Source organism: Oncorhynchus masou, chromosome 4 (assembly GCF_036934945.1).
Source record: "Oncorhynchus masou masou isolate Uvic2021 chromosome 4, UVic_Omas_1.1, whole genome shotgun sequence".
Lineage (NCBI taxonomy): Eukaryota > Metazoa > Chordata > Actinopteri > Salmoniformes > Salmonidae > Oncorhynchus > Oncorhynchus masou.
Genome location: NC_088215.1, coordinates 1,698,091 through 1,770,179, shown reverse-complemented (window position 1 = coordinate 1,770,179; position 72,089 = coordinate 1,698,091). Strand labels below are relative to the sequence as shown.

Below are 72,089 nucleotides of genomic sequence, written 5' to 3'. Positions count from 1 at the left end.
TCCCACCTCCCACACATGCAGTGACCTCACCTAGCATAACTAGTGACTCCAGAGATGCAACCTCTCTTATCGTCACTCAATGCCTAGGTTTACCTTCACTCCCCGCACCCTGTCATACCCTGTCTGTACATTATGCCTTGAATCTATCCTACCTTGCCCAGAAATCTGCTCCTTTTATTCTCGGTTCCCAACGCTCTAGACGACCAGTTCTGATAGCCTTTAGCCGTACCCTCATCCTACTCTGTTCCTCGGGTGATGCAGGGCCTGGGTTAACCACTACGTGTCCCCAGGCATTCTCATTTGTTGACTTCTGTAATCGAAAAAGCCTTGGTTTCATGCATGTTAACATCAGAAGCCTCCTCCCTAAGTTTGTTTTACTCACTGCTATAGCACACTCCGCCAACCTTAATGTCATTGCTGTGTCTGAATCCTGGATTAGGAAGGCAATCAAAAATTCTGAAATTTTCATCCTCAACCACAACATTTTCAGTTAAAATAGAACTGTCAAAAAGAGAGGAGTTGCAATCTACTGCAGAGATGGCCTGCAAAGTTCTGTCATACTTTCCAGGTCCATGCCCAAACAGTTTGAGCTTCTAATTTAAAAAAATGAGTGTCTCCAGAAATAAGTCTCTCACTGTTGCCGCCTGTTATAGACCCCCCTCAGCTCCCAGCTGTGCCCTGGACACCATATGTGAATGAATTGCCCCCTATCTATCTTCAGAGTTCGTTCTATTAGGTGACCTAACCTGGGATATGCTTAACACCCCGACAACCCTACAATCCAAGCTAGCCTGTTATGGCTAGCTCTATCAATTTTTTTACGGAGCATTCGACGTGATTACCCCCCGTAAACAATCGTTTATCTAGTCATGGTTGGTTTCAGTGCATTCCTCTGGATGTTTGCAACACAGCCAAACGTCATTGGTTTTTTTGCGGGGAGTATTGACCGAAGTAAGCTGACTTGAAGACAACGAACAATGACTACCTTACGCACCAATAATTTTAACGAAGCTTCATTGATTGACTGTATTTCTGCCCAATGGCCACTGATCTTCTTGAAATCTAGCTGGGTAGATAGCCAATGAGCTGAGGTAAACACCAGTATGTAATGGTTTGGGTTTGGACCACAATTCCTTGTTTGTAATCGCACACGCAGGGAACTCCATTCTTGCCTTGGGCAGCTGTATTTCGGAAAATTGTAGTTTCAATGATTTCATTGAAGATATCATGGCGAATAAATCAGGTAAAGCGAAGTCAAAGTCTAAAGTGAAAGTGAAAAAGTGAAAGTGAGAGATTTTTTGTTTGAGGAATCTTTGAGTGTTATGATTCAAACGAACTGAGGAGCTGTTTCTGCAAGGACAGGACGTACTTCTGGACGGGTAAGTGCTAATGCCGTTTTATGAAATATAAAAATATATATATTATTATTTATTTTTTGCAATGAAATGTGTGGTTTGTGTGTGTGTGTTGGTTTCTTTGTGTGTGTATGTATGAATGTATGCATATATACAATGGCCAGAGTTGAATGGAACAGCACTTCACCTTAGTGACTGTTCCCTCTGCTCTATACAATACATATCTGTTTATTTTATGTGATGATAAAAGGCTCATACAATACATTTTTTTGTATGTTTTCTTTCACAGTGATAGAGACTCCGACTGGGAGCCGCCGGTGCCAAGCTGCCCGCTCTACCTGCCCCCAGTGGTGTTCATGTGCCACAGTTCATTACTGCAGGCATGACTGTGCCTCAGGGCCAAAAGGGCACAGCATAGAGGTGTCGTTGTGTTCTGTGTCGCATGAAATGCACCACTTGTTCAGTTTGCCTCTGCTTTACATCAGAAAGAGACTGCTATGGGACATGGCACAGGCAGCAAAATATTGTGACGAGGACTTCCAAGGGGTGTACTGTTTGTTTGTTTAATCTTTTTTTTCTAATCTTTTTTTCAACATTTTTTTTGTGTGTGTGTGTGTGTTAGAATTTCTTTTTGATATGTTGTATATAGTTATTTGCACTGCTGTATATAGTTATAGGTCATTTCACCAATTCGGCCACTTGAGTACATTTGGGCAACTTGTGTGGGACACCTGGGTGACTTCATGCTAAATATTATGTAGCTCACCCATTCCTGAAGTTATCAGTCTGAAACCTTGCACACCTACAGTTGCCCTCTTGTGTTATCCATCAAAATTATCTCCAGCATCCTATCTGACTGTGTGGCTATTCTAGTACATGTGAAAGATGATACTACAACAATAAAAAACAGAAAATGTATGCTCTTTCTTTCTCTTTTCTTCCACCAGATCTACTGTGTTATATTCTCCTACAATCAAATAACATTTCCACAAACTTCAGAATGTTTCCATTCAAATGATACCAGGAATATGCATATCCTTGCCTCTGGGGCTGAGCTACAGGCAGTTAAATTTGGGTATGTCTTCAGGCGGAAATTGAGAACAAAGGGATACAGCCATAACAGGCTCTAGATGCCCTCAATCTCACACAAATTATCAAGGAACCCTCCAGGTACAACCCTAAATCCGTAAACATGGGCACCCTCATAGATATTATCCTGACCAACTTGCCCTCCAAATACACCTCTGCTGTTATCAATCAGGATCTCCGCGATCGTTTCCTGCATCCGTTATGGGTCCGCCGTCATTCGACCTCCCCTCATCACTGTCAAACGCTCCTTAAAACACTTCTGCAAGCAGGCCTTTCTAATCGACAATTTCCTCACCACCTTAAATAAGCATGCCCTTTTCAAAAAATGTAGAACTAAGAACAGATATAGCCGTTGGTTCACTCCAGACCTGACTGCCCTCGACCAGCACAAAAACATCCTGTGGCGTACTGCACTTGCAACGAATAGTCCCCGCGATATGCATCTTTTCAGAGAAGTCAGAAGCCAATACACACAGGCAGTTAGGAAAGAAAAGGCTAGCTTTGCAAACAGAAATTTGCATCCTGTAGCTCTAACTCCAAAAAGTTCTGGGACACTGTAAAGTCCATGGAGAATAAGAGCACCTCATCCCAGTTGCCCACTGCACTGAGGCTAGGAAACACTGTCACCACCGAAAACTCCACGATAATCGAGAATTTTAACAAGCATTTCTCTATGGCTGGCCAGACACTCTTAAATAGTACCTGGACCAGCTGGTTACCCCAACCCCGGCCAACAGCTCCGCACCCCCGCAGCTACTTGCCCAAGCCTCCCCAGCTTCTCCTTCACCCAAATCCAGATAGCTGATTATTCTGAAAGAGCTGCAAAGCCTGGACCCGTACAAATCAGCTGGGCTAGACAATCTGGACCCTCTCTTTCTAAAATTATCTGCCACCATTGTGGCAACCCCTATTACTAGTCTGTTCAACCTCTCTTTTGTATCGTCCATGATTCCTAAAGATTGGTGTGGGTTTTTCTTTTGTTTGCCTCTTCTTGGAAAGATTTAGTAGGTCTCATGGTGTGTGTCTTTTAGGTCCCAGTTGTTGTTACTAGTCAACGTTCAGTGGACACAGAGCAAAACTGCAAGATTATGTTCTAATCCTTTTATTGCATCAAATGGTTGTTTTATGCAACAGAATAGAGGGTTCTTAGAACTATTATGTCTGTGTTCTACTGAGGATGGGCCTCAGTAGACAATGACAGGGGATTTACAATGTCTTTTGGGTGATATAACCTAAAGAGACCGCATTCCAGAGCATGAGTTAATGTTTCTGTTCTATATGGTACCAGGGAGAGATGACCCCAGGGCCAGACCCTGGTCTCTACACAAAGAGTACTGTTTTTACAGCAGATACTGTCTGCTGAGAATTATCGGTATCTTTCATACAAATCTTAATCTTGTGACCCGTTCTATACATCTATTGTTCGTCATGTAGGTTGAAAGGAGAGTATCTTGGCTATAAAAGACCTTTGTACTTTTGTCAGGTGGGTCGACCAGCCATCATTATCGTAGAGCACTCAATTGATTAACTTTATATATGTACATTCTATTGACCTGCTCCCTTATTAATAAGTGAATAAAGATTTATTTTAAGAATAATTCAGACTTGTGTGATAAGTTTCTCTCCTCATTTGATATTAAAGAAGTTAACCACCACATTTATCGATGGGGATGTTATTCTTCACTTGCTGACCGCTCCTGACGACCTGGGTAAATGGTGCACAAGGGATCGCTCAAACTTGGGATCTCAGGGAGACCACACTTCGGGAACGGAGCAGATGGATCCACCTCTGAGAGGCAGCGAGCCGAGTGGCTACCACATCTCAAACGTAGTTTTATAAAGAAGAGGTGAGCGAAACACACAAAGTGTAGTTTTTATAAAAGTCTCGTAGGCTCTGAGTGTGTATTCCTGTATGAGGGGGGGGGCACCTTGGAGGTGTAAACAGGGCCGAGGCAATAGGCTCTGAGTGTGTATTCTTGTGTGAGGGGGGCACCTTGGAGGTGTAAACAGGGGCGAGTCAATGGTGGATGATCTGAGAGTCAGTCGACTCAAAGACATCTATCATTGGTCGGTTGCGTGCAACCTAGAGCCAGCCTGACACTGAATTGGTGAGGGACCAGGGTGACTGTGGGTTCTGTGTGAAACTATTGGAAGAAGGACCTCATTCTGAAAAGTGTGACCCTCAAAAGTGGTGAATTCAATTTTTTTAAATGTGCTGGCCTGGTATGACCTGGGTTCAGTCATTTAGCGTTAAATATCTAGAATCTTTGTGAACTAGAGGACAACTAGAATCTGTGTGAACTAGTTTTGGCCATTTAACGTTAAAACATCCGGAATCTGTGTGAACTAGTTTTGGCCATTTAACGTTAAAACATCAGGAATCTGTGTGAACGAGTTATGACCATTTATTACATAGTAGAAGAGAGTAAGGTGCACCTGTAATTATTTTAGACCTGTAATTGTTTTAACCCTGTAATTGTTTTAAACTTGGACCCCATTTTAGAAGTATTGAAAAATGTAAATGTATGAGTTGCATTATCCTAGGAACTAACCATGACATAAAATATTCCTACAGGTTAAAATATGGTTGAAAAACAACTAATTGATTATGTATGTTTGGAAATAGCATTGTGTGACTGTGATATGAGAGTTGTGTGACTGATATGAGAGTTGTGTGACTGTGATATGATAGTTGTGTGACTGAGTCTTAATCTGAAGTTTGGATAGTAAACATAGAGATCTATAGTTCTTCCTAGAGGTCTATAGTTCCTCACAGAGATCTACAGTTCCTCACAGAGATCTATAGTTCCTCACAGAGATCTATTGTTCCTCCTAGAGATCGATAGTTCCTCGTATAGAAATATGCTCAATCAGATGATTGACGTGGATAATAAGCTTTGATATAACGTTATCTTGGGGTTCCGTTACTTCACTGCCCATCAGAGTATCATGGAGTGGTATTGAGAGCGGGATGATATTTTAGAAAGCAGCGGAAGGTCTATAGTTCCTGGGAGGCTTGATTTTACGTGGGTTCTGGGAGGTTAGAGAACCGTTGACGAACCTGTCATTGTCCGGGAAACAAACTTATATTTTTTATACACCGACACAGTTCAAAGAACCTCAATGTTTTGGCTGTTTTGCCTAGTAAGGTACCAAGGTAGCTGACGAGCTGTTGATGTTGAAGAAGCGTCCCATCCACTAGATTATACGTCACAGTGGCAGAATCCCTGAAAGACGCACATCGCCATCTGCTCGCTGGAATTGGTATCGCAGTAGAGAAAATACTTTCAGACAAAAAGTTAAAATGCGACTGCCCCTAAAAACCAAAAAAAAACAACGACTCCCTTTGAAAACAGTCTGTGGCATCCGAAACATTTATTATAGTGTAAAAATGTACTACAAAGTGTAGCTAAATAGAATAACTTTGATCATACCCACTCAGCATGTGACAAGGTGACTTTTATCAATATACACTCTAAAAAGTAAAGGTTCCTGGAGTATCCTTTAGGGGTTCTACAAAGTGAAACTGTGGGGGAACCCCTAAAAGTTATTTGAAAAACCTTCTGTGGGAACCCCTATAAGTTTTTTGAAGAACCCCTTGTCATGGTTCCTCTAAGAACCTTTTGTGGTTCATTTTATAAACTCCCTGTCCACCCTCACTCCATTATAAAAATATATTTTAATAATAACAATATTGATTTAAATAATGAATTGTTTATTTAGTGTCACCACAAATGTGAATTAATATTTACAGACCATAATAAAAAATACATTTACTTTGTATAGTGCTTTTCATGACATTTAAAACAAATAGAAATGATGATGTACAATAAAAACAACATACACCTCTTGATACTCCCCATCCCGGATCCGGGATCGTGAATAAAGCCTCAGGCTCATTAGCATAACGCAACGTTAACGATTTCTGAAAATCGCAAATAAAATGAAAATAATGCGCCTGCTCTCAAGCTTAGCCTTTTCTTAACAACACTGTCATCTCAGATTTTCAAAATATGCTTTTGAACCATAGCAAATCAATCATTTGTGTAAGAGTATTGCAAGCTAGCTTAGCATTTTACGTAGCATTTAGCACGCAACATTTTCACAAAAAACAGATAACCAAATAAATAAAATCATTTACCTTTGAAGAGCTTCGGATGTTTTCAATGAGGAGACTCTCAGTTACATAGCAAATGTTCAGTTTTTCCTGAAAGAATCTTTGTGTAGGAGAAATCGCTCCGTTTTGTACATCACATTTGGCTACCGAAACTAACCAAAAATTCAGTCACCAAAACGTCAAACTTTTTCCGAATTAACTCCATAATATCGACCGAAACATGGCAAACGTTGTTTAGAATCAATCCTTAAGGTGTTTTTTCACATATCTCTTCATTGATATGCAGTTCGTGGAAGCCTGCTTTCCCCTCAGAATCGCATGGAAAAATACCAGCAGCTGAAAATGACGCACCAATTTCGACGGAGGACACCGGGCGGACACCTGGAAAATGTAGTCTCTTATGGTCAATCTTCCAATGATATGCCTACAAATACGTCACAATGCTGTAGACACCTTGGGGAAACGACAGAAAGGGCAGGCTCATTCCTCTCGCATTCACAGCCATATAAGGAGACAATGGAAAACGGAGCCTCAAAAATCCTGCTGATTTCCTGGTTGCCGTTTCATCTTGGTTTTGCCTGTAGCTCCCGTTCTAGGGCACCCACAGACAATATCTTTGCAGTTCTGGAAAATTCAGAGTGTTTTCTTTCCAAAGCTATTAATTATATGCATAGTCGAGCATCTTTTTGTGACAAAATATCTTGTTTAAAACAGGAACGTTTTTCATCCAAAAATGAAATTGCGCCCCCAGAGTTTCAAGAGGTTAAAAATGAATCATAGGAAAACTAACAACATTGTAGACTCGATGCTAAATACAGATTTTTCAGCTTTAGTGTGTATATCCTATCCACTTAGTTATGTTAGGAAGTTTGCCATCTTTATGACCGGCCCTGGTAACTTCACCCCAACTTCTCTTCTCCCCAGAACACAGTAACTTAACATAAGTGTTTTTCTGACATTTTGGGGAAGTTTAAGGGAAAATAAAAAATACAGCCCTAGCAGAGACCCAAGTCCCATGAGGACGTCCTCGAGGGCGTGGATGTTCTCCCCATCAAAGGCCAGCAAGATTTCACTCTCATGGATTTCCGCCGATGTGCAGTGAAGAGCGGTTAAATTTATGTCAACAAAAGTAAGAAAAGATTATAACAATTAACATAAAAAATGTTCAGCTGTCGTTTTAAATAAGCATGCACACCTATGTTTATGAATAAACAGATGATTTGTGCATAGGCATACCTTGTCACGGACATAAAGGCCAATGGGGTCCTCTTTTTTTAACTAGGCAAGTCAGTTAAGAACAAATTCTTATTTTCAATGACGGCATAGTAACAGTGGGTTAATTAACTGCCTGTTCAGGGGCAGAATGACAGATTTGTACCTTGTCAGCTCGGGGATTTGAACTATTCCAACGCTCTAACCACTAGGCTACCCTGCCGCCCCAAGGTACAAGAGGTAGGGCAAGAGCAGAATCACTGCCGTGGTCTCTAGTCCTAGTAAAGTAAAGCAATGATCTTGCTAATTTTATTACAAAATACATTAGAGAAAGGGAAGGAATAAGAGCAATTACCTCTTCTGTATTGTCCTTCAGGGACTGTCAAAATAGCAGGATGATGTCCTCACCCCTGCCTCACCTCTCTCCCTCTGATAGTCCTTGAATTAATTTTGTGTCTATATCCATTCCATGGACTTGATTCATTTCTGAGAAGATCTGAAAAGATAATTTGCACACATTTGTATGCTACTAGATTTCAGTTTGTATTGACTGCTATGTGGGTTTAATGTATACTTCAAATGCAGCTGTCCTACAACATATCTGTACCTTCTCCTTGATCCCAATTGCATTGTGTCCATGTTCTGTCTTATAAGAATTTCAAAGGAAGAGAAAATGTGTCAACTAATAGTCTTGCAAGCATTAATATATATATATATATATATATTGAAAGATAAATGGCATAGACATACAATTGAATGTAAAATAGAAGAACATATTGAAGAAAGCACTAGCCAATACAGTACTGCCATACAGACCTAAAATCACATTTCAAGATATCTTTGTACACAAATTGTTAAATATTTTATCAGGCTGACTTGAAAGATTATACGCCACAGTGGTAATACTGTGTTTGGATTGATTCTGAAGGGCATTTATTTAAAAGAGGTAGTCTAGACACTGTATTAATACCATTATGCATTTGAATCCCATCTACAGCTTTCATCTAAGCTATTATTTTCCCTCCACAAGGGGGCAGACATGTAACGTTTCCAAAATGGGATAGTATTATCCATGTAACGTTTCCAAAATGGGACAGTATTGTCCATGTAACGTTAAACCCCTTGTGAGTTAATAGTATTGCATGCTGTAGCAGGCTATATAAAGAGGAAGCATTGACGATTCCGATCGTTGTAACATCTTGTCTGGACAGTTCACCTTAGTTAGTTAGTTAGTGTTAAGGGAATTTTTATCAATGATTACTAATTATGTATACATTTCAATCAGGACTGACTAATCAGAATACTAGTATGTTACTGTATATGTACTAATCCGAATACTATTGTGTTACTGTATATGTACTAATCAGAATACTATTCTGTATATGTATGAGTTTTCTTTCTTGATCCCAGTACTGAATATAATGTGTGTGAATGTTGTCAAGGTTTAGAACAATGACTGTCTGTTCCTTGGTACAAATCTTCAGACTGCTAGTTGAATGCTTATCTACACGAGAAGGCCTTGACTCGTAAATTATATTAAGTTGGTAGGGAGACAGATGTGGGAAGGCTTGAGATACAGCCTTTGTACTGGAACGGAGATGGCACGGGATGGTGTTGGAACTAATGACGTCATTTTCAGTTTATAACCTGTGGTAACCTGTATTGTGGGAGTACTCTCTTGAATAAACTCTGCCGTCTGACTTTGACTGGGCTCTGTCTATCATTATAGAATAAGGGAATTACAAATTCTTATGAATTGACAGTTTTTAATTTTAATTGGATATTAAAACATAGAGCAATTTAATTCCTTTAACAGTTAGATAGTTAACTTTAGCTAGTTCATTACCACAATAGTGAGAACTGCTCTAGATTGTAAACTTACGTTAATGAGAGTATAGCCATGTTGGCTTTATGGAAACGATATACAATATATGGGAATGAATATAGTTTAGGGAAATAATCCAAACCTAGTTCTGCCTAGTTAGGACATAACGTTATCTAGCTAGATAACAGTACTGTACTGTAGCTCATACAACGCCGACGGTCAAACCCGGCTTTCTAATATTTACGGTCATTAACTATAGTAACGTTATGGAAGTTATTCACAGAAAACCATCATTGTCTTCGTTATTCATTATTACTATGTTATATTATTATAATAAATTATTTCGATACATTTTCAGAGCCAAACATCAACCCAACTTAACTTTTTTAACTGTTGTTGCATCCAAACTTGTCACCATCGTTTTCAGTTGTAATTGCGAAGTTCCCGGAAGAAGTCCAGCAACAATGGAGGTTCCTCGATGAACCCACCTTCTAACAAGTTCTTTGAAGAACCTTTTGGGGCTGTTTTTCATTGACCAAGAACAACTCCAGTTGAACCCATCATTTTTAGAGTGGAGTCAGCTCTATTTACTCTCAGATTCAAAACATGCTGATTAGCATCAACGATCAAGTCAGCTGCTGCTGCTCCAATACTGTATGAGGTGAGACGGTGAACTGACGTTGAACCAGGCAGTCAGCTGCTGCTGCTCCAATACTGTATGAGGTGAGACGGTGAACTGATGTTGAACCGGGCAGTCAGCTGTTGCTGCTCCAATACAGTATGAGGTGAACTGATGTTGAACTGGGCAGTCAGCTACTGCTGCTCCAATACAGTATGAGGTGAGATGGTGAACTGATGTTGAACTGGGCAGTCAGCTACTGCTGCTCCAATACAGTATGAGGTGAGATGGTGAACTGATGTTGAACTGGGCAGTCAGCTGCTGCTGCTCCAATACAGTATGAGGTGAGACGGTGAACTGATGTTGAACAGGGCAGTCAGCTGCTGCTGCTCCAATACAGTATGAGGTGACCTGATGTTGAACTGGGCAGTCAGCTACTGCTGCTCCAATACAGTATGAGGTGAGATGGTGAACTGATGTTGAACCGGGCAGTCAGCTGCTGCTGCTCCAATACAGTATGAGGTGAACTGATGTTGAACTGGGCAGTCAGCTGCTGCTGCTCCAATACAGTATGAGGTGAGACGGTGAACTGATGTTGAACAGGGCAGTCAGCTGCTGCTGCTCCAATACAGTATGAGGTGAGACGGTGAACTGATGTTGAACTGGGCAGTCAGCTGCTGCTGCTCCAATACAGTATGAGGTGAGACGGTGAACTGATGTTGAACAGGGCAGTCAGCTGCTGCTGCTCCAATACAGTATGAGGTGAGACGGTGAACTGATGTTGAACTGGGCAGTCAGCTGCTGCTGCTCCAATACAGTATGAGGTGAGATGGTGAACTGATGTTGAACTGGGCAGTCAGCTGCTGCTGCTCCAATACAGTATGAGGTGAGACAGTGAATTGAAGTTGAACTGGGCAGTCAGTCATTCATTCTGTACTGAGTCTGGTCTATCATTGTTGGTATTGAAAAAGCCTACTGCACATTGTGGTGGAAATTCTAACCAATAAGAAAAGACTTTGCCATTTCTTCAAACAATCAACCTTTATTTGATAAGAATTGCAATAATGTAGCTTGTCAGCACTACTCTCTGAGGTGGAAGGCCGAGAGCTCGATGACACAAGGAGTTCAGAAGCCTTATATATTCAAACTGTCTTGTGCATATAGAAAACGGGTGATCTTGGTATGTGTCCGTGTGTGGAGAACGAGACACAGACTAACTGTGAATTGGTCGTCTCGTTCTGTAGCAACAGTTAGTTATTCTAGTCTTCTAGTGAGGTGTCAAAACAACAGGAAATCACTCTAGACACAGTTCCTCTGAAGTAGATCAACGGTTCCCCGAATTGGGCCAAGCAAGCTCCTTTGGCGTGTCTGTCGAGAGGGCGTGTGGTTGCACACCCACACAAACATACACATAAACTTCTCAACCTTAAAGAGATCCTTCAACACATTAGAAGTCATATCAACTTAAAGAGGTTAACATAGATTTTCCCTCACAACATTGCACAGAGATAAATTAACTGTGTGATGTAGTAGGGAGTTGTAGTTTCTCTAGAGATAAATCAGACCCAGACTGAACTGTGTGATGTAGTAGGGAGTTGTAGTTTCTCTAGAGATAAATCAGACCCAGACTGAACTGTGTGATGTAGTAGGGAGTTGTAGTTTCCAACAGGCCAATATTCTACATAGTTTAGTGCATAAAACGTTGTAATTAACTACAATGACCATAATCCACTGCGCGCCTACCTGTCATGTCTGTGTTTCTTTTACACCTGTGTTAAGTTGTAAATAAAGAGTAAAAACTCAGATGATAAGTAAAGCTCAAACCAAGTTTATTCACCCACTAAGTCACAGCTGCATAAGACCAAGACATATGCACACAAGCACTGCTATTTAACCCTTTATGCTGAGTCTCCTCCTTACTGGTATTTAACCCTTTCTGCTGAGTCTCCTCCTTACACCTCTGTTGCTAGGCAGAACTTTTGTGGTTTCAGTTCTTCCTCACTTCATCTGACTTGACCTCGGCCTAAATTCCTCCCTCCTCCCCACCTCACGGCTGTCCTGTTGACTTGTACCAGACTGTGGCCCTTCTCCACCCCACCTCACGGCTGTCCTGTTGACTTGTTCCAGACTGTGGCCCTTCTCTTCCCCACCTCATGGCTGTCCTGTTGACTTGTACCAGACTGTGGCCCTTCTCCCCACCTCACGGCTGTCCAGTTGACTTGTTCCAGACTGTGGCCCTTCTCCTTCCATAGGATCCCTTACGTCTAACAATAACACATTCTGACAGAATGTAAACGTTCTACATTCCCCTCTCAAACAATGACATGAATAAGGATATTTAATATTTTCAATTTCAGAAGTCAGAACCCATCACCTGCTATGTAAAAGAGAGAAGAATGCACAATGGTCAATGCTTTCCGGTATCCTTGGAACATCCCTACCCTAAACCCTTCCTTAACCCTTTTAAGTGTCAACTTCAAAGGTCTAGGGACGTCCCAAGGATGTATCTCTACCTGAAAATACATGATTTAAGTGATTGATAGTTGGTATTCAGCAGTCATAAAGCCTTATTTCCTTTAATTAACTACTAAAATAGTGATTTTGTCAGACAGCAGCTCTACACTTTGACTGACTGATCCATTCATCCTTCCAACCCTCCTCATCCTTCCTCTCCTCTGAAGACCCAGTGAGGGTGGAGCTCAGTCAGAGAGCTGTTGAGGGACTGGTTAGGAAGAACACTTCTACAGCCAGAGAGGTGAGAGGTCACATATGGTTTAGATGGTAAATACTTATGTCCCCTTGGCAGTTAATTGCGTCAGCAAAAGGTAATGTTCCATCATCTATGTTTATTCACATTAGTGCAAATTGTCCACTGATATTGGTGTAATTTCCTCACCCATCTGGCTGTATGAACGTTAATTTCACCTCAGACACACATTTGTTCTTTGACATTATGAAGTTAATTTGTGTAAAATGTACTTTTCCCTACTCATTCACATTCAGTGGCCTGACTGTGTCCATGGCCAATCCTGGTAGATCTGAACCTAATGCAGTTGGAGTGATCGGATGATCGGGTGTAACTGAGGCCATAGACGCTCCATATCCATTACTTTGAGTGTTTTATATATGTGAGCGGACCAAGTAATTGGGCGTCACTCTAAAGCGGGAAGGTGGAATAAACGAATAAACATCAAGACTCCTTCCATTCCTCCTTGTCACTTTTTAACAACTCCCCTGTAGACCGATATGTTTCCACCGCCAGGGCTATGTCGTCGGCTGACAACGGGTTGGCTTGCCCCACAACCCTTTTTAAGTCACTGGGTAATTCTCTCAATATCTTGTCCACTACGAGAGTCTCTATCACATGTCCTACTCCCTTTCCAGGTTCTAGCCACTGTTTCGTCAGTCGTATTAAGGCAAAGATCTGGGCACGGACAGGTTGATCAGCTGTATAGGTCCATTGATGGAACTTTACAGCCCTGTCTCTGGCAGTCAGCTGGTACCTTGACAGGATCTCGTTTTTTAGTGCCCATAGTCCGCAGCTTCACGGGAATCCAGGTCAAAATAGGCTTCCTGAGCCACCCCGGTCAAAAGATTAGCTAATGCGCTGGCCCATTCTGTGGGCGGCCACTCTTCCAAGGTGGCCGTCCTTTCGAAGGTCATGAGGAAGGCCTCAATATCATCCTCCTTGGAGAGACGAGGTAAGATGACGTGAGCAGCCGCTCTTGGCCTAACTCTAGGTTCTTCTCGTCGGCTCAGCTGTTGTTGCAGGAGTTCTATGGTTGTCTGCTGTGCCGTGATCAGTTGTTGTAGTAGGGCGTTATCCATCGTTCTTGAATGGTTCCTCCGGGTCTACTGGAAGAATCTTGATTTACTCACTTATCCTTGTGTCACTCGTCCACCTAATACCTGCATCCTCCACCAATGTGAGCGGACCAAGTAATTGGGCGTCACTCTAAAGCGGGAAGGTGGAATAAACGAGTCAGGAGTAGGTTTTCTTGATTTAACACAGTTCTCTATTTGAGGGCATTTGGTCAACAAAAACATTCCAACATAATCAATGAAAATCTTCCAAGGAAAAAAACATACATCTTCTTCTGCAGATGAAACAGGAACACAATATGATTATCTTTAAACTACAACAAAAAGTCACGGGATTGTCACCGTCTTAGTGGTTCTTCCTGGATAGCTCCTCTCTCTCCGTGGCCATCTTCCAGAGATAGTTTTCCCCTTCTCTGCTGGTTCCATTCTCTCTCTTATAGGGGAAGGAGAGTATGTCATTAGTACCGTCAGCTGTGCTTAATTGCCTCTGGTTACCTTGTCTCCCATGCCTTGTTGGGCTACTATCCATGAGCCCAGCCTGCCCTCTGGTGGTCCTTCCACATATAATATGACTGAATGTGTTTATTTCTGTGTTGCAGGGGCAGTCAAGAAATGGAACAGCAAGGCCACAGAACATGACATAAGCAGAGCTGTGGGCTGTGTTTACCACTCCACCATGCCTTTAGCAGGCTGGAAAAGTGGGATTGATCTGGTTTATCCTTTGACATGGGATTGATACTGATTTTCATACTCAGAGGGACCAAGAGTCTTTCGATTGGTCAGTGTTAAAGGAATTCTAAATTCCTCTGTATTGTTTCCCAATCAGAATTAATTACTCTGTCAATGCATTCTATGGGATTGTAAGACCCAATATTTTTATAAGAAATGGACAGAGCCCCGGTCTTAAAAGTCAGGTAACAGCGTTTAATTCAAGAGAGTACTGACCCAAAATACAAAGAACATTACATTTTAAAGAGAGAAGATAAAAATGACGTCATCAGTTTCTCACAGTCTCTCCGATCCACACAATAGCGCACGCAGTGTCTTCAGGTCTGGAGATTGTCTCCTACTCCCCTCATAAAGCAAACCTTCCAATCTGTCTAAAAGACATTTTCTCCTCCACTAATGGAAAGAAAGAACATTCTTATCTGTCAGAATGACATAGCCCCCTTCTCCCTTAAACCCGCAAGGTACAGACAATTCATTCGTTTTACCTACAATTTCAGTCCTAGTTTAACAAAAAAAAAACATACATTTCATACCATAACATAATATTAAATATAGTAATATAGTATTAAAACTTAATGGTTCTAATAAAAATGTAAACATAATTAATCATTTCAACTATAATTTCCTCCAACAGTCAGTCATTGGGTTCATATATATATCTCCATCACTAACTTTAAGCATCAGCTGTCAGAGCAGCTTACTGATCATTGCCCATCTGTAAATAGCCACACCCATCTACCTCATCCCCGTATTGTTATTTATTTTTGCTCCTTTGAACCCCAGTATCTGTCCTTGCACATCTATCACTCCAGTGTTTAATTGCTAAATTGTAATTATTTCACCACTATGGCCTATTTATTGCCTTACCTCCTTACTCCATTTACACACACTGTATATATATATATTTCTGTTGTGTTATTGACTGTACTTTTGTTTATTCCATGTGTAACTGTTGTTTTGTCGCACTGCTTTGCTTTATCTTGGCCAGGTCGCAGTTGTAAATTAGAACTTGTTCTCAAATGGCCTACCTGGTTAAATAAAGGTGAAATAAAAAATAACATTTTGTTGTTGAAATCAAATCAAGCTTTATTTATACAGCACATTTCAGACATGGATGCAACACAATGGCTTCACAGGAAAAAAACAAATATTTAGTACACCGCAAACAGAAGACTAATGAGCACCCTATGGAAATTCCATTGATTAAAATATTAATTGGATGCAATATCCAACCCAAAATATAAGCTTGTTTTTTAGGAGGGGTTCTGAAAGACACTGAGGGTGTCCACTGAAAATTGACTAGTAACAACAACTGGAACCTAAGAGACCCACTAAATCTGCTCAAGAAGAGGCAAACAAAAGAAAAACACACACCAAACTTAAAGACAGGAAGTAAACCAAAAAGGTGGTGCAACTAAAGTTGTTGACTCTCCACATCTATCAAGACAACTGGAGCACTGGGCCAGACACTCTTAAATAGAACCTGGACCAGCTCAGGTGAAACACCTTCCCACTAACGAGATGGACAAGCCAGCTCAAGTGTAACACATACTGACTAACGAGGTGACGCCAATCAGTGCATCCTAAAGTCCAACCTCAAAACATACATGGAAAAACCAAAGCCCGTAACACCTTCCTCTTTAAGACAACAAATTAGAGGTCGACCGATTATGATATTTCAACGCCGATACCGATTATTGGACCAAAAAAGCCGAGACCGATTAATCGGATGATTTTTTATTTATTTATTTGTAATAATGACAATTACATCAATACTGAATGAACACTTATTTTAACCTGATATAATACATCAATAAAATCAATTTAGCCTCAAGTAAATAATGCAAAAACAAAGTGTTGGAGAAGAAAGTAAAAGTGCAATATGTGCCACGTAAAAAAGCTAACGTTTAAGTTCCTTGCTCAGAACATATGAAAGCTGGAGGTTCCTTTCAACATGAGTCTTCAATATTCCCAGGTAAGAAGTTTTAGGTTGTAGTTATTATAGGAATTATAGCACTATTTCCCTCTATACCATTTGTATTTCATTAACCTTTGACTATTGGGTGTTCTTATAGGCACTTTAGTATTGACAGTGTAAGAGTAAAGCTTCTGTCCCTCTCCTCGACCCTCCCTGGGCTCAAACCAGCAACACAACAACAACAGCCACCATCGAAGCAGCGTTACCCATGCAGAGCAAGGGAAACAACCACCCCAAGGCTCAGAGCGAATGACGTTTGAAACGCTATTTGCGCACGCTAACTAGCTATTCATTTCACTTCGGTTACACCAGCCTCATCTTGGGAGTTGATAGGCTTGAAGTCATAAACAGCGCAATGCTTCACGCACAACGAAGAGCCGCTGGCAAAATGCACAAAAGTGCTGTTTGAATGAATGTTTACGCGCCTGCTTCTGCCTACCACCACTCAGTCAGATACTTGTATATTCAGTAAGTTTATATGCAACGTAGGACACGCTAGATAATATCTAGTAATATCATCAACCATGTGTAGTTAACTAGTGATTGTTTTTTATAAGATAAGTTTAATGGTAGCTAGCAACTTACCTTGGCTTACTGCATTCGCGTAACAGGCAGTCTCCTTGTGGAGCGCAACAAGAGAGAGGCAGGTCGTTATTGCGTTGGACTAGTTAACTGTAAGGTTGCAAGATTGTCTCCCCCGAGCTGACAAGGTGAAAATCTGTCGTTCTACCCCTGAACAAGGCAGTTAACCCACCGTTCCTAGGTCCTCATTGAAAATAAGAATGTGTTCTTAACTGACTTGCCTAGTTAAATTAAGGTATAAAATACAACATTTATATTTTTAAAAATCGTCGGCCAAAAATATTTGATTTCCGATTGTTATGGAAACTTGAAATCGGCCCTAAATAATAGGCCATTCCGATTAATCGGTCAACCTCTACAACAAATATATCCTACATTTTTGATGGACGAGTTTGCTCACCACCAACAGAAAACAACTTCCATTTCACATGATAAACAACTACAATGCTTCACCTTCACCAATACAAACATGGCATCTACTGGCTGTCAACAATTAAAAACCGGTATTTCTAAATATTAATATACAATAGTATTATTTTTTTCACATTTTTCTTTATAGAATCCGAAAACTCACATGCTTCTAGAACTCTAGTCCACTCTTTATTTAACTAGGCAAGTCAGTTAATTAAGAACAAATTATTATCGACAATGACGGCCCAGGAACAGCGGGTTAACTGCCCTGTTCAGGCACCTTGTCAGATCGGGGATTCGATCCTTTCGGTTACTAGTCCAACGCTCTAACCACTCGGCTACTGAAAGTACATTGAAATTACGTTGTTTTAAAGTAATTTAAAAAATGACCCGAAAATACACATTTTAAACAGCAACCAAACAAATATTAACATTGGGCAAAGTGTCAATGACATTTTGCTTGGTGGAGCCCCAATGTCAAAACACAGTTTTAACGTGTCCAAATCAATAACCAATATTCAGAAACAGTTTGGGACAAATTGAAAGCCTAAACATAAAATGTGCCATTTACACAAACATCTGCCACAATAATCATATTACTTGTATTTTATAACAAGCTCCTTATAAACTGCACAAGCACCAGAAACGCTGTTGTTTTGACAAGTAGCAATAAATCACTGATATCGATTAGGGGGGAAATCAGGTTGTACATGATGTGGAAACGAACAACTAAAAGAACACATTGAAATGGGAGATATCTTTGACCTCACTGGTTAGAGGACAACCTGCAGTAGACAGTCAGCTACATTTCGGAGAGATGCATTTAAATGTAGGCGTCACTAAACAAAGGAACGTAACACTTATTTTCATCACTCAACGATATCATTTTGAAATCAATTGTGCCGAGAGGAGGGAGATGAGGTTGCACGTCCTGTTGAAACTAACAGCTCAAAAACCACACGGAATCTGGGAATAATGTGTACATCCCTGGTTAGAAGACAATTTGTAGAAAACAGATCGCTACATTTTATATTGTTGCATTTTGATTCAAGTTGGACACCAACATAGTAAATAGCATAACGACTCTTTTTGTTAAAAGGCTAATATCCATAGCATGCTGAAATCAATAGAACAGGGAGCAAACGTTATGGTTTCAACATTGTGACATCATTAAAATAATCCTACTACAATGTTAAAACATTCTACATTGTGACATTAATTCATTGATATCATGAAACAGCTCCTTCATGTATTTTCTGATGATTAATCAGATATCTTTTATCAGAGTATCTCTTCCCACATTGATTACAGCTACAAGGTTTCTCTCCTGTGTGTGTTCTCTGGTGTCGTGTCAGATTGCTCGACTTAGTAAAACTCTTCCCACATTGAGCACAGCTAAAAGGTTTCTCTCCTGTGTGTGTTCTCTGGTGTGCTGTCAAGCTGCCAGATGAAACAAAACTCTTCCCACATTGATTACAGCTAAAGGATTTCTCTCCTGTGTGTGTTCTCTGGTGTACAGTCAGAACTCTAGATGAAGCAAAACTCTTCCCACATTGGTTACAGCTATAAGGTTTCTCACCTGTGTGTGTTCTTTGGTGTCTTGTCCGCTTGCTAGAGGTAGTAAAACTCTTCCCACATTGAGCACAGCTATAAGGTTTCTCTCCTGTGTGTATTCTCTGGTGGTATATCAGGCTGCTAAGCTGAGTAAAACTCTTCTCACATTGATTACAGCTAAAAGGTCTCTCTCCTGTGTGTGTTCTCTGGTGTGCTGTTAGGCCACCAGATGAAACAAAACTCTTCAAACATTGAGCACAGCTATAAGGTTTCTCTCCTGTGTGTGTTCTCTGGTGTGATATCAGGCTGGATGACCGAGTAAAACTCCTCCCACAGTGAGAGCAGCAGTGAGATTTATCACTTGTGTGAATTCTCTGGTGTACCTTTAGTGAACTTGATCTTGAGTAACTCTTCCCACAGTCAAAGCAGCGGTGAGATCTCTTCTCTGTGGATCTCTCCAGGTGTTTCTTGAGGTGTTCTAATGTGGAGAGACTCTTCTCTGCCTTGTCAGCATCATGCGGTTGTTGAGGCTCCCCAGAGGGCCCATGGTAGTCCCGTCTCTCTCCTGTGTGAACAACAAAGTCAGACAGATGGTTAAAGGCCCACAACAGCAGAAATCCACTGTAAAAGGTGATGCCAATAGCGTAGCCATGATGTTGTACAACAATTGACGTCTAATGAATGTACTGATTATTTGACATTTGTCTTAAAATGAGCAAGAATAGTCATATTCTGTCTTGTTTTCACATTAGTAGTAACATCTAAGATTGTAGACTAGAAATAAGTCATTCATGTTGTTGACTTTTGGTCCCCAATATAGGCCCCATTCTGTGTTTGCAAAAAATTGTGGCATGAGGGCGATGCACATGCAATTTGTTTGTACAAACTCCTCCATGCTAATGAGGAAACCGATAGTTATGGATGTAGTATATCTGCCTGGAGCAAAAATGGTGAGCAAAGATTGTAGTTTCTCACAATGTATTCTGAATGTGAACGGAGGAAAACTCAGGGGAGAAACCTCCATTTCCAGGTTGCTTATGATTGCATTTCACACTACTTTGGATTATAATTGTAAGGCTCGTTTGAATGTCCTGCTTAATATAATGTTTGTGTCATCATCGCAAACCAACCTTTTTGTACTTAAAAAAACACTTCAACCAGTAAAATGATCTTTGGCTTTTTCATCAGCCTGACAATGAGGGTTTGTACACAGTTTGCCAAATTGGCCCATAACTTCACCTAACAACAAATATAGGAAAATAGCTCTGTGTGTTGTATAATACCCTATCCATCAAGGAACAGTTCTGTACACTTTATGACCAAAGTAGGGATGTTGGATCCAACGTGGAGCACGGCATAACTGTCTTTACCAGAGTAATGAATGAAGAAGCACTTTGGTTGTTGTTGCATGTCGTGATGTTTGTCATTTGACTGTCATTCAGAAAATTATTTATTGGATCAGCTGATGATAGTTGAACATGTGACTAACAAAATAACTAAAGTATTAAGAATTACGTGTAATTATTGAAGAACCGCGTTAATGACAGTATCCATTTGGGTGTTGTCAATAAAGTTACGATATTTGTTTATTTTATTTATATTTCACCCTTATTTAACCAGGTAGGCCAGTTGAGAACAAGTTCTCATTTACAACTGCGACCTGGCCAAGATAAAGCAAAGCAGTGCTACAAAAACAACACAGAGGGATAAACAAATGAACAGTCAATAACACAATAGAAAAATCTATATACAGTGTGTGCAAATGGAGTATGGAGGTAAGGCAATAAATAAGCCATAGTAGCGAAGTAATTACAATTTAGCAAATTAACACTGGAGCGATAGATGTGCAGATGATGATGTGCAAGTAGAAATACTGGTGTTCAAAAGAGCAAAAAAGTAAATAAAAACATGGGGTAGGTAGTTGGATGGGCTATTTACAGATGGGCTGTGTACAGCTGCAGCGATAGGTAAGCTGCTCAGATAGCTGATGCTTAAAGTTAGTGAGGGAGATATAAGTCTCCAACTTCAGTGATTTTTCCAATTCGTTCCAGACATTGGCAGCAGAGAACTGGAAGGAAAGGAGGCCAAAGGAGGTGTTGGCTTTGGGGATGACCAGTGAGATATACAGTGGGGCAAAAAAGTATTTAGTAAGCCACCAATTGTGCAAGTTCTCCCACTTAAAAAGATGAGAGAGGCCTGTAATTTTCATCATAGGTACACTTCAACTTTGACAGACAAAATGAGAAGAGAAAAAATCCCGAAAATCACATTGTAGGATTTTTTATGAATTTATTTGCAAATTATGGTGGAAAATAAGTATTTGGTCAATAACAAAAGTTTCTCAAAACTTTGTTATATACCCTTTGTTGGCAATGACAGAGGTCAAACGTTTTCTGTAAGTCTTCACAAGGTTCACACACACTGTTGCTGGTATTTTGGCCCATTCCTCCATGCAGATCTCCTCTAGAGCAGTGATGTTTTGGGGCTGTTGCTGGGCAACACGTACTTTCAACTCCCTCCAAAGATTTTCTATGGCGTTGAGATCTGGAGACTGGCTTGGCCACTCCAGGACCTTGAAATGCTTCTTACGAAGCCACTCCTTCATTGCCCGGGCGGTGTGTTTGGGATCATTGTCATGCTGAAAGACCCAGCCACGTTTCATCTTCAATGCCCTTGCTGATGGTAGGCTTTGTTACTTTGGTCCCAGCTCTCTGCAGGTCATTCACTAGGTCCCCCCGTGTGGTTCTGGGATTTTTGCTCACCGTTCTTGTGATCATTTTGACCCCACGGGGTGAGATATTGCGTGGAACCCCAGATCGAGGGAGATTATCAGTGGTCTTGTATGTCTTCCATTTCCTAATAATTGCTCCCACAGTTGATTTCTTCAAACCAAGCTGCTTACCTTTTGCAGATTCATTCTTCCCAGCCTGGTGCAGGTCTACCATTTTCTTTCTGGTGTCCTTTGACAACTCTTTGGTCTTGGCCATAGTGGAGTTTGGAGTGTGACTGTTTGAGGTTGTGGACAGGTGTCTTTTATACTGATAACCAGTTCAAACAGGTGCCATTAATACTGGTAACGAGTGGATGTCAGAAGGTGAATTCACCAATTTGTAAGTCGCTCTGGATAAGAGCGTCTGCTAAATGACTTAAATGTAATGTAAATGAGGACAGAGGAGCCTCTTAAAGAAGAAGTTACAGGTCTGTGAGAGCCAGAAATCTTGCTTGTTTGTTGGTGAACAAATACTTATTTTCCACCATAATTTGCAAATAAATTCATTAAAAATCCTACAATGTGATTTTCTGGATGTTTTTTCTCATTTTGTCTGTCATAGTTGAAGTGTACCTATCATGAAAATTACAGGCCTCTCATCTTTTTTAAGTGGGAGCACAATTGGTGGCTGTTACGGATACAGTTATCCTGTGTGTGTGTGTGTATCCTGTGTGTGTGTTTCTTTTCTCTCCTTCTCCCCTCACAGGTGAAAATCATCACTCCCCAATCAGTCAACAATCAATCATCAATCAGAAGACACACCTCCTCCTATTTCCTGACCTATCACAGTTCCTTCCCCATGGTTTAAAAACCCCATCAGTTGTTTGTTCTGGAGCCCAGCTCAGCTTCTCTGTAAATGCCATGTCTGTAGGTCTCTGTGTTTCACTCTCGCTTTGTATCGTAACCTCTCTTTTGTTTAAGCACCTCATAGCACTTTGTCATCACCTGTGAGTATTGTTTTTGGTTATGGTGTTTGTGTTTGATTGCTGGTGGAAAAGGGGGAAACCAAGACAAGTCGCCCATGGGCATTTTTACCCGTAGGTGAACTTTGTTAAATACACTAGTTAGAACTGGGCGGACCACCCACTGTATTTTTGGTTAGTTAGTTAGCTAGTCTAGCTTATGTTTTTGAATACTTATTGTTTCTTTCCTTGGGTCCAGCTCAGCCCCTTTTCCTGCTCCCCCATTGTGTTTATAAATAAACCTAGAGTTTGACATAGATTTCAGTTGTCGTGCTTATTTCGTTCACACTTTTCCTTTGTCACAATAATAATTTGCATGAGTTATGTTACGAGTCTCATTACCATCCCCCCTAGACTGTCGGGCCAAAAGGGATTCGTAACAGTGGCTGACTAAATACTTTTTTGCACCCCCACTGTATATGTGAATTCTTCAAGAAACAGATGGGTACATATCATTAAGTCCCAAAATGGATGTAACAACTGCTGATTGCCCCTTTTAGCTTAGCCCAATATGTAGTCTTATAGGAGATAGAGGACTACAGTATTTCAGACATTGTCATTGGATGCATTTGATCAATTGTTAACATTTTGTTGATGGTCCCCCCTTTTATGTTCTACACGTTACAGTGTAGCCATTCCTACTGAACAACAATAAAGTGTAGAATCCCTTTACTGCATATTGGTTCAACGACTACAGAGACGGTACTTACTTACTTGTGTTAAACAGATCTACAACCTCCTCTTCTTCCTCCAATGTGACAGTCATCTCCCCTCTTTCACTCAAAATGGCATCCTCTTCTATTAATGTAACATCCTCCTCCTCTTTCACTCTGAACGCATCTTCTTCTTTAACAGAAACGTCTTTCTCTTCTTCTTTCACGGTAACAGCCTCACCCCTCTACGTGTTTTTGTATTGAAACATCCTTCTCTTCCTCCTCTTTCACAAGAGCTTCTTTCTCCGCCCAGCAGACCTCCTCTTCTTTAGCAAGAGCTTCTTTCTCCGCCCAGCAGACCTCCTCTTCTTTAGCAGGCGGAGAGTGGCTTAGTGAACTCATGGTCGGGGATGTTAGCTAGCTAGCATTAGCGACTAGCCTAGTTCTAAGCTAACTTAGAAAACCAGCTAGCTGACAAATGTAAATATATAATTAAATGGGCCAACACTACATACGACAGAAGTGTGTTTAATACAGAGCGTCTAATACAAACCAAAACAGTGTAAAGAGCGTGAATGTTGTAGCTATGTTTGCTAGAAAGCTACCGAGGTGTCTGACTAGCTGTCGTTGTTGAAGGAGCATCCCGTCCACAAGATTATACGTCACACTGGCAGCATCGCCTGAACCTAAAAGACAGACATCGCCATCTGCTGACTGGAGTGGGCAACACAGTTGAGGAACAAAAAGTTTATTTTTCATTTATTTAATATAATCAACTTTTATGAAGTCATTCAAAGAGAAGCATGCCTTGATTGAGTCATTTGTAATGAGTGATAATTTAAAACAAACTTTACACCCACTACATATTTCCATTGAACCATACTTCTAACATGGATCATTTTCACCCCAGAGTCATATCTTTTATCATAGCCAAAATGTGGTTAATTCGATTCTTCCAATTTTTCATGACTTTGTCAATCAACTGGTTCTTATTTAATCTAAATCATGGTTTGGTGTTTTTGTATCAAAATGGACTTTTAACAAATTCAAATCCTTTGGAGTCATTTTGACCCCAGGCAAAAGCACCTTTGATAAATGGGCCGTTTATTTCAAATCAAAATCAAATCACGTACATGTGTTTAGCAGATGTTTTTGAGGGTGTAAAGAAATGCTTGTTTCCCCAGCTCTGACAGTGCAGTAATATCTAACAATTAATATCTAACAATTTCACAACATATAACCAATACACAAAAAAATCTAAGTATTTGAATCTAGGTTTCTCTGTAGACATGATACATCCCATCAGAGGGTGGAGGGGCTACTGTTTCAGTGGTTTTGACCAGATAGACACCTGCAGAGACAGTATAGTGCCTCCCATGTACTCTCCTAAAATTAGATTTTTCTATACCACGTATCACGTGACTGTGTACAAAACTACCAGCGGTAGAAAACTCTGCCAGCGGTATACAGTGTATTCGGAAAGTATTCAGAACCCTTCACCGTTTCCACATTTTGGTACGTTACAGCCTTATTCTAAAATTGTTTTTTTCCCCTCATCAAATGACACACAATACCCCATAATGACAAACCAAAAACAGGTTTTTGAAAAAAGGGGTGTATCCTTAAGAGGTTTTAATCATTGATACATAAAAGGCCTGATTGGTGGAGTACTGCAGAGATGGAAGAACCTTCCAGAAGGACAACCATCTCCACAGAGGAGCTCTGGAGCTCTATCAGAGTGACCATTGGGTTCTTGGTCACCTCTATGACGAAGGCCCTTCCTCCCCCGTTTGCTCAGTTTGGCCAGGCGGCCAGCTCTAGGAAGAGTCTTGGTGGTTCCAAACTACTTCCATTAAAGAATGATGGTGGCCATTCTGTTCTTGGCAACCTCCAATGCTACAGACATTTTTGGTACCCTTCGCCAGATCTGTGCCTCGACACAATCCTGTCTCTGAGCTCCACGGACAATTTCTTTGACCTCATTGCTTGGTATTTGCTCTGACATAAATTGTTAACTGTAGGACCTTAAATAGACAGGTATAAATCATAAACAATATGATTTCATGTGGCATAAACAAAAACAGAAATTCTCAATCAAAAATAAGTCAGAAAACAGCGCCTTTATTCTCTCATTTGATTTCAGGTTCTCTGACTGGAAAAAGGTCCTTCCACACAGAGAGAGAGAGAGCAGGGGTAGGACTTTTTTAGTGTGTCTTCTATTGCTCCTTCAGGCTCCTTAACCAGATACAACTCTGTCCACACTGGGAACATAGAAAATGTTTCTCCTCTGTGCATTCTCTCATGCTCCTTCAGGCTCCCTAACAAGGTAAAAGTATTTTTACACTGGGAGCAGTGGTAAAGCTTTTCTCCTGTGTGTATTATCTCATGAGCTTTTAGGTACCCTATCTGACTAAAACTCTTTCCACACTGGGAACATTGGAAAGGCTTTTCTCCTGTGTGTATTCTCTCATGCCTTTTCAGGTTTGTTAACATGGTAAAACTCTTTCCACACTGGGAACATTGGTAAAGCCTTTCTCCTGTGTGTATTCTCTCATAAGCTTTTAGGTACCCTATCTGACTAAAACTCTTTCCACACTGGGAGCATTGGTAAGGCTTTTCTCCGGTGTGTAGTCTCGCATGCTTTTTTAGATTTCGTATCCGAGTAAAACTCTTTCCACAGTGGGAACATTGTAAAGGCTTTTCTCCTGTGTGTATTCTCTCATGCTGTTTTACTTGCCCTTTCTTAGTAAAACTCTTTCCACACTGGGAACATTGTAAAGGCATTTCTCATGTGTGTATTCTCTCATGCTGTTTTACTTGCCCTTTCCTAGTAAAACTCTTTCCACACTGGGAACATTTGAAAGGCTTTTCTCCTGTGTGTGTCCTCTCATGAGCTTTTAGGTGCCCTAACTGAATAAAACTCATTCCCCAGTGGGAACAGTGAAAAGGCTTTTCTCCTCTGTGTATTCTCTCATGCCTTTTCAGGTTAGCTAACATGGAAAAACTCTTTCCACACTGGGAACATTGGAAAGGCTTTTCTCCTGTGTGTGTCCTCTCATGCAGTTTTAGGTTCCTTAACCAGCAAAAATAATTTTCATAGTGGGAGCAGTGGTGATGTCTCACTGGTTTGGGCGTCTCTGGGTCTGGTTCCCCTGAAGGACTCTTCCCGCTGTCAGTGAGAGTCTGGTCTCTCTCCTGCCAAAGACAGAGTATCATGTTAAACAGAGACCTGAATGAAACCTCCACATGATAAAAAGGTCTTCCTATGAGGTTTAATCTAGACTAGATCCCTCAATAAAAGAGCAGAACTGGTCATCACAGAGTGGCTGTAGTGCTTTGTAGGCTGGGTAAATCCATTTGAATTCAATATATTTTTGACAGCATCCCTTTTGATTAAAAAATGCTTTCCTTACATGTTTGACTATGGAAGAAGTGTTAAGAAAGTGACTTCATGTAACTGAATGTAAAAACATTCATGAGACACAGTAGCCACCCTTTGCCTTGATGACAGCTTTGCACACTCTTGGCAGTGTCTCAAACAGCTTCACCATATGCTGAGCACTTGTTGGCTGCTTTTCCTTCACTCTGCGGTCCAAACCATCTCAATTGGGTTGAGGTCGGGTGATTGTGGAGGCCGGGTCATCTGACGCAGCACTCCATCACTCTCCATTTTGGTCAAATAGCCAATGTTAACCAAGGTTTTTTTTAAATGTAACCTCAGTAGGTTAAAGAAGGGAAATGGGGGAAGAGGTATTTATGACTGTCATAAACCTATCCCCCAGGCCAACGTCATGACAGTGTCTTCTGCGTAGAGGTGGATCAGAAACTCACCAGCAGTAAGAGCGACATCATTGATGTATACAGAGAAGAGAGTCGGTCCAGAATTGAACCCTGTGGCACCCCAATAGAGACTGCCAGAGGCCCGGACAACAGATCCTCCGATTTGACGCACTGAACTCTATCAGAGAAGTAGTTGGTGAACCAGACGAGGCAATCATTTGAGAAACCAAGGCTATCGAGTCTGCCGAAGAGGATGTGGTGAATGACAGAGTCGAAATCGTTGGCCAGGTCAATGAATACGGCTGCACAGTATTGTTTCTTATCGATGGCGGTTAAGATATCGTTTAGGACCTTGAGCGTGGCTGAGGTTCACCCATGACCAGGTCTGAAACCAGATTGCATAACGGAGAAGGTATAGTGGGATTTGAAATGGTCGGTAATCTGTTTGTTGACTTGGCTTTCGAAGACCTTAGAAAGGCAGGGTAGGATAGATATATGTCTGTAGTAGTTTGGGTCAAGAGTGTGTGCCCCTTTGAAGAGGGGGATGACCGCAGCTGCTTTGCAATCTCTGGGAATCTCAGATGACATGAAAGAGGTTGAACAGGCTAGTAACAGGATGCGGTGCGCATTTGCGAAAAAGTTGTTGCTTTTTCGTGTCATTGCTCCAACGTGTACCTAACCATAAACTTCAATGCCCTTCTTAAAATCAATACACAGAAGTATCTATTTTTAAACCTGCATATTTAGCTAAAATAATTCCAGGTTAGCAGGTGATATTAGCCAGGTGAAACTTTGTCACCTCTCTTGTGTTCTTTGCACGCAGCGTCAGGGTATATGCAACAGTTTGGGAAGCCTGGCTCATTGCGAACTAATTTGCCAGAATTTTACGTAATTATGACAGAACATTGAAGGTTGTGCAATGTAACAGGAATATTTAGACTTAGGGATGCCACCCGTTAGATAAAATACGGAACGGTTCCGTATTTCACTGAAAGAATAAATGTGTCGTTTTCAAGATGATAGTTTCCGGATTTTTCCATATTAATGACCAAAGGCTCGTATTTCTGTGTGTTTATTATAATTACGTCTATGATTTGATAGAGCAGTCTGACTGAGCGGTGGTAGGCACCAGCAGGCTCGTAAGCATTCATTCAAACAGCACTTTTGTGCGTTTCGTAAGCAGCTCGCCAGCAACTTCAAGCATTGAGCTGTTTTTGACTTCAAGCCTGTCAACTCCCGAGATTAGTCTGGTGTAACCGATGTGAAATGGCTAGCGAGTTAGCGGGGTGCGCGTTAATAGCGTTTCAAACATCACTCGCTCTGAGACTTTGCTCTGCAAGTGCCGCGGATTTTGTGGAGTGATGAGTAACGCTGCTTCGAGGGTGGCTCGATGTGTTCCTGGTTCGAGCCCAGGTAGGGGCAAGGATAGGGACGGAAGCTATATTGTTACACTGGCAATACCAAAGTGCCTATAAGAACATCCAATAGTCAAAGGTATATGAAATACAAATCGTATAGAGAGAAATAGTCCTATAATTCCTATAATAACTACAACCTAAAACGCCTTACCTGGGAATATTGAAGACGCATGTTAAAAGGAACCTCTTTAGGCTAGGGGGCAGTATTTTGATGTTTGGATGAAAAACGTGCCGAACGTGCCTAAAGTAAACTGCCTATTTCTCAGGCCCAGAAGCTAGAATATGCATATAATTGGCAGATTAGGATAGAAAACACTCTAAAGTCTCAAACTGTCAAAATATGAATGTGAGTGAATGTGAATGTGAGTATAAAATAACTGATATTGCAGGCGAAAACCTGAGGTAAATCCACTCAGGAAGTGCTGTTTTTCTGAAACTACTCTTTTCCATTGCAAGCCTATCCTCCATTTAAAGGGATATGAACCAGATTCCTTTCCCTATGGCTTCCACAAGGTGTGAACCGTCTTTAGACACAGTTTCAGGCTTTTATTCTGAAAAATGAGCGAGAATGATCACATAGCATCAGTGGATAGCCAGATGTCCTCAGATTTGTGCATGCGTGTGCGCCGGGAGCGAGACCTTTTCTTTCTCTCTTCTATTGAAAAGGCCTGAGGGTTGATTATAAAAATGTTTGACATGTTTCTATGAACTTTCCGGATACTATTTGGAATTTGTGTCTGCCCGTCGTGACCGCACGAGCCTCTGGATTACTGAGCAAAACACACCAACCAAATGAAGGTTTTTGGATATAAAGAGAATCTTTTTCAAACAAAACAAACATTTATTGTGTAACTGGAAGTCTCGTGAGTGCAAACATACAAAGATCATCAAAGTTAAGTGATTCATTTTATTGCTTTTCTCACTTTCGTGACCAATCTACTTTGCTGCAGGCTGTTTGGAATGTTTTGTCCGCTGAGAGCTGTCCTCAAATAATCGCATGGTTTGCTTTCACCGTAAAGCCTTTTTGAAATCTGACACGCCGGCTGGATTAACAACATGTTAAGCGGTGTTTTGGTGTATTGCACTTGTTATTTCATGAAAAGGAAATATTTTTAGTAATTTCATTTGAATTTGGTGCTCTGCAATTCACAGGATGTTGATGAAAATGATCCCGCTAAAGGGATCTGTGCGACAAGAGGTTAAAAGGAACCACCAGCTTTCATATGTTCTCATATTCTGAGCAACTTAAACGTTAGCTTTCTTACATGGCACATATTGCACTTTTACTTTCTTCTCCAACACTTTGTTTTTGCATTATTTAAATGAAATTGAACCCGTTTCATTATTTATTTGAGGCTAAATTGATTTGATTTATGTATTATATTAAGTTAAAATGGGTGTTAATTCAGTATTGTTGTAATTGTCATTATTACAAATAAATAAAATAAAACATGTAAAAAAAAAATATTAAAAAAAACGCCCAATTACTCGGTATCGGCTTTTTTTGGCCGGCCAATAATCGGTATCGGTATTGAAAAATCATAATCGGCCAACCTCTAGTTACTGTTGTTCCATATTGTGAATGTTATCCAATTTGTTACTATGGGTTACAGCAGTATGGCCTAATACATTTTTGACATAAAATCATTTGCATTTTTTTTGTTGATTCAAAATGGTCCATGGTATAACCTTAAAACATTTCTCATTCCGTTGTCGTTGGAGTGAGGCTTAGGCTACTGGTGAAGGGGGTCTCATTCAAATTGGAAAAGTATTTGGCTGGAGGGAAGGTTGTGCCAAATCCTGTCGTTTGTAAGGAACCCAGAATTGAGGAACCTGATGGTTTATCAGAAAAGTACCCTACAGTATTCCCAGAATGTGCCGTTACACGTGCTCTGTCTAAGAAATTGGCCGGGAGCAAGTCTAGTGTTGAGGATGTCAACGATCCCACCATGGTCAATCTGTCCAAGACGTTTATGGGTGATCCTGATTTAGGTAAACCTCCTGAGTTTACCTCTCCTTCGAAAACCCCAAAGGTGAGAGTTTTTAGAACCTCTGAATGAAGAGAGGATCCCTACAGTTGACACTTGGATGTCTAGGAAGCAGCTGATTGCTGAACAGATTAAAGATGTTTCTAGAAAGCAGAAGAGTGATGAAAAGAGTAAAGATGTTTCTAGGAAGCAGCAGATTGATGAACAGAGTAAAGATGTTTCTAGGAAGCAGCTGATTGCTGAACAGAGTGAAGATGTTTCCCTCTCTCCTCTTTTTGCTGAGATACATGCATAAGTAGAGTTTAATGAAGTTCGTGTTTGTAATTTTGACAGATATGGCATTCTAATGAGGAAAATGCGGACTAACGAGGAAACGGCATTCTCAGGCGCCACTTCTGGGCAAGACGATTGGCCCAGTTTATATCAAATTGTCGTTCCGGTCGCGCTTCGACTAGAAATACTGAGGTTGGCTCACGATGGTAGTATGGCAGGTCATCTTGGGGTCAACAAGACATCTGAAACAGGATGTTGTGGCTCACTGTAAATCCTGTGGCGTTTGCCAGAGGACAGGTAAACCAAACCAAGCTGATCCAGGTGCACCTTTGCAGCCTATTCCTGCTATTGACAAACCTTTCAGCAGGGCGCCGACAGAGATGGCCGCTTCGCTTCGCATTCCTAGGAAACTATGCAGTTTTTTGTTTTTTTTACGTGTTATTTCTTACATTAGTACCCCAGGTCATCTTAGGTTTTATTACATACAGTCGAGAAGTACTACTGAATATAAGATCAGCGTCAAATCACCATCAGTATGACCAAGAATATGACTTTCGCGAAGCGGATCCTGTGTTCTGCCTTTCAACCAGGACAACGGAATGGATCCCAGCCGGCGACCCAAAAAAACAACTTCGTAAAAGAGGGAAATGAGGCGGTCTTCTGGTCAGACTCCGGAGACTGGCACATCGTGCACCACTCCCTAGCATTCTTCCCGCCAATGTCCAGTCTCTTGACAACAAGGTTGATGAAATCCGAGCAAGGGTAGCATTCCAGAGGGACATCAGAGACTGTAACGTTCTTTGCTTCACGGAAACATGGCTCACTGGAGAGACGCTATCGGAGTCGGTGCAGCCAGCTGGTTTCTCCACGCATCGCGCCGACAGAAACAAACATCTTTCTGGTAAGAAGAGGGGCGGGGGCGTATGCCTTATGGCTAACGAGATGTGGTGTGATCACAGAAACATACAGGAACTCAAATCCTTCTGTTCACCTGATTTAGAATTCCTCACAATCAAATGTAGACCGCATTATCTACCAAGAGAATTCTCTTCGATTATAATCACAGCCGTATATATTCCACCGCAAGCAGACACATCGATGGCTCTGAACGAACTTTATTTGACTCTCTGCAAACTGGAATCCATACATCCTGAGGCTGCATTCATTGTAGCTGGCTAATCTGAAAACAAGACTCCCTAAATTGTATCAGCATATCGATTGCGCAACCAGGGCTGGAAAAACCTTGGGTCATTGTTATTCTAACTTCCGCTACGCATATAAGGCCCTGCCCCGCCCTCCTTTCGGAATAGCTGACCACGACTCCATTTTGCTGATCCCTGCCTACAGACAGAAGCTAAAACAAGAAGCTCCCATGCTGAGGTCTGTCCAACGCTAGTCCAACCAATCTGATTCCACACTCCAAGACTGCTTCCGTCACGTGGACTGGGACATGTTTCGTATTGCATCAGACAACAACATTGACGAATATGCTGATTCTGTGTGCGAGTTCATTAGAACGCGCGTTGAAGATGTCGTTGCCATAGCAACGATTAAAACATTCCCTAACCAGAAACTGTGAATTGATGGCAGCGTTCAGGTGAAACTGAAAGCGCGAACCACTGCTTTTAATCAGGGCAAGGTGACTGGTAACATGACCAAATACAAACAGTGCAGCTATTCCCTCTGCAAGGCTATCAAACAAGCTCAGCGTCAGTATAGAGACAAAGTAGAATCTCAATTCAACGGCTCAGACACAAGAGGTATGTGGCAGGGTCTACAGTCAATCACGGACTACAAGAAATCCAGCCCAGTCACGGACCAGGATGTCTTGCTCCCAGGCAGACTAAATAACTTTTTTGCCTGCTTTGAGGACAATACAGTGCCACTGACACGGCCTGCAACGAAAACATGCGGTCTCTCCTTCACTGCAGCTGAGGTGAGTAAAACATTTAAACGTGTTAACCCTCGCAAGGCTGCAGGCCCAGACGGCATCCCCAGCCGCGCCCTCAGAGCATGCGCAGACCAGCTGGCTGGTGTGTTTACGGACATATTCAATCAATCCCTATCTCAGTCTGCTGTTCCCACATGCTTCAAGAGGGCCACCATAGTTCCTGTTCCCAAGAAAGCTAAGGTAACTGAGCTAAACGACTACCGCCCAGTAGCACTCACTTCCGTCATCATGAAGTGCTTTGAGAGACTAGTCAAGGACCATAACACCTCCACCCTACCTGACACCCTAGACCCACTCCAATTTGCTTACCGCCCAAACAGGTCCACAGACAACGCAATCTCAACCACACTGCACACTGCCCTAACCCATCTGGACAAGAGGAATACCTATGTGAGAATGCTGTTCATCGACTACAGCTCGGCATTTAACACCATAGTACCCTCCAAGCTCGTCATCAAGCTCGAGACCCTGGGTCTCGACCCCGCCCTGTGCAACTGGGCCGCCCCCAGGTGGTGAGGGTAGGCAACAACATCTCCACCCCGCTGATCCTCAACACTGGGGCCCCACAAGGGTGCGTTCTGAGCCCTCTCCTGTACTCCCTGTTCACCCATGACTGCGCGGCCACGCACGCCTCCAACTCAATCATCAATCATTTGCGGACGACACAACAGTGGTAGGCTTGATTACCAACAACGACGAGACGGCCTACAGGGAGGAGGTGAGGGCCCTCGGAGTGTGGTGTCAGGACAATAACCTCACACTCAACGTCAACAAAACTAAGGAGATGATTGTGGACTTCAGGAAACAGCAGAGGGAACGCCCCCCTATTCACATCGATGGAACAGTAGTGGAGAGGGTAGTAAGTTTTAAGTTCCTCGGCATACACATCACAGACAAACTGAATTGGTCCACACACAGACAGCATTGTGAAGAAGGCGCAGCAGCGCCTCTTCAACCTCAGGAGGCTGAAGCAATTTGGCTTGTCACCAAAAGCACTCACAAACTTCTACAGATGCACAATCGAGCGCATCCTGGCGGGCTGTATCACCGCCTGGTACGGCAACTGCTCCGCCCACAACCGTAAGGCTCTCCAGATGGTAGTGAGGTCTGCACAACGCATCACCGGGGGCAAACTACCTGCCCTCCAGGACACCTACACCACCCGATGTTACAGGAAGGCCATAAAGATCATCAAGGACAACACCCACCCGAGCCACTGCCTATTCACCCCGCTATCATCCAGAAGGCGAGGTCAGTACAGGTGCATCAAAGCTGGGACCGAGAGACTGAAAAACAGCTTCTATCTCAAGGCCATCAGACTGTTAAACAGCAACCACTAACATTGAGTGGCTGCTGCCAACACAATGACTCAACTCCAGCCACTTTAATAATGGGAATTGATGGGAAATTATGTAAAATATATCACTAGCCACTTTATACAATGCTACCTAATATAATGTTTACATACCCTACATTATTCATCTCATATGTATACGTATATACTGTACTCTATATCATCTACTGCATCCTTATGTAATACATGTATCACTAGCCACTTTAACTATGCCACTTTGTTTACATACTCATCTCATATGTATATACTGTACTCGATACCATCTACTGTGTCTTGCCTATGCTGCTCTGCACCATCACTCATTCATATCCTTATGTACATAATCTTTATGCCCTTACACTGTGTATAAGAAATTAGTTTTGGAATTGTTAGTTAGATTACATGTTGGTTATTACTGCATTGTCAGAACGAGAAGCACAAGCATTTCGCTACACTCGCATTAACATCTGCTAACCATGTGTATGTGACAAATAAAATTTGATTTGATTTGGTGGACTGTGTTGGTCCTTTGCCAAAAGCCAAGAGTAAGTATTTCAGTTCACTAGTGATAGACTATTTATAATGCAGACATGATATAGTAGTTCATATGCATCTGGTTGGGTGACATTTTTGGCTTGGATGTAAAAAACAACACTTTCCTACATTTTAGCACAGCAGGCCAAGTAGTTCCATACTCAGGTGGGTGCTCCCTCAACATTATCAGGACAGAGAAACCAGACATGCTCATTGCACACATGGAGAACTACAAACAAAAAGACAATGACAAAAATGGACAAATCTTGTAAATGGTGGTTCTGAAATAAACCAAAACTGGTTTCTCACAAGTGGAGCAGGTTTTGAACAGACGATGTTTCCACTCCGAGAATGACAACGGTAAATGACTGTAATTAATACATGCATTAACAGAAATGAATGTAACCAAATGACAGGAAGTAACGGTACATTTACTACTGGTGACATTTGTAATGGGGAATTGATAAAATAAACTCAATCAATTCACACAATGAAACAATGAAGGAGCAAGAATTGGTGGAAGCCAGCAAAGGATATTCTGAAGAGAGACTCGCATATACCTTCACCACACGACATTATCTTCACACATATTTGAGATGCTTTTCACTGACAGCCGCAACTCAATAATCAGCGAAGCCTATTGCCACACGCACTGCCCAAATAGACATAAGCCTACAAGCTTGTGATTTGAAACCATACATAGCTAATATTTTTTTAAAGAAGCTAATTATCCCCGATTCCTGATTTGGGCAAATTTAGTTTCATTTAGTTCCGTATTGGACACACCACTATGTAATTTCTCTCCAGTTCTATTAGATCCACCACTATGTAATTTCTCTCCTGTTCTATTAGACCCACCACTAGGCAGTTTCTGTCCTGTTCTATTGGACCCATCACTATGTCATTTCTCTCCTGTTCTATTAGACCCACCACAATGTCATTTCTCTCCTGTTCTATTAGATCCACCACTATGCCATTTCTCTCCTGTTCTATTGGACCCACCACTATGTAATTTCTCTCCTGTTCTATTAGACCCACCACTATGACATTTCTCTCCTGTTCTATTATTTCGTTGTCCAGAAGTCAAAGGCACAATCCTAGTTGTTGCAGCTTTAGTCTCTCCCTCTTTCTAAGTTTCTAACATAGATTTTCATCTCAGTCAAATATGAACCTCTATCAGGTAGACTCTATAGAATAGTGTGTTCTAATAAAACACTATATGAGTTATCTCCGGATCGCTATGCATATTCAGGTCATGAGGCTAGTAGCTTAGCATTTCTCTCCATTGAATACAGGCGGTTGGCTTAGCCAACCCAACTCTCACATTGGCACTATTGGGGGCACGGTGTGTAATAAATCATCACTACACGAAGAACACTACATGCCGTGCCCCCCAGTCTGCGGTCAGCAGGTAGACCCTTCTCAAATATATTGGTTAATAAGTCACTTTTTGGAAACGGAACGGAGAAAACAAGGGGTAGCTTATTCTCTACGTTGTCTGATTCTAGACATATCATTCATCATCCTGGGGCCCTCCGTTGAAGAGGTACTGACGAGCCAACTCTGAATATCCAAAGTTAAAAACAAATTTAAGGCGGTACTTACTGGTGTTAATCAGATCTATCTCCTCCTCTTCATCTTTCAATGTGACAGTAATCTCTCCTTCCTCTTTCACTCCAAAAACAGCATCCTCTTCCTTCACAGTAACATCCTCCTCCTCTTTCACTCTGAACGCGTCTTCCTCTTCTTTCACTGTAACGTCGTTCTCCTTTTTATTCACAGTAACAGCCTCACCCACCACTTCTTTTTTTACTGTGACATCCTCTTCTTCCTTCTCCTCTTTCACGACAATGGTCAGCCCCAGAGCTTCTTTCTCCGTCCAGCAGACCTCGTCTTCTTTAACAGGAGGGGAGAAGTTTAGGGAGCTCATGTTCGGGGATGTTAGCTAGCTAGCTATCATTAGCGACTAGGCTAGTGCTAACTTAACCAGCCAGCTACTATAGCTGACTAATACAAAATAACGTAATATTATATTAAATAGGTTAACAAGTAGATACGACAGAAGTGTGTGTACCACACAGTACCTAATATACACCGAAAGCGTATAAATAGCTTGAATCTTTCGGCTATGTTGGCTAGCAAGCTACCGAGGTGGTTGTCGAGCTGTTTCTAAAGAATCGTCCACTAGATTATACGTCACGCTGGCAGCATCGCCTGAAAGACGCACATCACCGTCTGCTGACTGGAGGGGAAACGCAGTTGAGGATCATATTTTATTTTCAGACTAAGATTATTTTCAATGAATTTAATTAAATAATACTATTATATTGACACATACAAAGACAGGAAAGTATTGATTGATTAGTGCGAATAAAACATGTTTACTACAGCACATGTAAGGCAGTTTCATACAAAATGTAAATAAGTAGCAACCTACTGTAGGTATATACTGCTCCTACATGGTGTAACAGTACATCACGGGGCGGCAGGGTAGTCTCGTGATTAGAGCGTTGGACTAGTAACCGGAAGGTTGCAAGTTCAAACCCCCGAGCTGACAATGTACAAATCTGTCGTTCTACCCCTGAACAGGCAGTTCCTTGTTGAAAATAAGAATTTGTTCTTAACTGACTTGCCTGGTCAAATAAAAAAATGTAGATGTATATATTGAGCAAACGAGATCTGTGCCGCTCCTACATGTGGGACTTTAAGGCAATGCTGTTGTTACACTGGTGAGTAAAAACTCATGCTTCCTACACTTTAACTTGTCTGAAAATAAAATATACGTTTTACTCAACTGCGTCACCCACTCCAGTCAGCAGATGGCGGTCTGGGAATTTAAGGCAACGCTGTCAGTGACGTATAATCTAGTGGACGGAACGCTTCTTTCAACTGCAGCAACAGTTCGTCAGCCACCTCCGTAGCTTGCTAGACAAAAAAGACGAACCAATAAAGCTCGTTAGACGCTTTATTGTACATAAGCCACTGTGTTTAAAACCCACTTCTGTCGTTTAGTTAGTTATCCGATTTAATTTCATATTTACGGTGTTGTAGTTATTATTCAGCGAGCGGGCTGGTTAAGTTAGCATTAGCCTAGCTAACATCCTCGACCATGAGCTCACTAAGCTACTCTCCTCCTGAAGACGATCAGGTCTGCTTGACGGAGAAAGAGGGTCTGTGGCTAAACGTTATCGTGAAAGAGGAAGAGGAGGATGTCACAATACAAAAACAAGTAGAGGGTGAGGGTGTTACAGTGAAAGAAGAAGAGAAAGACGTTTCAGTGAAAGAAGAGGAAGATGCGTTCAGAGTGAAAGAGGAGGAGGAAGAGAAAGAGGAGGATGCAGTTTTTGGAGTGAAAGAGGAGGAGGGGAAGATGACTGTCACATTGAAAGAAGAGGGGGGTGAAGAGGAGGAAACTGAATATCTGGGCTCGGTATCCCAAAGGCATGTTAAGGCATCCAATAGTTCTAAGGATGGACGGTTCCTGATTAAAACCAGTAAGTACTGTCTTAAAAACAGAGGCATAAACTCTGCAGTTGTTGAACTTATGTGTGTTGTTAAAGGGGAACTATGCAATTGTGTTTATTTATAGTGTGTTTATTTATAGTCATTGATTCTTGAAGAATATAAAGCATGCCTCATGAGCTTCGTTCAACTGTCGTACCACATCAGAACCCCAAATAAGCTTTTTTTTACTCCAATGTTTAGAAACAATGTAAACCAACACTGTATAGCCTCAACATGGTTAAAACTATAATGCTGATATCATGGTTGGTCAGTCCTTGCATCCGTAGGTCTGTCTGAATTTGAGACAAGTTACATTTCTCCAGCCCCATCATCATCTTATTACCAAAACAGTGGTGGAATGACAGCTTTGTTATTGTTTGAACTGCAGATTGGTTGATTGATTGTGTGGCTTTTTTAAAGGGGCAACCTAGGATTTAAACAGCAACAAAATGGCTGCCATGAGACTTGGTTTGGTAAACAGCTGAGAGATGGGGGCTGGAGAAATGTAACCACTTTCACATTCATAGAGAAAGCTATTGTAGCATCCGTAACCCCAAACCTAGAGCCCTCGTCAAGAAGTTCAGACGTAACAGTTATAAGGTGTTGGCTTGACAGTTGCTGGACCCAGGTTTGAGTCCAGCTCAGGGCTACAGGGCAGCATAGGCAAGATACAGTAGATGGTATTGAGTACAGTATATACATATGAGATGAGTATGTAAACAAAGTGGCATAGTTAAAGTGGCTAGTGATACATGTATTACATAAGGATGCAGTCGATGATATAGAGTACAGTATATACGTATGCATATAAGATGAATAATGTAGGGTAAGTAACATTATATAATGTAGCATTGTTTAAAGTGGCTAGTGATATATTTACATCATTTCCCATCAATTCCCATTATTAAAGTGGCTGGAGTTGAGTCAGTGTGTTGGCAGCAGCCACTCAATGTTAGTGGTGGCTGTTTAACAGTCTGATGGCCTTGAGATAGAAGCTGTTTTTCAGTCTCTCGGTCCCAGCTTTGATGCACCTGTACTGACCTCGCCTTCTGGCTGATAGCGGGGTGAACAGGCAGTGGCTCGGGTGGTTGATGTCCTTGATGATCTTTATGGCCTTCCTGTAACATCGGGTGGTGTAGGTGTCCTGGAGGGCAGGTAGTTTGCCCCCGGTGATGCGTTGTGCAGACCTCACTACCCTCTGGAGAGCCTTACGGTTGAGGGCGGAGCAGTTGCCGTACCAGGCGGTGATACAGCCCGCCAGGATGCTCTCGATTGTGCATCTGTAGAAGGAGATGTTGTTACCTACCCTCACCACCTGGGGGCGGCCCGTCAGGAAGTCCAGTACCCAGTTGCACAGGGCGGGGTCGAGACCCAGGGTCTCGAGCTTGATGACGAGCTTGGAGGGTACTATGGTGTTGAATGCCGAGCTGTAGTCGATGAACAGCATTCTCACATAGGTATTCCTCTTGTCCAGATGGGTTAGGGCAGTGTGCAGTGTGGTTGAGATTGCATCGTCTGTGGACCTATTTGGGCGGTAAGCAAATTGGAGTGGGTCTAGGGTGTCAGGTAGGGTGGAGGTGATATGGTCCTTGACTAGTCTCTCAAAGCACTTCATGATGACGGAAGTGAGTGCTACGGGGCGGTAGTCGTTTAGCTCAGTTACCTTAGCTTTCTTGGGAACAGGAACAATGGTGGCCCTCTTGAAGCATGTGGGAACAGCAGACTGGTATAGGGATTGATTGAATATGTCCGTAAACACACCAGCCAGCTGGTCTGTGCATGCTCTGAGGGCGCGGCTGGGGATGCCGTCTGGGCCTGCAGCCTTGCGAGGGTTAACACGTTTAAATGTTTTACTCACCTCAGCTGTAGTGAAGGAGAGACCGCATGTTTCCGTTGCAGGCCGTGTCAGTGGCACTGTATTGTCCTCAAAGCGGGCAAAAAAGCTATTTCGTTTGCCTGGGAGCAAGACATCCTGGTCCGTGACTGGGCTGGCTCAAATGCCATTGATATGGCAGCAGCGGTATGAGAGCAATACAGCTTTCCTCAGTAGGAAATCCTGGTGGACCCATTGTGATGTCAGACTGATAATGCTCATTGGGCTGACATCACTGGTCCAAATGTCAGTCGTGAAGCTAATAGCAGTGACGCCAGTAGCTAATAGTGGTGACACCCATAGCTAACAGCAGTGACACCCATAGCTAATAGCGGTGACGCCCGTAGCTAATAGCGGTGACGCCCGTAGCTAACAGTGGTGACACCCATAGCTAATAGTGGTGACGCCCATAGCTAATAGTGGTGACACCCATAGCTAATAGTGGTGACACCCACAGCTAACAGCAGTGACGCCCATAGCTAATAGTGGTGACACCCATAGCTAAAAAGCAGTGACGCCCGTAGCTAATAGTGGTGACATCCGTAGCTAATAGTGGTGACATCCGTAGCTCATAGTGGTGACACCCATAGCTAATAGCAGTGACGCCCGTATCTAATAGTGGTGACACCCATAGCTAATAGTGGTGACGCCCATAGCTAATAGTGGTGACGCCCATAGCTAATAGTGGTGACGCCCATAGCTAATATTGGTGACACCCATAGCTAACAGCAGTGACGCCCGTAGCTAATATGAAATCCGAGCAAGGGTAGCATTCCAGAGGGACATCAGAGACTGTAACGTTCTTTGCTTCACGGAAACATGGCTCACTGGAGAGATGCTATCAGAGTTGGTGCAGCCAGCTGGTTTCTCCACGCATCGCGCCAACAGAAACAAACATCTTTCTGGTAAGAAGAGGGGCGGGGGCGTATGCCTTATGGCTAACGAGATGTGGTGTGATCACAGAAACATACAGAAACTCAAATCCTTCTGTTCACCTGATTTAGAATTCCTCACAATCAAATGTAGACCGCATTATCTACCAAGAGAATTCTCTTCCATTATATTCACAGCCGTATATATTCCCCCACAAGCAGACACATCGATGGCTCTGAACAAACTTTATTTGACTCTTTGCAAACTAGAATCCATACATCCTGCGGCTGCATTCATTGTAGCTGGGGATTTTAACAAGGCTAATCTGAAAAAAGACTCCCTAAATTGTATCAGCATATCGATTGCGCAACCAGGGCTGGCAAAACCTTGGATCACTGTTATTCTAACTTCCGCGACGCATATAAGGCCCTACCCTGCCCTCCTTTCGGAAAAGCTGACCACGACTCCATTTTGTTGATCCCTGCCTACAGACAGAAACTAAAACAAGAAGCTCCCACGCTGAGGTCTGTCCAACGCTGGTCCGACCAATCTGATTCCACACTCCAAGACTGCTTCCATCACGTGGACTGGGATATGTTTCGTATTGCGTCAGACAACAACATTGACGAATACGCTGATTCGGTGTGCGAGTTCATTAGAACGTGCGTTGAAGATGTCGTTCCCATAGCAACGATTAAAACATTCCCAAACCAGAAACCGTGGATTGATGGCAGCATTTGCGTGAAACTGAAAGCGCGAACCACTGCTTTTAATCAGGGCAAGGTGACTGGTAACATGACCGAATACAAACAGTGCAGCTATTCCCTCCGCAAGGCAATCAAACAAGCTAAGCGTCAGTATAGAGACAAAGTAGAATCTCAATTCAACGGCTCAGACACAAGAGGTATGTGGCAGGGTCTACAGTCAATCACGGATTACAAAAAGAAAACTAGCCCAGTCACGGACCAGGATGTCTTGCTCCCAGGCAGACAAAATAACTTTTTTGCCCGCTTTGAGGACAATACAGTGCCACTGACACGGCCTGCAACGAAAACATGCAGACTCTTCTTCACTGCAGCCGAGGTGAGTAAAACATTCAAACGTGTTAAGCCTCGCAAGGCTGCAGGCCCAGACGGCATCCCCAGCCGCGCCCTCAGAGCATGCGCAGACCAGCTGGCTGGTGTGTTTATGGACATATTCAATCATTCCCTATCTCAGTCTGCTGTTCCCACATGCTTCAAGAGGGCCACCATTGTTCCTGTTCCCAAGAAAGCTAAGGTAACTGAGCTAAACGACTACCGCCCCGTAGCACTCACTTCCGTCATCATGAAGTGCTTTGAGAGACTAGTCAAGGACCATATCACCTCCACCCTACCTGACACCCTAGACCCACTCCAATTTGCTTACCGCCCAAATAGGTCCACAGACGATGCAATCTCAACCACACTGCACACTGCCCTAACCCATCTGGACAAGAGGAATACCTATGTGAGAATGCTGTTCATCGACTACAGCTCGGCATTCAACACCATAGTACCCTCCAAGCTCGTCATCAAGCTCGAGACCCTGGGTCTCGACCCCGCCCTGTGCAACTGGGTACTGGACTTCCTGACGGGCCGCCCCCAGGTGGTGAGGGTAGGCAACAACATCTCCAACCCGCTGATCCTCAACACTGGGGCCCCACAAGGGTGCGTTCTGAGCCCTGTCCTGTACTCCCTGTTCACCGACGACTGCGTGGCCACGCACGCCTCCAACTCAATCATCAAGTTTCCGGACGACACAACAGTGGTAGGCTTGATTGCCAACAACGACGAGACGGCCTACAGGGAAGAGGTGAGGGCCCTCGGGGTGTGGTGTCAGGAAAATAACCTCACACTCAACGTCAACAAAACTAAGGAGATGATAGTGGACTAAGGAGATGATAGTGGACTTCAGGCAGCAGCGCCTCTTCAACCTCAGGAGGCTGAAGAAATTCGGCTTGTCACCAAAAGCACTCACAAACTTCTACAGATGCACAATCGAGAGCATCCTGGCGGGCTGTATCACCGCCTGGTACGGCAACTGCTCAGCCCACAACCGTAAGGCTCTCCAGAGGGTAGTGAGGTCTGCACAACGCATCACCGGGGGCAAACTACCTGCCCTCCAGGACACTTACACCACCCAATGTTACAGGAAGGACATAAAGATCATCAAGGACAACAACCACCCGAGCCACTGCCTGTTCACCCCGCTATCACCCAGAAGGCGAGGTCAGTACAGGTGCATCAAAGCTGCTGGGACCGAGAGACTGAAAAACAGCTTCTATCTCAAGGCCATCAGACTGTTAAACAGCAACCACTAACATTGAGTGGCTGCTGCCAACACACTGACTCAACTCCAGCCACTTTAATAATGGGAATTGATGGGAAATGATGTAAAATATATCACTAGCCACTTTAAACAATGCTACCTAATGTAATGTTTACATACCCTACATTATTCATCTCATATGTACAGTGCCTTGCGAAAGTATTCGGCCCCCTTGAACTTTGCAACCTTTTTATCACATTTCAGGCTTCAAACATAAAGATATAAAACTGTATTTTTTTTGTGAAGAATCAACAACAAGTGGGACACAATCATGATGTAGAACGACATTTATTGGATATTTCAAACTTTTTTAACAAATCAAAAACTGAAAAATTGGCCGTGCAAAATTATTCAGCCCCTTTACTTTCAGTGCAGCAAACTCTCTCCAGAAGTTCAGTGAGGATCTCTGAATGATCCAATGTTGACCTAAATGACTAATGATGATAAATACAATCCACCTGTGTGCAATCAAGTCTCCGTATAAATGCACCTGCACTGTGATAGTCTCAGAGGTCCGTTAAAAGCGCAGAGAGCATCATGAAGAACAAGGAACACATCAGGCAGGTCCGAGATACTGTTGTGAAGAAGTTTAAAGCCGGATTTGGATACAAAAAGATTTCCCAAGCTTTAAACATCCCAAGGAGCACTGTGCAAGCGATAATATTGAAATGGTAGGAGTATCAGACCACTGCAAATCTACCAAGACCTGGCCGTCCCTCTAAACTTTCAGCTCATACAAGGAGAAGACTGATCAGAGATGCAGCCAAGAGGCCCATGATCACTCTGGATGAACTGCAGAGATCTACAGCTGAGGTGGAAGACTCTGTCCATAGGACAACAATCAGTCGTATATTGCACAAATCTGGCCCTTATGGAAGAGTGGCAAGAAGAAAGCCATTTCTTAAAGATATCTATAAAAAGTGTAGTTTAAAGTTTGCCACAAGCCACCTGGGAGACACACCAAACATGTGGAAGAAGGTGCTCTGGTCAGATGAAACCAAAATTGAACTTTTTGGCAACAATGCAAAACGTTATGTTTGGTGTAAAAGCAACACAGCTCATCACCGTGAACACACCATCCCCACTGTCAAACATGGTGGTGGCAGCATCATTGTTTGGGCCTGCTTTTCTTCAGCAGGGACAGGGAAGATGGTTAAAATTGATGGGAAGATGGATGGAGCCAAATACAGGACCATTCTGGAAGAAAACCTGATGGAGTCTGCAAAAGACCTGAGACTGGGACGGAGATTTGTCTTCCAACAAGACAATGATCCAAAACATAAAGCAAAATCTACAATGGAATGGTTCAAAAATAAACATATCCAGGTGTTAGAATGGCCAAGTCAAAGTCCAGACCTGAATCCAATCGAGAATCTGTGGAAAGAACTGAAAACTGCTGTTCACAAATGCTCTCCATCCAACCTCACTGAGCTCGAGCTGTTTTGCAAGGAGGAATGGGGAAAAAATTCAGTCTCTCGATGTGCAAAACTGATAGAGACATACCCCAAGCAACTTACAGCTGTAATCGCAGCAAAAGGTGGCGCTACAAAGTATTAACTTAAGGGGGCTGAATAATTTTGCACGCCCAATTTTTCAGTTTTTTATTTGTTAAACAAGTTTGAAATATCCAATAAATGTCGTTCCACTTCATGATTGTGTCCCACTTGTTGTTGATTCTTCACAAAAAAATAGTTTTATATCTTTATGTTTGAAGCCTGAAATGTGGCAAAAGGTCGCAAAGTTCAAGGGGGCCGAATACTTTCGCAAGGCACTGTATACGTATATACTGTACTCTATATCATCTACTGCATCTTTATGTAATACATGTATCACTAGCCACTTTAACTATGCCACTTTGTTTACTTACTCATCTCATATGTATATACTGTACTCGATACCATCTACTGTATCTTGCCTATGCTGCTCTGTACCATCACTCATTCATATCTTTATGTACATATTCTTTATCCCCTTACACTTGTGTGTATAAGACAGTAGTTTTGGAATTGTTAGTTAGATTACTTGTTGGTTATTACTGCATTGTCGGAACTAGAAGCACAAGCATTTCGCTACACTCACATTAACATCTGCTAACCATGTGTATGTGACAAATCAAATTTGATTTGATTTAATAGTGGTGACACCCATAGCTAACAGCAGTGACGCCCGTAGCTAATAGCGGTGACGCCTGCAGCGAACAGCAGTAGCTCATGGATGAGTTTCAACAAGACTGTAACTACGGTAGGTAAACATTTGTCAAATAGCGCCTACTTGGTAGTGTGTACCGGCGCTCGACCAGTCGGCGAAAGCCCACATCATCCACGACAGAGAACGGTTGATTGTCAAGGGCAGTGAATTCCATTTTCTTGGCCTCTTAAAGAGCGTGTGAATTTTTTTCAGCTTTTTGTTAAAAATCGCGCAAAATTTCAACGTCCTGCTACTCATGCCAGGATTATAGTATATGCATATGATTAGTATGTGTGGATATAAAACACTCTGAAGTTTCTGAAACTGGTTAAATCATGTCTGTGACTATAACAGAACGTCTGTAGCAGGCAAAACCCCAATGAAAACTGTTCACAAAAAACACACAAAAAATATCACTCCGCCAGTCTCTGTATTGTCTATGGCAAGAGAAAATAGATGGGGCCCAGTTTACAGTTCCTACAGTTTCCACACGATGTCGCCAGTGTTGGGAATTGGGTTGAAGTTAATCATTGGTGAAATGAGAAATAGGCACTTCCTGTCATCAAGTACACCAGAGGAAGTTATGGAAGAGAAAATGTGGACCACGATTTCAAGACTTGCTGCTATTGAATACAGATCGCTCCGTGATCAATTTGATTGATTATTAACGTTTACTAATGCCTAAAGTTGGATTACAAAAGTAGTTTGAAGTGTTTTGTCAAAGTTTATAGGCAACTTTTTTAATTTAAAAAAATGACGTTGCGTTTTGAAACTGTTTTTTCCTGGATCAGACGGTCTTCATAAATGGATATTTTGGGTATACATGGACCGATTTAATCAAAAAAAAGACCCAATTGTGATGTTTATGGGACACATAGGAGTGCCAACAAAGAAGCTCGTCAAAGGTAATGAATGTTTTATATTTTATTTCTGCGTTTTGTGTAGCGCCGGCTACGCAAATTATTTTGTTTACGTCCCCTTCGTGTATTTCGGAGGGTTGCATGCTATCAGATAATAGCTTCTCATGCTTTCGCCGAAAAGCATTTTAAAAATCTGACATGTTAGCGAGATTCACAACGAGTGTAGCTTTAATTGAGTACCCTGCATGTGTGTTTTAATGAAAGTTTGAGTTTTATCGAGTACTATTTATTACTTGTCACTCTGAAATTTCCCCTGATGTTGATCCCTGTACAGGGACAGCAGCCATAAAAAGTTAATGGATTTGATAAGATGGTTGATGCTGTCAGGGGGAGTTTTAGGTGAAGTTATGGGTCCTACAGTAGGTCAATGTTAATGTTATGTTAACAATAACACAGTAACACGCAGGACATTCAAACGAGCCTTACAATTATAATCCAATAGTAGTGTTAAATTCACTCGTGTTCAACCTGTAAATGGAGGTGATTTTTGCTGTCAGCCTATGAGAACTCTCCTATTTTCCCCCACGGTGGTGAATTAGTGAATAAACACAGAGCATAATGTACGTTTCCTTGACTAGCACTCCTGATCTTGCGCTAATAATGCGCTGTAATATTCAGAATACATTGTGAAAAACTAAAATCTTCGCTCACCATTTTTGCTCTATGCAGTTATACTACATCCATAACTAGCGGTTTCCTCATTAGTGGGGAGGAGTTTCAGCAATCAAATTGTGTGCGCATTGCCCTCGTGCTGCAATTATTTATTTATTTTTCAAACACAGAAAGGGGCCTATATTGGAGACCAAAAGTCGTCTGGCACACTGCTTGGGATTTCAACAACTTTAATAATTTATTTCTAGTTACCACTAAGGTGAAATCCAGACAAAATATGACTTGTTGCCAACTTGATTGTCTTAATTGTCAAATAATTTAACAGATGTCGATTGTTGTACAACTTCAAGGGTATGCTCCTTTTACCTCTAATTAACAGTGGACTTTGTCGTTCACATAGGAGAGAGACGTGACTATTGTGGATCCTCTGGGGAGCCTCAACAACATCATGATGCTGACGAGGCAGAGAAGAGTCTCTCCAGATCAGAACACCTCAAGAAACACCTGCAGAGATCCACAGGGAAGAAATCTCACTGCTGCCCTGACTGTGGGAAGAGATTCAACTCTTCAGTAAAACTTAAAATACATCAAAGAATTCACACTGGAGTGAAACCATATAGCTGTAGTCAATGTGGGAAGAGTTTTTCTACATCTCGCTATCTAACTATACACCAGAGAACACACACAGGAGAGAAACCTTTTGGCTGTGATCACTGTGGGAAGAGTTTTATTCGGCAACAAACCCTGAAATCACACCAGAGAATACACACTGGAGAGAAACCTTACAGCTGTAATCAATGTGGGAAGAGTTTTTCTACATCTAGCTATGTAACTATACACCAGAGGACACACACAGGAGAGAAACCATATAGCTGTAATCAATGTGGGAAGAGTTTTACTTGGCCAGACAGCCTGATAGTACACCAGAGAACACACACAGGAGATAATCCTTGTAGCTGTGATCAATGTGGGAAGAGTTTTACTACATCTAGCCAGCTGACTTTGCACCAGAGGACACACACAGGAGAGAAATCTTGTAGCTGTGATCAATGTGGGAAGAGTTTTACTCGGCCATACAACCTGATAGTACACCAGAGAACACACACAGGAGAGAAACCTTGTAGCTGTGATCAATGTGGGAAGAGTTTTACTACATCTAGCCAGCTGACTTTGCACCAGAGAACACACACAGGAGAAAAACCTTTTAGGTGTGATCAATGTGGGAAGAGTTTTACTCGATCTAGCTATCTAACTATACACCAGAGAACACACACAGGAGAGAATCCTTGCTGTAATCAATGTGGGAAGAGATACTCTGATAAAAGATCTCTGACTAAACATCAGAAAATACATGAAGGAGTTGTTTCATGATATCAATGAAATGTCACAATGTGGAATGTTTTAACATTGTAGTAGCAGTATTCTAATGATGTTAAAACATTCTATATTCTGACATTGTAGTAACAGTATTCTAATGATGACATATTGTAGAATGTTTTAACATTGTAGTAGCAGTATTTTAATGATGTCACAATATAGAATGTTTTAACATTGTGGGAGCAGTATTTTAATGAATGTCAGAATGTAGAAGCCTATATGTTTGCCCCTTGTTAAATTGATATTAGTTACTAAGGATATTGCAGGAGTTTCTTCTTGAAATCAGACATGTCGTGTGAGGACAACTTGGTTGCTGATTGTATCAAGGGTGGGCAGTCAAAAAGATTAGTGTTTTGCGTTTAGCCAATGCGTTACCATGGCTACCACAATTTATTTTGACTGCATGTTTTTCCGTATTAGAGATTAGTTTTGTTTGGGCTCCTTCCAAGGGGACGAGTGTTCTAGAAGCTAGTGAGTTTTAGGAACAAGAGTTCTAGAAGCGAGTGCGTTTTAGGATTCTATAGTAAGAAAAAGGATTTAAAAAATAATACTGTTGTATATTATTATTTAGAAATGTGTTTTTTCTTGTTTTTAATATTTGACAGCCAGTAGACACCATGTTTATGTTGTAGAAGGTGAGTCATTGTAGTAGATTATGTGAAATGGAAGTTATTTTCTGTTGGTGGTGAGCAAACTTTTCCAAGAAAAATATAGGATATATTTGTTGTCTTTTGTTTTGAGGTTGGACTTTAGCACGTATAGCTCGTTAGCACGTAGGATGCACTCGTTAGTATGTGTTACACCTGTGCTGGCTTGTCCATCTCGTTAGTGGGAAGGTGTTTCACCTGAGCTGGTCCAGGTTCTATTTAAGAGTGTCTGGCCCAGTGCTCCAGTTGTCTTGATAGATGTGAAGAGTCTCCACCTTTTTGGTTTGCTTCCTGTCTTTTAGTTTGGTGTGGGTTTTTCTTTTGTTTGCCTCTTCTTGGGCAGATTTAGTGGGTCTCATGGTGGATGTGTTTTAGGTCCCAGTTGTTGTTACTAGTCAACTTTCAGAACCCCTCCTAAAACCCCACCTGTTTATTTGTGGTTATTGTCAGTGACTCTTTGTTAGTTCCACCTATTTAAGTGGCATTTGGTTTTCTTGATGGGGACTGTAAACATTGAGTAAAACATGCTTATATTTTGGGTTGGATATTGCATCTTAATCGATGTCATTTCCTTAGAATGCTCATTAGTCTTTCAGTTATTGTTCTGGTAAATATTTGTTAAAAAAATTAAAAAATACAGTGAAGCCATTGAGTTGCATCCATGTCTGAAATGTACTATATAAATCAAACTTGACTTGGTAAACACCACCCCCGGCTCTACCAGGGGCTTGAGGTGGTCTCCCACAGCTCTGCTTATGTCATGTTCTGTGGCTTCGCCGTTCCATTTCTTGTCTGCCCCTGCAACACATTTAGTCATATGATATAAAACACAAACTAATGTATATGGAGTATCTATGGCTTCAGTTACACCTGGCACCTAAATGTGACTTCTATTTTCTGATCACTCCAAGCTGCATTAGGTTCCTTTGACAGTCTGGATGCAGCCAGACCACTAAATATAAATAAGCAATGTAAAGAGGTGGGGTGAATGAGTGGAGAAAAGTACATTCTACACAAATTACCTTCATTATAACAAACAACAAATGTGTGTGCCTGAGGGGAAATTAACTTTCGTACTGAAAAAAAATGGGTGAGAAATTACGCCAAAATCGGTAGACAATTTGCACTGCTGCTGATCTTCACAGCTTGATGTTGCCACCACCATGCTTCACCCGAAGTTACCAATTTTCTCCAGACATGACTTTCAGGCCAAAGAGTTCAATCTTGGTTTAATCATACCAGAGAATCTTGTTTCTCATGGTCTAAGAGTCCTTTAGGTGCCTTTTGGAAAACTCCAAGCGGGCTGTCATGTGCCTTTTACTGAGGACAAGCTTCCGTCTGGCCTCTCTACCATAAATGCCTGATTGGTGGAGTGCTGCAGAGGTGATTGTCCTTCTGGAAGGTTCTCCCATCACCACAGAGGAACTCTAGAGGTTTGTCAGAGTGACCATCTAGTTTTTGGTCACCTCCCTGACCAAAGCCCTTCTCCCCCGATTGCTCAGTTTGGCCAGGCAGCCAGCTCTAGCAAGAGTCTTGGTGGTTCAAAAACTTCTTCCATTTAAGAATGATGGAGGCCACTGTGTTCTTGAGGACCTTCAATGCTGCAGACATTTTTTGGTACCTTTCCCCAAATCTGTGCCTCGGCACAATCCTGTCTCAGAGCTCTAAGGACAATTCCTTTGATCTCACGGCTTGGTTTTTGCTCTGAAATGAACTGTGGGACCTTATATAGACAGGTGTGTGCCTTAAGAAATCATGTCCAATCAATTGAATTTACCACAGATGGACTCCAATCAAGTTGTAGAAACATCTCAAGGATGATCAATGGAAACAGGATGCACCTGAGCTCTATTTCGAGTCTCATAGCAAAGGGTCTGAACAATTAAGTAAATACATTGGCAAAAATGTCAAAAACCTGTTTTGGGTTTGTCATTGTGGGGTACTGTGATGTCATTGGCAGGTATTGTATGTCGATTGATGAGGGTGAAAAATTATTCCATTTTAGAATAAGGCTGTAAAGTAACAAAATGTGGAAAAAGTGAAAGTGTCTGAATAGTTTACAAATTCACTGTATACCACTGGCAGAGTTTTCTAACGCTGGCAATTTTGTACACAGTCACGTGGTACGTGGAATAGAAAAGTCTGCATTGTGTCTATCTGGTCAAAACCACTGATGCAGGTGCCCCTCCACCATCTGGTGGGATGGATCATGTCTACAGAGAAACCTAGATTCAAATACTTAGATTTGTGTGTATTGGGTATATGTTGTGAAATTGTTAGATATTACTGCACTGTCGGAGCAAGAAAAACAAGCATTTCACTACACTCACAATAACATCTGCTAAACACGTGTATGTGACCAATAAATGGGATTAGATTTGAAATAAACATCATATTTATCAAAGGTGCTTTTGGCTGAGATCAAAATTACTCATGAAGGGGTTGAATTAGTTAAAAGTCCATTTTGATACAGAAACATTAAATCATGATTTAGATTTATTAAGAACAAGTTGATTGACAAAGTCATGAAAAATTGGAAGAATTGGATAAACCACATATGGGCTATGATAAAAGATATGCCTCTGGGGTCAAAATGATCCATGTCAGAAGTATGGTTCAATGCAATTATGTAGTGGGTGTAAAGTCTGATTCGTTTTTAATGAGTGAGAAAATAAAACAATCAACACATGCTTCTCTTTGAACGACTTAATATATTAAACATTTATGAAATAAATGAAAAATAACCTTTTGGTTCCTCAACTGCTTTGCCCACTCCAGTCAGCAGATGGCGATATGCGTCTTTTAGGTTCTGGCGATGCTGCCAGTGTGACGTATTATCGAGTGGACGGGACGCTCCTTCAACAACAACAGCTAGTCAGACACCTCGGTAGCTTTCTAGCAAACAGCGCAACAACATTCACGCTATTTACACTGTTTTGGTGTATATTAGTCGCTGTGTATTAAACACCCTTCTGTCGTATGTACTTGTTGGTCCATTTAATGATATATTTACGTTGTTTGTCAGCTAGCTGGTTTGCTAAGTAAGCGTAGAACTAGGCTAGTCGCTAATGCTAGCAAGCTAACAGAAATGAGTACACGAAGCAACTCTCCTCCTGTTAAAGTAGAGGAAGTCTCAGTGAAACAAGTAGAGGGAGAGGTTGTTACAGTGACAGAAGCAGAGAAAGACGTTTCAGTGAAATAAGAGGGCAGTTTGCAGTTTTGAGTGAAAAAGGAGGAAGAAACTGGATATCTGGGCCCGGTTTCCAAAAGACATCTTAAGACATCCAATGGTTCTAATGATGAACGGACCCTGATTAACACTAGTAAGTACTGTCTTAAAAACAGAGTCACAAACTCCTGCCGAGACCCACGAGAACACACCTCCATCTCCCATGAACTACATCACACCTGCCCAGATCCCCTAGAACACAGCCCCATCTCCATGAACTACATCACACCTGCCCAGACCTCCTAAAACACACCATCCCCGTTAACTACATCACACCTGCCCAGACCCACTTGAACACCCCCACATCTCCATTAACTACATCACACCTGCCCAGACCCCCTAGAACACTCATCATTAACGACATCACACCTGCCCAGATCCACTAGATCATACCCCCATCTCCATTAACTACATCACACCTGCCCAGACCCACTAAAACACATCTCCATTAACGACATCACACCTTCCCAGACCCACTAGAACACACCTCCATCAACTACATCACACCTGCCCAGACCCACAAGAACACATTCCCATCTCCATTAACTACATCACACCTGCCCAGACCCACTAGAACACAGCCCCATCTCCACTGACTACATCACACCTGCCCAGACCTCCTAAAACACACCTCCATCTCCATTATCTACATCACACATGCCCAGACCCTCTAGAACACACCTCCATCTCCATAAACTACATTACACCTGCCCAAACCCACTAGAACACACTTCCATCTCCACTAACTACATCACACCTGCCCAGACCCACTAGAACACAACTCCATCTCTGTTAACTACATCACACCTGCCCAGACCCACAAGAACACACCCCATCATCTCCATTAACGACATCACACCTGCCCAGTACCACTAGAACACCCCCCCATCTCCATTAACTACATCACACCTGCCCAGACCCACTAGAACACACCTCCATCTCCAATAACTACATCACACCTGCCCAGACCCACGAGAACACACCATCTCTATTAACTACATCACACCTGCTCAGACCCCCTAGAACACACCTCCATCTCCATTAATTACATCACACCTTCCCAGACCCACTAGAACACACCTCCATCAACTACATCACAACTGACCAGACCCACTAGAACACATTCCCATCTCCATTAACTACATCACACCTGCCCAGACCCACTAGAACACAGCCCATCTCCACTGACAACATCACACCTGCCCAGACCCACTAGAACAAATCTCCACCTCCATTAATTACATCACACCTTCCCAGACCCACTAGAACACACCTCCATCAACTACATCACTCCTGTCCAGACCCACTAGAACACATTCCCATCTCCATTAACGACATCACACCTGCCCAGACCCACTAGAACACCCCCCCATCTCCATTAACTACATCACACCTGCCCAGACCCACGAGAACACACCTCCATTTCCATTAACTACATCACACCTGCCCAGACCCTCTAGAACACACCTCCATCTACATTAACTACATCACACCTGCCCAAACCCACTAGAACACACTTCCATCTCCATTAACTATATCACACCTGCCCAGACCCACAAGAACACACTTCCATCTCCATTTAATTTCATCACACCTTCACAGACCCACTAGAACACACCTCCATCAACTACATCACTCCTGCCCAGACCCACTAGAACACATTCCCATCTCCATTAACGACATCACAACTGACCAGACCCACTAGAACACCCCCCCCATCTCCATTAACTACATCACACCTGCCCAGACCCACTAGAACACACCTCCATCTCCATTAATTACATCACACCTTCCCAGACCGAACTAGAACACACCTCCATCAACTACATCACACCTGCCCAGACCCACTAGAACAAACCTCCATTTCCATCAACTACATCACACCTTCCCAGACCCACTAGAACGCTCCACCATCTCCATTAACGACATCACACCTGCCCAGACCAACTTGAACACATTCTGATCTCCATTAACTACATCACACCTGCCCAGACCTCCTAGAACAAACCTCCATCTCCATTAACTACATCACACCTTCCCAGATCCACTAGAACACAACTCCATCAACTACATCACACCTGCCCAGACCCACTAGAACACTCCTCCATCTCCATTAACTACATCACACCTGCCCAGACCCACGAGAACACAGCCCTATGTTCACTGACAACATCACACTTGCCCAGACCCTCTTGAACACACCTCCATCTCCATTAACTACATCACACCTGCCCAGATCCCCAAGAACACAGCCCCATCTCCATTAACTACATCACACCTGCCCAGACCCAAGCCCCATCTCCACTGACTACATCACACCTGCCCAGACCTCCTAAAACACACCATCCCCATTAACTACATCACATCTGCCCAGACACACTTGAACACCCCCACATCTCCATTAACTACATCACACCTGCCCAGACCCACAAGAGCACACCCCCATCTCCATTAACTACATCGCACCTGCCCAGACCCACTAGAACACATCTCCATAAACTACATCACACCTGCCCAGACCCACTAGAACAAACCTCCATCCCCATTAACTACATCACACCTGCCCAGACCCACAAGAACACCCCCACATCATCTCCATTGACGACATCACACCTGCCCAGTCCCACTAGAACACCCCCCCATCTCCAATAACTACATCACACCTGCCCAGACCCACGAGAACACACCTCCATCTCCATTAACTACCTCACACCTGCCCAGACCCTCTAGAACACACCTCCATCTACATTAACTACATCACACCTGTCCAAACCCACTAGAACACTCCTCCATCTCCATTAACTACATCACACCTGCCCAGACCCACGAGAACACACATCCATCTCCATTAACAACACCACACCTGCCCATACCCACTTGAACACATTCTGATCTCCATTAACTACATCACACCTTCCCAGACCCACTAGAACACAGCCCTATATTCACGGACAACATCACACCTGCCCAGACCTCCTAAAACACACCTCCATCTCCATTCACTACATCACACCTGCACAAACCCACTAGAACACACTCCAATCTCCATTAACGACATCACACCTGCCCAAACCCACTAGAACACACCTCCATCAACTACATCACACCTGCCCAGACCTCCTAAAACACACCTCCTTCTCCATTAACTACATCACACCTGCCCAGACCCCCTAAAACACACCTCCATCTCTATTAACTACATAACACCTGCCCAAACCCACTAGAACACACCTCCATCAACTACATCACACCTGCACAGACCCACTAGAACACATTCCCATCTCCATTAACTACATCACACCTGCCCAGACCCACTAGAACACAGCCCTATGTTCACTGACAACATCACACCTGCCCAGACCTCCTAAAACACACCTCCATCTCCATTAAATACATCACACCTGCCCAGACCCAATAGAACAAACTTCCATCTCCATTAATTACATCACACCTTCCCAGACCCACTGGAACACACCTCCATCAACTACATCACACCTGCCCATACCCACTAGAACACATTCCCATCTCTATTAACTACATCACACCTGCCCAGACCCACTTGAACACCCCCTCATCTCCTTTAACTACATCACACCTGCCCAGACCCTCAAGAACACACCTCCATCTCCATTAACTACATCACAACTGCCCAAACCCACTAGAACACACTTCCATCTCCAATAACTACATCACACCTGCCCAGACCTACTAGAACACACCTCCATCTCCATTAACTTCATTACACTTGCCCAGACCCACTAGAACACACCTCCATCTCCATTAACTTCATCACACCTGCCCAGACCCACTAGAACACACATCCATCTCCATTAACTACATCACACTTGCCCAGACCCACTTGAACACCCCCTCATCTCCACTAACTACATCACACCTGCCCAGACCCTCAAGAACACACCTCCATCTCCATTAACTACATCACACCTGCCCAAACCCACTAGAACACACTTCCATCTCCATTAACTATATCACACCTGCCCAGACCCACAAGAACACACTTCCATTTAATTTCATCACACCTTCCCAGACCCACTAGAACACACCTCCATCAACTACATCACTCCTGCCCAGACCCACTAGAACACATTCCCATCTCCATTAACGACATCACAACTGACCAGACCCACTAGAACACCCCCCCCATCTCCATTAACTACATCACACCTGCCCAGACCCACTAGAACACACCTCCATCTCCATTAATTACATCACACCTGCCCAGACCAACTAGAACACACCTCCATCTCCAACTACATCACACCTGCCCAGACCCACTAGAACAAACCTCCATCTCCATCAACTACATCACACCTGCCCAGACCCACTAGAACACTCCACCATCTCCATTAACTACATCACACCTGCCCAGACCCACTTGAACACATTCTGATCTCCATTAACTACATCACACCTGCCCAGACCTCCTAAAACACACCTCCATCTCCATTAACTACATCACACCTCCTAGAACAAACCTCCATCTCCATTAACTACATCACACCTTCCCAGATCCACTAGAACACAACTCCATCAACTACATCACACCTGCCCAGACCCACTAGAACACTCCTCCATCTCCATTAACTACATCACACCTGCCCAGATCCCCAAGAACACAGCCCCATCTCCATTAACTACATCACACCTGCCCAGACCCAAGCCCCATCTCCACTGACTACATCACACCTGCCCAGACCTCCTAAAACACACCATCCCCATTAACTACATCACACCTGCCCAGACCCACTTGAACACCCTCCATCTCCATTAACTACATCACACCTGCCCAGACCCACAAGAGCACACCCCCATCTCCATTAACTACATCACACCTGCCCAGACCCACTAGAACACATCTCCATATTAACTACATCACACCTGCCCAGACCCACTAGAACAAACCTCCATCTCCATTAACTACATCACACCTGCCCAGACCCACAAGAACACCCCCACATCATCTCCATTCACACCTGCCCAGACGACATCACACCTGCCCAGTCCCACTAGAACACCCCCCCCATCTCCAATAACTACATCACACCTGCCCAGACCCACGAGAACACACCTCCATCTCCATTAACTACATCACACCTGCCCAGACCCACAAGAACACCCCCACATCATCTCCATTGACGACATCACACCTGCCCAGTCCCACTAGAACACCCCCCCCATCTCCACTGACTACATCACACCTGCCCAGATCTCCTAAAACACACCTCCATGTCCATTAACTTCATTACACTTGCCCAGACCCACTAGAACACACCTCCATCTCCATTAACTACATCACACTTGCCCAGACTCACTAAAACACAGCCCCATCTCCACTGACTTCATCACACCTGCCCAGACCTCCTAAAACACACCTCCATCTCCATTAACTACATCACACCTGCCCAGCCCAGACCTCCTAAAACACACCTGCCCATCTCCATTAACTACATCACACCTGCCCAGTCCCACTAGAACACCCCCCATCTCCATTAACTTCATCACACCTGCCCAGACCCTCTAGAACACAACTCCATCTCCATTAACTACATCACCACCAGACCCCAAACCCTCCATTAACTACATCACACCTGCCCAGACCCACTAGAACACAACTCCATCTCCATTAACTACATCACACCTGCCCAGACCCTCTAGAACACACCTCCATCTCCATTAACTACATCACACCTGCCCAGACCCCTAGAACACATTCCCATCTCCATTAACTACATCACACCTGCCCAGACCCACTAGAACACAGCCCCATCTCCATTGACTACATCACACCTGCCCAGACCTCCTAAAACACACCTCCATCTCCATTAACTACATCACACCTGCCCAGACCCCCTAAAACACACCTCCATCTCTATTAACTACATAACACCTGCCCAAACCCACTAGAACACACCTCCATCAACTACATCACACCTGCACAGACCCACTAGAACACATTCCCATCTCCATTAACTACATCACACCTGCCCAGACCCACTAGAACACAGCCCTCCATGTTCACTGACAACATCACACCTGCCCAGACCTCCTAAAACACACCTCCATCTCCATTAAATACATCACACCTGCCCAGACCCACTAGAACACAGACCCCTAGAACCATCTCCATTAACTACATCACACCTGCCCAGACCCACTAAACACACCTCCATCTCCATTAACTACATCACACCTGCCCAGACCCACTAGAACACCCCCTCATCTCCATTAACTACATCACACCTGCCCAGACCCACTAGAACACACCTCCATCTCCATTAACTACATCACACCTGCCCAACCCACTAGAACACATTCCATCTCCATTAACTACATCACACCTGCCCAGACCCACTAGAACACACCTCCATCTCCATTAACTACATCACACCTGCCCAGACCCACTAGAACACACCTCCATCTCCATTAACTACATCACACCTGCCCAGACCCACTAGAACACACCTCCATCTCCATTAACTACATCACACCTGCCCAGACCCCTAGAACACACCTCCTCTTGAACACACCTCCCATCTCCATTAACTACATCACACCTGCCCAGACCCACTAGAACACACCTCCATCTCCATTAACTACATCACACCTGCCCAGACCCACTAGAACACACCTCCATCTCCATTAACTACATCACACCTGCCCAGACCCACTAGAACACACCTCCATCTCCATTAACTACATCACACCTGCCCAGACCCACTAGACACACCTCCATCTCCATTAACTACATCACACCTGCCCAGACCCACTAGAACACACCTCCATCTCCATTAACTACATCACACCTGCCCAGACCCACTAGAACACACTCCCATCTCCATTAACTACATCACACCTGCCCAGACCCACTAGAACACACCCCCATCTCCATTAACTACATCACACCTGCCCAGACCCACTAGAACACACCCCCATCTCCATTAACTACATCACACCTGCCCAGACCCACTAGAACACACCTCCATCTCCATTAACTACATCACACCTGCCCAGACCCACTAGAACACACCCCCATCTCCATTAACTACATCACACCTGCCCAGACCCAGACTAGAACACACCTCCATCTCCATTAACTACATCACACCTGCCCAGACCCACTAGAACACACCTCCATCTCCATTAACTACATCACACCTGCCCAGACCCACTAGAACACACCTCCATCTCCATTAACTACATCACACCTGCCCAGACCCACTAGAACACACCTCCATCTCCATTAACTTACATCACACCTGCCCAGACCCACTAGAACACACCTCCATCTCCATTAACTACATCACACCTGCCCAGACCCACCTAGAACACACCTCCATCTCCATTAACTACATCACACCTTCCCAGACCCACTAGAACACACCTCCTCCATTAACTACATCACACCTGCCCAGACCCACTAGAACACATTCCCATCTCCATTAACTACATCACACCTGCCCAGACCCACTAGAACACACCCCATCTCCATTAACTACATCACACCTGCCCAGACCTCCTAAAACACATTCTCCATCTCCATTAACTACATCACACCTGCCCAGACCCACTAGAACACAGCCCCATCTCCATTAACTACATCACACCTGCCCAGACCCCAGAACACACCTCATCTCTAAAACACACCTCCATCTCCATTAACTACATCACACCTGCCCAGACCACAAGAACACACCTCCATCTCCATTAACTACATCACACCTGCCCAGACCCACTAGAACACACTTCCATCTCCATTAACTACATCACACCTGCCCAGACCCACTAGAACACACCTCCATCTCCATTAACTACATCACACTTGCCCAGACCCACTAGAACACACCTCCATCTCCATTAACTTCATCACACCTGCCCAGACCCACTAGAACACACCTCCATCTCCATTAACTACATCACACCTGCCCAGACCCACTAGAACACAGCCCCATCTCCACTAACTTCATCACACCTGCCCAGACCTCCTAAAAACACCTCCATCTCCATTAACTACATCACACCTGCCCAGACCCACTAGAACACACCTCCATCTCCATTAACTACATCACACCTGCCCAGACCCACTAGAACACCCCCATCTCCATTAACTACATCACACCTGCCCAGACCTCCTAAAACACCTCCATCTCCATTAAGACATCACACCTGCCCATCTAAAACACCCCTCCATTAACTACATCACACCTGCCCAGACCCACTTGAACACACCTCCATCTCCATTAACTACATCACACCTGCCCAGACCCCTAGAACACACTATTCCATCTCCATTAACTACATCACACCTGCCCAGACCCACTAGAACACACCTCCATCTCCATTAACTACATCACACCTGCCCAGACCCACTAGAACACACCTCCATCTCCATTAACTACATCACACCTGCCCAGACCCACTAGAACACACCTCCATCTCCATTAACTACATCACACCTGCCCAGACCCAAAACACCTCCATCTCCATTAATTACATCACACCTCCATTAACTACATCACACCTGCCCAGACCCACTAGAACACACCTCCATCTCCATTAACTACATCACACCTGCCCAGACCCACTAGAACACACCTCCATCTCCATTAACTACATCACACCTGCCCAGACCCACTAGAACACACCTCCATCTCCATTAACTACATCACACCTGCCCAGACCCACTAGAACACATCTCCATTAACTACATCACACCTGCCCAGACCCACTAGAACACACATCTCCATTAACTACATCACACCTGCCCAGACCCACTAGAACACACCTCCATCTCCATTAACTACATCACACCTGCCCAGACCCTCCTAGAACACACCTCCATCTCCATTAACTACATCACACCTGCCCAGACCCACTAGAACACACCTCCATCTCCATTAACTACATCACACCTGCCCAGACCCACTAGAACACAGCCCCATCTCCACTGACTACATCACACCTGCCCAGACCCACTAGAACACACCTCCATCTCCATTAACTACATCACACCTGCCCAGACACCCCACTCCATTAACTAACACACCTGCCCATCTCCATCCCCATTAACTACATCACACCTGCCCAGACCCACTAGAACACACCTCCATCTCCATTAACTACATCACACCTGCCCAGACCCACTAGAACACACCTCCATCTCCATTAACTACATCACACCTGCCCAGACCCACTAGAACACACCTCCATCTCCATTAACTACATCACACCTGCCCAGACCCACTAGAACACACCTCCATCTCCATTAACTACATCACACCTGCCCAGATCTCCCACTAGAACACACCTCCATCTCCATTAACTACATCACACCTGCCCAGACCCCTAGAACACACCTCCATCTCCATTAACTACATCACACCTGCCCAGACCCACTTGAAACACCCCCATCTCCATTAACTACATCACACCTGCCCAGACCCACTAGAACACACCTCCATCTCCATTAACTACATCACACCTGCCCAGACCCACTAGAACACACCTCCATCTCCATTAACTACATCACACCTGCCCAGACCCACTAGAACACACCTCCATCTCCATTAACTACATCACACCTGCCCAGACCCACTAGAACACAGCCCCATCTCCACTACCTCCACATTAACATCACACCTGCCCAGATCCCCTAAACACACACTACATCACACCTCTCCATTAACTAACTACATCACACCTGCCCAGACCTTCAAGAACACACCTCCATCTCCATTAACTACATCACACCTGCCCAAACCCACTAGAACACACTTCCATCTCCATTAACTACATCACACCTGCCCAGACCTACTAGAACACACCTCCATCTCCATTAACTTCATAGAACACACACTTGCCCAGACCCACTAGAACACACCTCCATCTCCATTAACTTCATCACACCTGCCCAGACCCACTAGAACACACCTCCATCTCCATTAACTACATCACACCTGCCCAGACCACTAGAACACAGCCCCATCTCCACTAACTACATCACACCTGCCCAGACCCCTAAAACACACCTCCATCTCCATTAACTACATCACACCTGCCCAGACCCCTAGAACACACCTCCATCTCCATTAACTACATCACACCTGCCCAGACCCACTTGAACACCCCTCATCTCCATTAACTACATCACACCTGCCCAGACCCACTAAAACACACCTCCATCTCCATTAACGACATCACACCTGCCCAGACCCACTAGAACACCCCCCATCTCCATTAACTACATCACACCTGCCCAGACCCACTAGAACACCCCCTCCATCTCCACCTAACTAGAACACACCTCCATCTCCATACATCACACCTGCCCAGAACCTCCTAACTAAATCACACCTCCATCATCTCCATTAACTACATCACACCTCCCAGCCCAGAACCCTCCATAACTACATCACACCTGCCCAGACCCACTAGAACACACCTCCATCTCCATTAACTACATCACACCTGCCCAGACCCACTAGAACACACCTCCATCTCCATTAACTACATCACACCTGCCCAGACCCACTAGAACACACTTCCATCTCCATTAACTACATCACACCTGCCCAGACCCACTAGAACACACCTCCATCTCCATTAATTACATCACACCTGCCCAGACCCACTAGAACACACCTCCATCTACATCACTACATCATTAACATCACACCTGCCCTGCCCAGACCCACTAGAACACAGCCCCATCCCATCTCCATTAACTACATCACACCTGCCCAGACCCACTAGAACACACCTCCATCTCCATTAACTACATCACACCTGCCCAGACCCACTAGAACACACCTCCATCTCCATTAACTACATCACACCTGCCCAGACCCACAAAACACATCTCCATTAACTACATCACACCTGCCCAGACCCACTCCATCTCCAACGACACCACACCTGCCCAGACTCACTTGAACACATTCCATCTCCATTAACTACATCACACCTGCCCAGACCCACTAGAACACACCTCCATCTCCATTAACTACATCACACCTGCCCAGACCCACTAGAACACACCTCCATCTCCATTAACTACATCACACCTGCCCAGACCCACTAGAACACAGCCCCATCTCCACTAACTACATCACACCTGCCCAGACCCTCTAGAACACACCTCCATCTCCATTAACTACATCACACCTGCCCAGACCCACTAGAACACCTTCCATCTCCATTAACTACATCACACCTGCCCAGACCCACTAGAACACACTTCCATCTTCCTTAACTACATCACACCTGCCCAGACCCACTAGAACACCCCCCATCTCCATTAACTACATCACACCTGCCCAGACCCACTTGAACACACCTCCATCTCCATTAACTACATCACACCTGCCCAGACCCACTAGGACACATCTCCATCTCCATTAACTACATCACACCTGCCCAGACCCACTAGAACACACTCCCATCTCCATTAACTACATCACACCTGCCCAGACCCACTAGAACACACCTGCCCATCTCCACTAACTACATCACACCTGCCCAGACCCACTAGAACACACCTCCATCTCCATTAACTACATCACACCTGCCCAGACCCACTAGAACACACCTCCATCTCCATTAACTACATCACACCTGCCCAGACCCACTAGAACACACCTCCATCTCCATTAACTACACCTGCCCAGACCCACTAGAACACAGCCCCATCACCTGCATCCAGCCCAGACCTCACTAGAACACACCTCCATCTCCATTAACTACATCACACCTGCCCAGACCCACTAGAACACACCCCCATCTCCATTAACTACATCACACCTGCCCAGACCCACTAGAACACACCTCCATCTCCATTAACTACATCACACCTGCCCAGACCCACTAGAACACACCTCCATCTCCATTAACTACATCACACCTGCCCAGACCCACTAGAACACACTTCCATCTCCATTAACTACATCACACCTGCCCAGACCCACTAGAACACACCTCCATCTCCATTAACTACATCACACCTGCCCAGACCCACTAGAACACACCTCCATCTCCATTAACTACATCACACCTGCCCAGACCCACTAGAACACACTCCATTCCCATCTCCATTAACTACATCACACCTGCCCAGACCCACTAGAACACTCCTCCATCTCCATTAACTACATCACACCTGCCCAGACCCACTAGAACACACCTCCATCTCCATTAACTACATCACACCTGCCCAGACCCACTAGAACACACCTCCATCTCCATTAACTACATCACACCTGCCCAGACCCACTAGAACACACCTCCATCTCCATTAACTACATCACCTGCCCACCCTAAAACACACCTCCATCCATTAGACCACACCTGCCCAAACCCACTAGAACACACCTCCATCTCCATTAACTACATCACACCTGCCCAGACCCACTAGAACACATTCTCCATCTCCATTAACTACATCACACCTGCCCAGACCCCCTAGAACACACCTCCATCTCCATTAACTACATCACACCTGCCCAGACCCACTAGAACACAGCCCTATCTTCACTGACAACATCACACCTGCCCAGACCTCCTAAAACACACCTCCATCTCCATTAACTACATCACACCTGCCCAGACCCACTAGAACACACTCCATCTCCATTAACTACATCACACCTGCCCAGACCCACTAGAACACACCTCCATCTCCATTAACTACATCACACCTGCCCAGACCCACTAGAACACACCTCCATCTCCATTAATTACATCACACCTGCCCAGACCAACTAGAACACACCTCCATCTCCATTAACTACATCACACCTGCCCAGACCCACTAGAACACATTCCCATCTCCATTAACTACATCACACCTGCCCAGACCCACTAGAACACACCTCCATCTCCATTAACTACATCACACCTGCCCAGACCCACTAGAACACACCTCCATCTCCATTAACTACATCACACCTGCCCAGACCCACTAGAACACACCTCCATCTCCATTAACTACATCACACCTGCCCAGACCCACTAGAACACACATCCATTAACTACACCACACCTGCCCAGACCCACTAGAACACATTCCCATCTCCATTAATCTCCATTAACTACATCACACCTGCCCAGACCCCTAGAACAAACCTCCATCTCCATTAACTACATCACACCTGCCCAGACCCACTAGAACACACCTCCATCTCCATTAACTACATCACACCTGCCCAGACCCACTAGAACACACCTCCATCTCCACTAACTACATCACACCTGCCCAGACCCTCTAGAACACACCTCCATCTCCATTAACTACATCACACCTGCCCAGACCCAAGAACACAGCCCCATCTCCACTGACTACATCACACCTGCCCAGACCTCACTAAAACACACCTCCATCTCCATTAACTACATCACACCTGCCCAGACCCACTAGAACACCCCCATCTCCATTAACAACATCACACCTGCCCAGACCCACTAGAACACACCTCCATCTCCATTAACTACATCACACCTGCCCAGACCCACTAGAACACACCTCCATCTCCATTAACTACATCACACCTGCCCAGACCCACTAGAACACACTCCCATCTCCATTAACTACATCACACCTGCCCAGACCCCCTAGAACACACCCCCATCTCCATTAACTACATCACACCTGCCCAGACCCACTAGAACACACCCCCATCTCCATTAACTACATCACACCTGCCCAGACCCACTAGAACACACCTCCATCTCCATTAACTACATCACACCTGCCCAGACCCACTAGAACACACCCCCATCTCCATTAACTACATCACACCTGCCCAGACCCACTAGAACACACCCCCATCTCCATTAACTACATCACACCTGCCCAGACCCACTAGAACACACCCCCATCTCCATTAACTACATCACACCTGCCCAGACCCACTAGAACACACCTCCATCTCCATTAACTACATCACACCTGCCCAGACCCTCTAGAACACACCTCCATCTACATTAACTACATCACACCTGCCCAGACCCACTAGAACACACTTCCATCTCCATTAACTACATCACACCTGCCCAGCCCAGACCCATTAACTAGAACACACCTAGAACACATCATCCATTAACTACATCACACCTGCCCAGACCCACTAGAACACACCTCCATCAACTACATCACACCTGCCCAGACCCACTAGAACACATTCCCATCTCCATTAACTACATCACACCTGCCCAGACCCACTAGAACACAGCCCTATGTTCACATCTCCATTAACATCTACATCACACCTGCCCAGACCTCCTAGAACACACCTCCATCTCCATTAACTACATCACACCTGCCCAGACCCACTAGAACACACACACTACATCCATCTCCATCAACTACATCACACCTGCCCAGACCCACTAGAACACACCTCCATCTCCATTAACTACATCACACCTGCCCAGACCCACTAGAACACACCTCCATCTCCATTAACTACATCACACCTGCCCAGACCCACTAGAACACATTCCATCTCCATTAACTACATCACACCTGCCCAGACCCACTAGAACACACCTCCATCTCCATTAACTACATCACACCTTCCCAGACCCACTAGAACACAGCCCTATCTCCACGGACAACATCACACCTGCCCAGACCTCCTAAAACACACCTCCATCTCCATTAACTACATCACACCTGCCCAAACCCACTAGAACACACTCCATCTCCATTAACTACATCACACCTGCCCAGACCCACTAGAACAAACCTCCATCTCCATTAACTACATCACACCTGCCCAGACCCACAAGAACACACCCCCATCTCCATTAACTACATCACACCTGCCCAGACCCACTAGAACACACCTCCATCTCCATTAACTACATCACACCTGCCCAGACCCACTAGAACACATTCCCATCTCCATTAACTACATCACACCTGCCCAGACCCACTAAAACACACCTCCATCTCCATTAACTACATCACACCTGCCCAGACCCACTAGAACACACCCCCATCTCCATTAACTACATCACACCTGCCCAGACCCACTAGAACACACTTCCATCTCCATCAACTACATCACACCTGCCCAGACCCACTAGAACACACCTCCATCTCCATTAACTACATCACACCTGCCCAAACCCACTAGAACACACCTCCATCTCCATTAACTACATCACACCTGCCCAGACCCACTAGAACACATTCCATCTCCATTAACTACATCACACCTGCCCAGACCCACTAGAACACAGCCCATATCCATCACTGCCCAGACTAGAAACACCTCACACCTGCCCAGACCTGCCCCTAAAACACACCTCCATCTCCATTAACTACATCACACCTGCCCAGACCCACTAGAACACAGCCCCATCTCCATTAACTACATCACACCTGCCCAGACCTCCTAAAACACACCTCCATCTCCATTAACTACATCACACCTGCCCAGACCCACTAGAACACACCTCCATCTCCATTAACTACATCACACCTGCCCAGACCCACTAGAACACACTTCCATCTCCATTAACTACATCACACCTGCCCAGACCCACTAGAACACACCTCCATCTCCATTAACTACATCACACCTGCCCAGACCCACTAGAACACACCTCCATCTCCATTAACTTCATCACACCTGCCCAGACCCACTAGAACACACCTCCATCTCCATTAACTACATCACACCTGCCCAGACCACTAAACACACCTCATTTCCATCCCATCTCCACTGAACACTCCTCCACTACATCACACCTGCCCAGACCCCTAAAACACACCTCCATCTCCATTAACTACATCACACCTGCCCAGACCCACTAGAACACACCTCCATCTCCATTAACTACATCACACCTGCCCAGACCCCTAAAACACACCTCCATCTCCATTAACTACATCACACCTGCCCAGACCCACTAGAACACCCCCCATCTCCATTAACTACATCACACCTGCCCAGACCTCCTAGAACACACCTCCATCTCATTAACACATCACACCTGCCCAGACCCACTAGAACACATCTCCATTAACTACATCACATCTCCATTAACTGACATCACACCTGCCCAGACCCCACTAGAACACACCTCCATCTCCATTAACTACATCACACCTGCCCAGACCCACTAGAACACAGCCCCATCTCCATTAACTACATCACACCTGCCCAGACCTCCTAAAACACACCTCCATCTCCATTAACTACATCACACCTGCCCAAACCCACTAACTACATCACACCTGCCCAGACCCACTAGAACACAACTCCATCTCCATTAACTACATCACACCTGCCCAGACCCACTAGAACACACCTCCATCTCCATTAACTACATCACACCTGCCCAAACCCACTAAACACCTGCCCCATCTCCATTAACTACATCACACCTGCCCAGACCCACTAGAACACATTCCATCTCCATTAACTACATCACACCTGCCCAGACCCACTAGAACACAGCCCCATCTCCATTGACTACATCACACCTGCCCAGCCCTAAAGACCTCCTAAACATCACACCTCCATCTCCATTAACTACATCACACCTGCCCAGACCCACTAGAACACACCTCCATCTCCATTAACTACATCACACCTGCCCAGACCCACTAAACACACCTCCATCTCCATTAACTACATCACACCTGCCCAGACCCACTAGAACACACCTCCATCTCCATTAACTACATCACACCTGCCCAGACCCACTAGAACACACCTCCATCTCCATTAACTACATCACACCTGCCCAGACCCACTAGAACACACCTCCATCTCCATTAACTACATCACACCTGCCCAGACCCACTAGAACACACCTCCATCTCCATTAACTACATCACACCTGCCCAGACCCACTAGAACACACCTCCATCTCCATTAACTACATCACACCTGCCCAGACTCACTAAAATATATCCCATTTAGAACACACCTCCATCTCCATTAATTACATCACACCTGCCCAGACCCACTAGAACACGCCTCCATCTCCATTAACTACATCACACCTGCCCAGACCCACTAGAACACACCTCCATCTCCATTAACTACAACACACCTCCCCAGACATCACACCACTAGAAACACCTCCATCTCCATTAACTACATCACACCTGCCCAGACCCACTAGAACACACTCCCATCTCCATTAACTACATCACACCTGCCCAGACCCACTAGAACACACCTCCATCTCCATTAACTACATCACACCTGCCCAGACCCACTAGAACACACCTCCATCTCCATTAACTACATCACACCTTCCCAGACCCACTAGAACACACCTCCATCAACTACATCACACCTGCCCAGACCCACTAGAACACATTCCCATCTCCATTAACTACATCACACCTGCCCAGACCCACTAGAACACAGCCCCATCTCCATTAACTACATCACACCTGCCCAGACCCCTCCTAACCTGCCCAGAACATCTCCTAAACACACACCTCCATCTCCATTAACTACATCACACCTGCCCAGACCCACTAGAACACCCCCCATCTCCATTAACTACATCACACCTGCCCAGACCCTCAAGAACACACCTCCATCTCCATTAACTACATCACACCTGCCCAGACCCACTAGAACACACCTCCATCTCCATTAACTACATCACACCTGCCCAGACCCACTAGAACACACCTCCATCTCCATTAACTACATCACACCTGCCCAGACCCACTAGAACACATTCCCATCTCCATTAACTACATCACACCTGCCCAGACCCATCCCTCCAGAACACACCTCCCATCTCCACTAACTACATCACACCTGCCCAGACCTCCTAGAACACACCTCCATCTCCATTAACTACATCACACCTGCCCAGACCCACTAGAACACACCTCCATCTCCATTAACTACATCACACCTGCCCAGACCCACTAGAACACACCTCCATCTCCATTAACTACATCACACCCCTGCCCAGACCCACTAGAACACACCTCCATCTCCATCACACCTCCAGACCCACTAGAACACACCTCCAACTAACTACATCACACCTGCCCAGACCCACTAGAACACACCTCCATCTCCATTAACTACATCACACCTGCCCAGACCCACTAGAACACACCTCCATCTCCATTAACTACATCACACCTGCCCAGACCCACTAGAACACACTTCCATCTCCATTAACTACATCACACCTGCCCAGACCCACTAGAACACACCCCATCTCCATTAACTACATCACACCTGCCCAGACCCACTAGAACACAGCCCCATCTCCATCAACTACATCACACCTGCCCAGACCCACTAGAACACATTCCCATCTCCATTAACTACATCACACCTGCCCAGACCCACTAGAACACAGCCCCATCTCCATTAACTACATCACACCTGCCCAGACCCACTAGAACACACCTCCATCTCCATTAACTACATCACACCTGCCCAGACCCACTAGAACACAGCCCCATCTCCATTGACTACATCACACCTGCCCAGACCTCCTAAAACACACCTCCATCTCCATTAACTACATCACACCTGCCCAGACCCACTCCAGAACACACCTCCATCTCCATTAACTACATCACACCTGCCCAGACCCACTAGAACACACCTCCATCTCCATTAACTACATCACACCTGCCCAGACCCACTAGAACACACCTCCATCTCCATTAACTACATCACACCTGCCCAGACCCACTAGAACACACCTCCATCTCCATTAACTTACATCACACCTGCCCAGACCCACTAGAACACACCTCCATCTCCATTAACTACATCACACCTGCCCAGACCCACTAGAACACACCTCCATCTCCATTAACTACATCACACCTGCCCAGACCTCACTAGAACCCAGACCCCTCCATCTCCATTAACTACATCACACCTGCCCAGACCCACTAGAACACACCTCCATCTCCATTAACTACATCACACCTGCCCAGACCCACTAGAACACACCTCCATCTCCATTAACTACATCACACCTGCCCAGACCCACTAGAACACACCCCCATCTCCATTAACTACATCACACCTGCCCAGACCCACTAGAACACACCTCCATCTCCATTAACTACATCACACCTGCCCAGACCCACTAGAACACACCTCCATCTCCATTAACTACATCACACCTGCCCAGACCCACTAGAACACACCCTGCCCATCTCCATTAACTACATCACACCTGCCCAGACCTCCTAAAACACACCATCCTATTAATCATCACACCTGCCCAGACCACCCACAACCCCATCTAACTACATCACACCTGCCCAGACCCACTAGAACACACTCCATCTCCATTAACTACATCACACCTGCCCAGACCCACTAGAACACACCTCCATCTCCATTAACTACATCACACCTGCCCAGACCCACTAGAACACACTCCCATCTCCATTAACTACATCACACCTGCCCAGACCCACTAGAACACACCCCATCTCCATTAACTACATCACACCTGCCCAGACCCACTAGAACACACCCCCATCTCCATTAACTACATCACACCTGCCCAGACCTCACTAGAACACAC

General features: G+C 44.0%; 2 protein-coding genes across 3 annotated transcripts; one reads left to right on the top strand and one right to left on the bottom strand.

The window, feature by feature from the left end:
• Window positions 1-14,990: 14,990 nt before the first annotated feature.
• LOC135521281 (zinc finger protein 501-like) lies at window positions 14,991-37,544 on the bottom strand. 2 transcript variants are annotated; one of them, XM_064947205.1, is made up of 2 exons: window positions 36,561-37,544; window positions 14,991-19,858 (listed from the first exon to the last, which is right to left on the bottom strand). In XM_064947205.1, the coding sequence occupies exons 1-2, from the start codon at window positions 36,883-36,885 to the stop codon at window positions 18,969-18,971; spliced, it is 1,215 nt and encodes a 404-aa protein (XP_064803277.1). In that variant the 5' UTR covers window positions 36,886-37,544; the 3' UTR covers window positions 14,991-18,968. The 2 variants fall into 2 exon arrangements, with proteins under 2 accessions (XP_064803277.1, XP_064803281.1); XM_064947209.1 differs by lacking the exon at window positions 14,991-19,858 and adding an exon at window positions 24,197-26,873.
• A 53-nt stretch (window positions 37,545-37,597) lies between these two features.
• On the top strand, window positions 37,598-49,949 carry LOC135521262 (zinc finger protein ZFP2-like). Its single transcript, XM_064947189.1, has 2 exons — window positions 37,598-38,449; window positions 47,674-49,949. The coding sequence occupies exons 1-2, from the start codon at window positions 38,065-38,067 to the stop codon at window positions 48,642-48,644; spliced, it is 1,356 nt and encodes a 451-aa protein (XP_064803261.1). The 5' UTR covers window positions 37,598-38,064; the 3' UTR covers window positions 48,645-49,949.
• Window positions 49,950-72,089: the final 22,140 nt, after the last annotated feature.

Coding starts and splice junctions, on each gene's coding strand:
- LOC135521262 (XM_064947189.1), top strand. CDS start 38,065: ATGAGCTCACTAAGCTACTCTCCTCCTGAAGACGATCAGGTCTGCTTG. Junction 38,450..47,673: donor ACGGTTCCTGATTAAAACCA/GTAAGTACTGTC, acceptor TCGTTCACATAG/GAGAGAGACGTGACTATTGT.
- LOC135521281 (XM_064947205.1), bottom strand. CDS start 36,885: ATGAGCTCCCTAAACTTCTCCCCTCCTGTTAAAGAAGACGAGGTCTGC. Junction 19,859..36,560: donor GATAGATCTGATTAACACCA/GTAAGTACCGCC, acceptor TTGTTCACACAG/GAGAGAGACGGGACTACCAT.